Raw genomic sequence first — 71,114 nt, forward strand, 5'->3', positions numbered from 1 at the left:
AGAGGACGCACCATGCAGGATAACACCAGGTGAGGAAGAGCATCCAGGCGCTCCTAAGTCAGCCCCGTGGCTGAGAAAGGTGAGTACCGAGCGCTTCCATCACACTGGCACAGCGATTATAACACCAGCCAAATGGTTACAGAGGCTGGAGGGCTTCATTTAAATAAATAATAATAATTTAGCTTCCAAATTGCTCCCACATTGAGGTGCTCCAGGCTTTGCGCAGCACAGCAAAAGCCATCTCAAAAAGAAACAACAACAAAAAGCACAGTAAAATGTTATCAGAAAAACACTACTCATTAAAATTAACAATTAAAACAAATTAGAAAGGCTCTACTGACACAGAGGGGGAGGAAGAGCATCCAAACAAGGAGAAACGCCGGGTAATTTTTAGTTACTGATAAGTAAAATAATGGTCTCATTTAGTACTGATTACCTAGAATTATTTAATTTTATTTCAAATTATTCAATTTTTGGTTGAGGTTAACTAGTAATTTTTAATTACCGTTACATAATGCAATGACGAATGGCTCTTATTTCCCCCTGCCCGCGCAGAGGAGTGGAGGAAATCAATAGGCATTCCTGGCAAATTATCCGGCGACTGGATGAAATGATAGCAGCCTTCCCCATTAGCGGGAAGCGCCGAGCCGTGGCCGGGTGCGAGCTGTGGGGCACGGCGCTGGGAAGGAGGAGGATGCCGTCGGAGCTGCAGGGCAGGCTGGGCGCCCGCAGCACCAGCTCCACGAGGGGGATTTTGGGGTAGCTTTGAGGAGCGTCGGGTTGGGAGCAGGCGGAGCCGCGTTTAGGGAAGCGGTGCTCTGCCTGTTTTTAGTGAAGAGCCGCTCTGCCACAGCTCTGTGGCTGTGTCATTGATTTTTCTTACTAATGGAAACAACCGGCAGGACTGAAAATATTTGCAAACTGCTCAGGTCAAAAGAGGGAACGGCAACAACAATAGCACGGGGGGGAGGGCAGTGCAGAGCCACACCGTGCCGCTTCCCCCCGACTCTCAGGGATGCTTTCTTTCCCCTGGGTACGCTGGCGACCCTGTTTGCCTGCTTGTTATCTTCAAGCAGCTGCACTCCCTGGGCATTCACCTCAAGTGGAACTGCCTCAATTTGTTAAGGACTGAGGATGGGAAGCGTCAGAGGAAGGGGCAGTGGGACAAGCGTCCCCGGCTCCATCCCGAATCTGTGCACAGCTCTGAATGGCCACAATCCACCTCCCCACCTGCGGGAGAGCTGCCGTGGCTCCACCACTGCATGGGAAGGCAGGATCGGAGCTCAAAGCGGCCCTGATAAAGCAGAGATGGAGCCAGGAAAAACGGGAGGGCGTTCAACAGAGTGTGCACGAGGTTCAAGCCAGTGAACGCTGGGGGTGATGGGGAAATGCCTAAACAAACGCAGGGAGAGCTGGCAAGGCAGCTGTCTGCAGACCAGGGCTGGGGGCTGTAACGGAGGCAGGAGCACTGCACTGCAGCAGGAAAAAAAAAAAAACAGAATGATTAAAAAAGGAGCATTGTTCTGAGCTACAAAAACAGCATCTCGCCTCCAGCACCCCCCCCAGCGCCGGTCTCAGCGGGGAACAAGCCCTGATTTGGTCACCGCCACGTAGAGGAGGTGGGAAATAAACAGCGAGAGCATGGCCAAGGGTGGGGAGAGGTGCCAGGGTTCTGGCAAATCCCCATCCATCTGCAGAGGCCATCCAGCCCACGGAGGGGGGGCTGCTGCAGGAGGAACTGCACTGAGCAAAATCGCAGTTCTGCTGCGAAGAGCCCTGAAGCTCCCAACCCAGAGGGGGGAGGAGGTACAGCAGAGCCCCACCAGGAGCAGTTGGGGCCGGGCTGAAGCCATCACATCTTTTTGTGTGGAGCTGGAAGGGGATGGGGAGCACCTCCCCCCCCAAAATACACACACTATGCTCATGTCAGCTCCAGCCGTCACCTCCAGCCCGTCACATCCAGAACATGGCCATGGGGCAGAGCCACAGAGCTGGAGTGCTGTTAGCGGCTGCTCCTTTCTATTTAAATGAAAGGAATAACTGTGAAGCATGATAAAAATCTCTATCTCTCCCCTCTGGCTTGCAGATAGGAGCCCCACAACTGTTCCTATTGGAAATTCAATTCCAATCAGCGTGTTGGCAGGAAAGGATTAGGGCTGGTGCCAAAACACATTCATTCCAGCCAGCGCTTCCCGGAGCCTCCCCAGGGCCACCCCAGTGCCCACCAAGGGCCGGTTGCAGGACACTGGCTCCTCCCACGTCCCCAGTTTGTCCTGTGGGGGTATGGGTCACCCACTGAGGTGTCACCACACACCTCTCCATGCTCATCGTGGGCACAGGGTGCGCGTTGCTGGGAGCCCTGACGCAGCAAAGCACATCCCGTGGGGTTTGGTTGCCTTGCTCCATGTGGGATGCTGGAGATGGAGCCAGGAGCGGAGAACTTTGAGCCATCAGAATTTTTAGGAGATAAAGCTGGATAAAAAGGAGGAAGGTAGAGGCATTACCCACAGCATCTTATCTGATCTGGCACCCAGGCCTACTATTGCCTCCACTTCCCTGTCTCGAGGAGGTTTTTAAACGCGTGCAGCTACAAATCACCCCTTCCAGTTGAAGTGTCAGATTAAATCAAGACAAACGCTCCCCTGTTCCACACCCCCCCTCTGCTGGGCCCGTTCCCAAACCCCCACCTCTCCCTGCCTGGCACCACCCCAAGCTTTGCCCTGGGAGACCGCTTCAGCCCCAGTGCCGCCAGCAAGGAAGTTTTCGCAACAGGCAGATCGCCGTCAGGCTGCCCCGGTCCCCCCTTTAAGCTCATTACCGGAGAGCTGGAACTCATCCTGGCACCCAGAGGGCCCCACATCCTGCAGGGGCGGGCACCTCCTGTCCCCACTTCAGGGCTGAAGCTGAATCCAAAGACAGAAAACTGGTGAGAAATTCACTTTTACGCAACCATGAGAGGGATGCATGGGACCCGCTGCCCTAAGATACAGCAGGGCAGAGATTTCTGTGAGATTTATGAAGAAGAACCGACATTTCTGCAGCTAATAAAAGTTCCTGCAGCTCGGGTGAGTCAAGGCAGGTAAAGAGAAGGTGCCTGGAGGGGAGGTGAGGCCATGTGCTCTGGAGCATGAGCTAATGACTAATAGCAGAAGACAAAGAAGAAAGCACTCCTGGGAGGCTGGGTTTTTCCTGCGTACCAGGTGTTTGCTCGTACCTTCTCTGAAGGCCCTGGCACATGTTACTGCACGACAGGCTCTGCGATGAGCCACATCCCAGCCTCGCCTCGGGACATCAACTCCCCCCCCTCCTAAATTTCCACGTGTTGTTTTGGTTTTAAACGAGAGCCAGATCTCCTAAAGCCTTTATCATTAATCCTGCTGACACACAGCCTGACCACAGGCACTGGGAAGCACCGCGTGGGGCTGGCGGGGCCCCAGGAGCTGGGGGTCCTCACGGGTGAAGGCACTGAGGACACCAGGTTAACATGGACCCACATGCCAGGTGGGGGGAGGGCCAGGCCAGAGCAATGCTGTGGGCACAGCCCTTTCCAAGCATCCATCCCTACGCCCAAGCACACACAGAGCCCTGACCCCATCCTCCTGCTGCTTACCAGCACTTGTGGTGCGCCTGCCACTGACATCCATCACCTTCAGCCTCCCCAGGAGATCTGCAGGGAAGGAACACTCGTTCTCGAGTTGAATGTTTATTGACAGGGCTGCAGTGCACAGCTGGAAGCTAAGCATCCAAAACTGGAAGTCTCTGCTCAAGAATCTCCACGCAGTCAGCTGAGCAGCACTGAGACTGAAAGCTGCTAGCACAAAAAGCTCAGACCCCATATTGCTCCTCCATTTCACACTGCCACTGGGGAAAGCCAACCTGCCCAGCCCTGAGCCTTAAAAAGGCACAGCTGGGGCTGAGTGGGGAGACACAGATGTGGGCTGCAGGGCCCATCACATGGGGCTGCCTGTTAGAAAGTGAGTTTTGCACTGAGTGGGAGCAGTTTGCTCCATCCTGATACAGCAAAAAGCTCCACCTGTGGGAGCACTTTGGAGGTTCGTTATGAAGATGCTCTCCTCTCCTTGCTCATTTAAAAAAATAAACCAATCAGCAAAGGAATCCCATGGAGTTTTGCTTTCCAGACCCAATTTGGGACCCCTGGGCACCTCCCTGTGTCCTCTGTGGGCAGCCCCTGCTGCAACTCGCAGAGCACGGGTGAGGGAAGTGACCCAGGCAGCAACCTCAGGGAGCGAGGGAAGGGGTCCAGGGAGGACTTTCCGCAGCACAATCCAAGAATTAAAAAAGACTTTATATATTAAGGCTAGAACACTTGAGTGAAATATTAAAGCCCACTGACTGAAGAGGCAGCGGATGTTACACTGGGAAGTTTGCCCTTCCACGATGCTAGGCTCAGAAGGGCCGTGGGAGCACCCCGGTGTTCCCGGTGTGCTGGTGGAATGTTGGTGATGTTGACGTGACCCGTCCCCTCCCACTGCTTCCTTTCTGCAAGTGACCCTGAGGGAAGTCGGAGGAATTAGGGATTAACAGAGAAAAATACGTTGCCTAATTAAAAAGCGATATAATCAGGTGTGAGCCCAGGAACTGATGGGTTTTAAATCCTTGCATTGAGCTGCTGGCTGAGGGAAGCAGTTCCTGCTGGGAACCCAACCCCACGGTGCTCCTTGACTGCAGTTCTCTCACCTCCCAGCAGAGCTCCCAGCCCCCAGACTGGCCGTCTTCATTGGGATGAACTGGAAAACCCCAGCCCCCGTCCCCTGTGCTGCAGTGAGGTTTGTGCCACGGGGCCCTGCTCACGCTGCAGTGACATCTCCCGTGGTTTCCAAGTTACCACCATCTGAAATTGTGTTTAGATGAGAATAGCGGCTTTCATTAATGTGTAACATGTCCCCCGTGTGCCTAGAAAGCTCAGAAAGCGGCAGAAAAATTAAAAGTCATAATGTATTTTTTATTCTTATTGATTTTTAAGCCTATCTCATTTTAGGGACCTGGCTCGTAATTTCTGAGCGCTTGTGGGATGGCGTAAAGTTCCCGAGGCCTCATGATAGGATTTTACAAAGGCTTTTCCGCGTGTTTTATTTTTTAGTAACCTTGATAGCTAAACCCAGCCTCGTGGAGAAACGATTTTAATATTCAGGCCGACAAAAATAATTACTTCCCAGCGTCGTGGGGCAAACCATCCGCACCGGGCTGCGCAGAGCTCCCCATCGCAGGGGCAGTGGGGCAGCTCTCAGCTCAGCTCTCTGCCCAACCCCGGGGCTTTTCCTTTTCCCAGTGCCCCGTCCCCTGTGGAGCATCCCCAGGTGAGGAGGCCCCAGGATGCCGGGCACCTCCAGCAGCGGTGCTGTCTCGGCCATCTGCGTGGGCTCCACGTGCGGCCGTGCTTTAATCAGGGCTTCGGGATCCTTCCTGTGGCCGCCCGGGGCAGGGGATATTTTAACTCTAAACACATTAGCGTGCGAGATTGAAAGGTAACGCGTCCTCCCCGGGCTGCTGAACAATGGAAAGGAACCTGGCTTTCATTTGCACAAAGCACGCAGTGGGAATTTCCCTAATCAAATAAAAAGAAAATGAAAAACTCTCTCTCTCCCTCTCTCCGAAAGTTTAATTCTCTTAATTACATTAATTGGAGAAATGCAGGATCCTCCTTTGTGCGTGGTTCTCTGTGGAGGAGAGGAGGCTGCGGGAAGGGGCTTTTTTGGGGCCACCCCACAGCTACCAGTGGCAGTGCAGAGGCCGGATGGAGTCTGGCAGTGAGGTGCAGCAGTGATGCCCCGTGCTCATCTTTGGAGCCAAAGCACTGCACCTGGGGCTGAACCCATGCCTGGACAATGTGACTGGATGTTCCTACCCCACCGTCTGCATCAGGTTCCTATCAGGTGTCAGAAGGGAGAAGCAAGAGAAATTCGGGGGTACTTCATGACTGGGGGTGGCACAAAATTTGGTAAAAGGGATTTGGAAGTCGTACCTACACTGAACTGAATCTCAATAGCATCCAGCTCATCCTACTGCTCCACTTTGGCTAAGAAAACAACTAATAAAGGAGAAATGCTGATTGCTCTGCACTTGGGAAAGTTGCCTTGCTTGGGAGATTGCAGTCCGTGCTCTGGACAAGATCGCTGGGCAACCAAAGTGTCAGCGCTGGGGAAGCAGAGCAACTCCATCCCCATTCTCATTGTCACCCCCAACCCCATCCCCATCTCCATCCCCACCCGCTGCCCTGCCAGCTCTGTGGCGCTCAGCCAGGAGCCCTCTCCCCAGCCAGGAAAGGTGATGCTCTCTCTGTATTTAATATGTAATGGGAAAAATCTGTGTTCGATGTGTACTCTCTGAAAAAAAAAGGAAAAACATAGAAGAAAATGGACACAGCCAGACCATTTGGCTGAATGCTTTCATTTGGTTAAAAAAAAAAAAAAAGAAAAGAGTCACCTTTGCAGGGAGCTCACATCTGGAAAATTCCAGCCCTAATGACATAAGTTACGAAGAATTGAAAATTGGGATCAGAGAGGAACTGAGCACAGAACCCCAGTATCCTGCGCAGCATTTGGGTGGAGGTCACAGCTGGGGCTCCTACGGCTTGGGGGCTCTGAATGATGGGTCAAGGGGGCAGGAGAGGGCCAGGGCTTCTTCAAGGCGTCCCCTGCTTTGGGAACAGTTGCTAAAAGGAGTCGCGGATTGCATGCAGCATCCTTCACCCCAAGCACCTCCTTTTCTGCTGTCCTGGTTCAGGTAGGGCTGAAGACATGGCTCAGCCTGGGGCTGCATGCAGAGCCGAGCGCACGGATCTCTCTTTGTTTCACTCTGGTTGTGCTCAGCTGGGGCAGCTTTGTGCCAGAAGCCTCCTAAGTGAGTTTACTCCTGGCTTGCAGCAGGCCGGCTGGTGCCAAGAAACGCACAGGTGCAAATTAAATCAATATACCTGGCTCTTGGTGGCGGGGAGGGTCTCGGTGGAAGGGTTTGCACTGCACTCACTGGGTCCGCTTTCATCTAGCTGGGGCCATGCAGCTTCCGCTCCTCCACCAGCACAGCTGTGGCTGCCCCTAATTAGGGCTGGTGGGACTCAGGGCAACGTGGGGTGCTCAGCTCTTGGATGGGGTTTTGGGCTTAGGGTGCCCCAACCTGCCTAGGGGAGATGCCAAGCAGGAACCAGAGCACAGACAGGAAGAAAGGAGCCCAGCCTCATCTCTCTCTGATTTGTTTTGTTGCTCTGCACTGTTTACGGGTGCCCAGGCATAGACCTGGTGGCATCAGGATGTGCCCAAAGCATCCCAGTGTCATCTCGGAGCAGACAGAGAAGAGGGCAGCACCAGAAATCCACCCCCACCCCTCCCCACTGGGATGGAAAGCAGGGAGGGATCAGCGGTGTTATTTTACTTAATTTACGACTAAATGCCCCCAGAAGAGTTTAGCCCTTATTACAGAGCTGTAATGGCCTATTAAGGGAGCAGCGTTCCCTGGAAAGCAGCCCGGTGTCAGTGACTCCTTATGGAGATAAGAGCCCAATAGTCACACGCTGAGCAGTTGGGGCAAGGATGCAGGGATGCTGCCTGCCCACCCCCAAGTGCTCCCAGAGATGGAAGCTCTGTGATGGGGGAGGAATCCCCCACACTCATAAATCCCCAGATCCTCACTGCACACTTCGTAATGGCAGCAAATGGGAAGTGCTGTCAGAAAATCCTCATTTTCTTTTGTGGCAAGTCACATCCAGAACGTGAAGAGAGGAACGACAACAGTAATATTGCTCAATTGCTGCTTAAAAATCCCATTCTGGGTATGGTTGCAGGCTCTTGCACTGCTTGGTCCTTGGAGCAGGGCAGTGCCCTGGAGCCCGGCTGCCTCCCACCGCTGAGATCAATTAATTAATTTCGTATGGTGCTTTCAGAAGAGGGATCCCCCTCCCACCCTCAGCGCATCATTCCTGAGTGCGATCGGCCCTTGGCTCCTGAGTTTGTTATTGAACAGGGAACGTTTTCTCAGCAAAAAGTAAGGCTGAGCGATAAGGGCTGTGCAGGAACTGATAGAGACTTTGCAGATCGAATATGATGTTGTTTATTTGACTATGATGTATATTTAAAGGTCTCAGTTACAACTGGCCCCGGGCAATCTCTAATGAGCTGCAGCTGCCTGGACTCTCATTAGCTTTAATGACATCTTCTCAGTACATTTTTCTTGGGGTAAGACCTTGTCCTTTCTATGGTTGCACACACACTAAAACCAAGAGACATCTCACCCTAAAAGGGCAGCCAACTCAAAACAGTGGAGCAATGATAAATGATGCAAGTGCCCAGAAGAGACAAACCTTTCCTGGAAGAGTCATTGTTTATTTAAGGCAAACGAAATGTAATTTACTTTGGCACGCCTTCGAATTAGTCTGGGAGGTATTTGCGTGGAGGCTCAAGAAATAGGTAACAAAGTCGCCGTGTGTGTTAGGCAAAGATCAATTTGCAATTTCCCTGATTTTCTGCCATTCGTCTCATTCAATGGGCAATCACCCGTGCTCTGCTGGCCTCCGGGCACAGAGGGCACAGGGGGATCTCCGTGGGGAGAGCCAGGATCAGAATGGAGCCCGGAGGCAGGAGCGGCAGCGCGCCCTTGGGGCCGTGCCCCACCGTGCCCAGCGCCCGCCGGGGCCGTGAGGGGCGGATATCCTCTGGTGACGGCCCCTCCTGAAGCAGAGCCCTTATCCTGCCTCCATCTCTACTCTGAGCATCAGGGGAGCAGTCATTAATCATCCGCCCCGTCCCTCCATGGGTGCACAATGGACTTCTTTATCCCGCGCTTCAGCAGCGCTGACATGTACAATAACAATCAGCCCTGACGTATCTGTACTGCACCAAAGAGCCTCACTCAAAAGGTTCCTTTGCAACATCGCGGGTCAGAGTTAAAATGTATTGGTTTATTGTGAGGCAGAGCGGCGCAGATCATATCGGAGATGCGTGCTGGTTCCTAGGGAGCGGCGTGGCGTCGCCAAAGCATCTTTTGGGCTGCGGGGCAGGAAGGTGATGCCAGCTTAGAGGGGTGGGTTTCCATTGTGACCGCTTTCTCATGGACTCCTTCCAGTGGGGAACTTTGGCTCTTTCTCCCCTTCCAAAAGAAGAGCTGCTGGCAGTGCGCAATGGGCACCGAGGCACCATCTGAAGGGCACGACAGAAATTGGGTTGAACTCTATCTCCCAGCTGGCGGCTTCCCCTCCCCAGTCCTGCAGCCACACGCAGCCACGGCTTCACCTCTCCCAGCTGCACAGCCCTCCAGCATGAGGGGGCTTTGTGCAGGAGCAGTCACAGGTGTGCACCAAATGGGAGAGGGAGAGCCCAGGGCAGCATCCCCTGGTGGGAGTGGGGATGGGGGCACCGCATAGCGCATGGGTTTAAAGCTGGGTTAGGAATTTTTAGGCCCTCCTTAAATTCCTGGGCTCCCAAAGGCCACTGAGCCAGCAGAGGTATTTCTGGACAAGTTGCAGGAGCTACCAAATAACTGGGGAATGCTAAAAAAATAAAGCAAGGCAGGGGGTGGGGGAAATAAAAACAGGAAACAGGTGGGCTTTGCTTTTCCTTTTTTTTTTCCCCCTCATTTCACTGCTTTTTGCAGGGAAAGCTGGCTCCCCAAAGCTCAGATTGAACAGTTCTCAGGGAAATAAAACACAGCTCATTAATGACAGAGCGCTTTGTAGCACACCGCTGTGCCCATGTGCACAGTCCTGGCTCTCCGCAGGTTACGTGTCCCCAGGTGGAGGGCAGAAGGGAGCTGGGGCAGAGCCCACCAGCACCATCCTGGAGCTGTGAGCCCCTTCCCTTTGTCCTGTTCCCACCGGTGGGGCCATGTGTGCCCATGTGCCCCTTCTCCAGGTTGTGGGCCCCAGTTCTTTCCTTGGTTCCAAGGTCGTTCACTCTGAAACAGGGCAGAAAGCAGAATTTCATTCCCTAGTTATGTCTTCCAGAGCCACGCTGCTTGCTTTTGCATTTGGATCTGTTTTCCGTGCTGTCCTGAGAGAAGGGAGCAAAGCAATTTTCTATTTACTCCAAAATTCCAAGCGAGCAATTTTGAGGATCTGGAGACTGTCAGGGAGAGGTTACTGCTCTGTGTTCGCGGGGAGGAGGAGAGCAGAAGTGATGGGCGCTGTGCACGGCGCGGGAGCGCCGACGGCTGAGCTGTGCGCTGCCTCCAGAAAGCCTTCCCTGAGCACCCAGACTGGTAACTATTACGGGATGTGTGAGTAATTCCTAGATAATTTTTTAAGCATTTGGACAAAAAACAATGCATAATGAAAACATTACGCTATTGTCGTGATGCTGACACTGTTGGCCAGATCCTCAGCTGCTGTGAATCACGGTCTCTCCTTTGACTGGAGCAGAATTATGCCTCATTTATCCCAGCTGGGGATGAAGCGCAGCGGCCCCGCTTGTATCACCATCACCCAGCGGCTCGGAGCCCTGCCGTGAGCGGCTCCTGTGGGCATGGTGGTGCTAGGAGGCCAACGGTTGGACAAGACCATCATTAAGGTTGGTCTTTTTCAATCTCAATGATCCTGCCATGCTACGACCCACGAGGCCAGGCAGCACCTGGTTGACAGAGAGGGGTAAACAGCCGGGTGGCTCTTAGTGCTCATTGACTAATTCCTACATACATGCTCTTAAGAACATGGAATAATTCATTGTAATTACTGTTGGCTGGGTTCTGTTTGAAGAAGGCAGTGCCATTTGAAGGGGTTTTTGAAAAGCGTTGAATAGGGAGGCAATTATTATTATTTTTTTAAATATGTTTAAGGATTATAAAAGTAATTACTGCCCTCAAGCCAGGATGTCTAATTATGTTAAATTGTGGCTTAAGACGGAAAAACTTCCAGCCTCATCCTCGGGTGGTGCACACGTGGCAGGGACGGGGCAGCCCGGCATCCTTTCGATGGAGAAATGATGGCAAAAAGGGAGAAATGGGAAAATCAGGAGGGCAATGGACACAAGGGACCACTGGGTGCCCACTGGGTATCCCCATCCCCGCAGCCATGGGCACGAGCACGCCTGCAGGGAGCAGCTGCTTGGGGAAAAGGGCACACCGACCCCTCAGGGGCCTCTTCCTGCCCTGGTTCTCGCTGTTTTCCTATGGGAGCCCTTCACAAGCAGCGAGAGAGAAGTATGCGTTTATTTTTCGAGCTCGCCTTTTGACTCCGACTCCCCTCTGTTCTTCTGCCAACGTGCGAGAAACAAGTTCAGGTTTTAAAAGGCAACCTGAAATGTGCGTGCACGCACAGAGCTGCTTTATTTTTACAATGCTGTGATTTATGGGCCAGCTTGGGGCGGGGAGGGGGGGGGTGCTTGTGAGTTGGGATCCTTTGAAGGCTGTCCATCGCGGGACAGAGCCACAGCCTCCATGACGGGGTGGGGGCTGTGGGTGTGCGGGAATGGGACGAGGAGGAGGAGAGGAGGAGCATCTCCCTGTGCCGCGGGGGTGAGAGGCAGAGCTGTGTGTTGGAGGTGTGCGAGGAGATGTTTAGACACAATGTGGGGCGGAGATGGATGGCAGCCAGGCAGCTGTGCCATGCTCCTATAAGAGATCAGGCTCCATCCTCAGCCCCCTCCCAGCATCAGGGGCTGCAGTGCAGATGTTGGGTTGCTGCACCCCGCGTCCCCTTCTCCCCCAGGCAGGTGGGACTCCTCCTGCACATCTCCACCCAACCTAACCCCAACCAACCCAACCTTCCAACGTTGATACCACGCTCCAGCCAAGCTGGAGAGGGCAGGAGCGAGTACAGCAGACTGTTTTTCCAAGCATTTTTAAGCACTTCCAATTGTTTATCGTTATTGTTGCTAGCACAACTCTCATCACTTCTCAGCCCGGCTTCCCGCCGTCTTTGGGCGATTCTCCCATCAGCAGGAGGCCCAGGGGGCTGCTTGGCTTTGTCCCCCAAGGCACACATGGAAGCAGTTCTTGGTGGTTTGGGTCTTTTGTACACTGCGGATTACAACAGGTCTCTCCTGTAAGAAGTCTGGAAAAGGAAGAGCACTAATTGTTATTAACTCTGCCAAAGCCAATAATATCCTCGGGTAATTATCGGTTTACCTAATTTTCCCGCGAGCCTACTGTGTAAACACTCCATTGTGAAGAGGGCATTACTCCCTCCCCGTTCCACCTCGCCGCAGCGCCGGCAGCGCGCTCTGGCTGCTCGGTGCCCATTGCCGTCGGGGCACCTCCTGGCAGGGGCAATGCCAGCCGTCACCACGAGATCCGCCTGCAGCTCAGCCCTGCCCGCTGCCCCACGCTCCGTGCCCCGTGCTCCACGCTCCGCACGTTGGTCCCGTTGTCTCCAGGACCAACAACGAGTGCTGGCGGTGGGGCCGCGTGGCGCGCAGTCAGGGAGCCCGGCCGCGCTCCTTTCATCGCCGCTCGTTTGTTTGGATTAGAGTCGGCTCTCTCCTGGATCCTTTGTTCACTGTTTGTTATTCCACATGCGCCCGGTGCCGCGCGTTCATCTTTATTAGCTCTAATTGCTTCCCCATTCTAATGGGATCTCGCTATTCACGCACAATTGAAAGGAAACGTATTCATTAAAATAATTCTCTTCTAACTGTTGTTCAGTGTCAGTGCTGTCGGTGTGGCTGTCTCAGCCCCCCCGCTCCGTTAGGCCCTTGTTAGGACAGACCGAGCAGCGCTTCATTAAGGATTTGGGGTTAACGTGAACAGCAGGCTGTGGGCTGGGCTGGGTGCAGGTGAGGGCTGTGGCACGGGGGGACTCCTCAGCATCATCACTGAGGGCAGGGATGGGAAGCTGTCCGTTCTAGAGCTTGCAGAGCACTTTTACTGTTGATGGGTGGTACAGGAGCACCTCCTTCCTATGAGCAGTGCCGATGTGCGGGAGCTGCTCCTGCAGCCGGGGTCCTGCTGGGTCACTGCATGGTGCCAGCACCATGGGGCAGCTTTGTGGTGCAGCAGCTGCACCCCCGGGCTACCCCATGCACACCTCACACATCTCCCAGAGCTGACTCTGGTCTGGGAGCTTCGTTTAAAATGCAAATGACTCAGCTTTGCCTAACAGCGATGGCACTAATGGGATGTGAGTTTGTGCCCACTAATAGCATCCTGCCATACTTCTGAAGAAAGTGTCTGCTTTGTCTCTGCATTTGTCTGTGACAGAAGAACATTACCCAGGCCCGGACTTCTATTCTATTAATACATTTGCTTAATTACGCTGTACAGAGAGTGCCAGGCTGGCAGACAGACTGCAGAACCTCTGCTATCACTGGAAGTGCTCCAGTGAAGAAGACAGCGGTGACATCACAGGCAGTGACATCACCCCATGACATGCTCCCCGTGCTCTGCAGCCCCTCTGACCCTGCCCGGCACTGGCACAGTGCAGATGGGGGCCGCCCCCAGCAAAGGGCGCACGCTCAGACAGCGCGACCCTATGGCACGGCCCTGGCATTCCGCTGCCGAGCGCTCCTCCTGCCCCCACCACGAGTTCTCTGTCTTTCTGCATTTCAGCAGCGCCTATCAGGCCCTGCAGACAGCGCGTCGGGTGGACAGGAACCATCTGCCTCCAGGTCAAGTGGCCGTGACAGCCGTCCGCTGGCCGCCAAGGCTTTGCCACCATCTTCGCAGAGCCTCCGGCTGATTGCGGGTATCGCTCCCCGCTCCGTCGCTTTTTATTCATCCTTGGGATGTACTTGAGAGCTGTCAGCTCCTGGAGGCCTGCGTGAAACCTGCACTCGGGATCGATGTGCAGTGGGAGCCCTGAGCCGGGCTGCGGTGTTTCTCCCAGCAGAGGCACCTTGCTTGCACATGTGGGAATGGGGAGCCCAGGGGTACCCAGCAGCAGGGGATGGCTGCAGGCTCTGTGAATTCGTTGTGGGACGCCTTATTCTCTGCCCCAGGTGAGGGGGACGGAGGGCAGGAGAAGCAGGAGGGGATCATTCATGCTTTAGAGAGTGAAAAGAGATTATTCATTTTCGCCCTGTTCTGCACATAAAGCTAGCACTTCCTTTGAGGCAGCCCTCGAGGCCTTCCAACACCCTGACTTCATCAAATTGGAGAAGACTTGAAAACTGAAGCCATTCCACTAGGGCTGGGCTCCTGAAGCTTATAACTGCCAGAGAGGTGGGAGCAGGGTTGGGGGGAGGGGAACCGGGTTGCTCTGCACCCCACAGCCCTCCCTGCTCCTGCCGCCCATGGAGCATGGCCTCTGTCCTGAGCACAGCACAAAGGCAGCGCCGAGCCTCCTTCCTGCAGTGCCTCTGGGAATGGTGCTGGATCAGTCTTGGTGTGTATTTTTTATTTTAGCTGCTAACACATCTCCCTTCTAAGCCTCACTCCAGCTGAAAAGCTGCGTAGGTTTCTGCCTGTATTACTTTACTACACTTTACTAGTTGCCTTTTCTCTTCCCTCCCTTGTCTAGCACCTCTGTTCCCGCCCAGGTTTCCCCCACTGCCTTGCCTTGGTTGATCAACACCATCAGCAGTGCTGCCATACCTGCACGTGGGGCTGCAAACAGCTCTGGGGCTGCTGAGCAGGCTCAAGTTTGTTTGGTCTCCTGAAATCCATACAGCTATTGAGGGCTGGAGCAGGAAGAGCCTCCAGAAGCCCCGTTACCCAATTACCAATTCTGTTCTCTCCATTGAGCTTGACAATAACATTTGTGGGGAATTTAAGAGAGAGCAATGCTCTTCCCTGCTCACAGGAGGAATGAAAGCCTCACTGCCATTGGCTTCCAGATGTCATTTTATATTTTCTATAAAAGTTTGCAGAGACCTCGGCTGGCCCTGGAGACACTATCTGAGGAGCAAGCAGGGAATGCCACTTGCACTTGCATGAGCTGGTGTGGGGCTGCAGCCAAAGTGATGCCTCTGCCACGTGTTGGGCTGCATGGGGAGGGCAGCTTTCTGGGAGCAGCTTTTTGGGAGCAGATCAGGCTGTGGGTAGCAGTCTGAAGAGGAAGAACTCCCCGAGCCTTCAGTTCTGCTCATGGGTTTTATGCAGCTCTCTCCTTGCATCCCACACTCCCAGCATGGCACACCAGGTAGGAGCGGAGCAGGGAGCAGGATGGGCCCTTCTCGCCTTTTTGTTTTGTATCTTCAGGAACACAAGTTGCCATAGGAACCACAGCCCGGGCTCCTCATTAGCAGCCCTGGGTCTGGATGTCAGATGAAAGGAGCTGTTCCCTCTCCAACCCCGGTGTCCTCCTGCCCGGCTGGAGGCAGACAAAGCCGTGCCCGGGGTGGCGGCGTATCCCCGGCTGCCCCAGGGACACGGATGGGTGTTACAGTGGGAGCCGAGCTGTAGCAATGCGCCCGCCTTCACATTGCCTGCCTTCAGCAGCGCCTTTGAAAGCACAAAATGCATCCACTGTTGGCAGCACTGCAGAGCGCAGTGCCCACCCGCCTTCTGACCCTCTCTCCAAGGAGGAGCTATTTAAAGCATTGCATCGAACCACTCCGTCTGCCCGGAGAGGCACTTTGAGCACTTCCCATAGTTCCAGGGCTTGCTGCAGGCAGGGAAGGGCTCCTTGTAGGGCACTGGTGAGGGGATGACCCGCTCACAGCTGCACATCCAGAATGACATCAGCATATCCACCGTTACCTGGCGATGTAATGGCATCAGCTAATCCCCAGTGTCAAGTAATCTGCTGCCACTGGGATGACATGAAGAGAAGCAGAGCTGGACCCATCCCTGCTCATTTGCCCAGCCCTAATCCCAGAGAAGCAGGCTAATAAGGCACGGAGCTCAGTACCTGCTCGCCTTTATTAAATTCCCTGCATCACTCCTACGTTATATCCATCCTTGCCAACTGGATCTGTCCTGCTTCAGAGACAGCAAGAGAGGACACATTTCCAACAAACCCCAGGCTAAAACCTATTTATTTGCTTGCAATATCTGATGAATTTTTATGAATCGTGAAAACGTTTAAAGCAGAAGGAGAACCCAGGGCTGATGCAGCATCGCTCACACCGACCGTGCTGGGACCAGCTGGCCCCCAGCCCCTCACCCTGCCTGCTCCATCCTGCTTTGTCTCCCACACCCACAGATCCTCCAGGAGCGGGAGCCCTGTGGTACGGAGCTGCTCTGTTCACAACAGAACTCCTCCTTGCTGAGCTGGGGATCCACTGACACAGGAGCACAGCCCCACACAGACCACAAATAAACAGCGACAAGTGTGCGCGCTCCTTTCTTTTGCATGCCTGAAAGCTAGAAATAACGTCTGATGCTCAGAAGAAAGGAAATATTTAGTTAGGAGAAGGGGAGCGCTGTAAGAAGGCAAGGCAAACACTATATATTTATTTTTTATGGTGTAAATGGAAAGCCCAAGCGTTTGGCTTCGCTGCATTATTTCACAGCATATCTCTGGCAGAACTCGAGAGCTCCGCTCGCATCCAGCCCTGCAATTACTGCACCGTGCTGCCAAAATGACATCCTAAGAAGAGGCAGAAAGCTTCGCCCCGTGCATGGGAGGGCCACTTTGAGGTGTCAGCAGGGTTTGCAGCTCGGGTCGGAGCACACTAATAAAGCGGTTGAATCTCCATATGGTATTTTGGCACTGAAATGTCAGCTGCTTTTCAGACACTGTACTTTAATCATTTCAGACAGACCCCTTTTAAATGGTTTGTTTAGTTTGCTTGGAGAATAATATTTGTTATTTGGTTTTCAGAATGACTAATAAATGAACTGTCTTTGCTCGGGGAGAATAATGCCACTTAAGCAAAACCTAGTGCCGCCGTTCAGAGCTATTTAATAAGAAATACCTGTCAGTGTCAGAATATATTTACTCTGCATTAGCTTTGAAGAATTGCAGAATTAGTTTTCCCCTTGCTAAGTTTACTTTATGTAAAATGTAACACATGAACTGTGAATATGTGGACAGCAAACAGACTGTATGGATGCATTCATCCTCCTCCGGAAAATGCTGACAGCAGCGAGAGGAACACCTCCGAACAGCAGCGCTGACACCATCAAACACAGGACGTGACAGCTGCCAGGGATCCTCCGCCTGGTTCAGAGGCAAAATCAAACCCAAGGAAACACGCTGTACTCTATTTATCCTCTTGTTTAATCCAGGGGGGAAAGCATCAGCATAATTAGACGCTTTTAACCTTTCGGTTTGAACTCGTGATGGAAGAGAGCGGCGCTGCGCAGGAGCTGAGCCTCACCCTGTGCCTCCATCACAGCCTCACCCCGTGCCTCCATCACTTGCAGAGGGGCTGTGCTGTTGCCATTATCCGTGCAGCTCCGTGTGCATCCCCAACTGGCACAGGCACTGCAGCCATTGGAGAGGCCGGTGGTCGGCTGTGCTAAGAAGTTATTTACTTCCCAGCTGTCTCAGTGGCATCTTGACCATCTGGAAAGAATATGGAAATGAGACTTTTAGCGACTTGGAGTCTCTCTGCTGATAAATTAACCAGGCAGCTCCAGAAGTAGGCACAGCTGATAAAAGCTGGCATTTCTGAGCACGTAGCAGCGTGTACGCACAGATGCAGGTGTGAGCGGATGCAATTCCCCACCTCACCCATGTGTCTGGGTGCCCAGCTCACACTGCTGTGGATTTCCAGGCAAAGAGAGCCCAGCATCCAGCCACAAAATTGATGTGCAGCAGAATGAGGGCCACACGGGGCTGGGTTATGAAGGACTGGGGCCGAGTCCAGCCCTATGGGGAGAGCAGGGCTGGGAGCAGCGCCCACCTCATCCCATCCCAGGCAGGGATCAAGCTGCCCCCAGCACTGTGCATTCACTCCTAGGCAGTGGCAGCAAGCAGGAGAGCAACGCGGCAGGGAAACAGAGCATGCAGCCTGGCACAGGCACAGGGACCTCTCAGCTCCCCTGCCAGCCTCTTACCAGTCCAAAGATGCTGCTGGGCTGAAGTGGGGCTGGCTTCCTTCAGCATGATTCACAGAGATTGCTGCCTGCCTGCCTGCCTGCCTGCCACCAGAGTTCCCAAGAACCAGGGACAGCGGGACAGGAATTGCAGCTGTCTGCCCAGCACTGCAGTTTGAGCCAGGTCTTACCAAAGCCCATCAGGCTGGATGCAGTTTGCTGAGATTAGAGCATGGAGCCCCAAATTTAGCATGGAGAAGAGGAAGTCAGCAAAAGGAATACCCCAGGAGATCAGTGTGTAACAGTGCCAGCGCTCCCCCACTGCCTCCCTGTGACCCCATGGTTTGACTGACACCCAGCAATTCTGTTATAACCCAAACTTTGTGTACAGAAAGCACCAGAGATCTAGAAAAAGTAACAGCCTACCTTGCCAGTTTTCACTCTGGGAGCTAAGTTCCAAAATGATTTGAGCCCCACGCAGTCCTGCTTCATCCAATGGGTTCATTGCCAGCCAGCTCTCCTCCCCAGCACAGCACAGAACCTTCTTGCCATCACCCACAGCCTTTTAACTGGGAACTATGGACACCGTGGAACTGGAGGTTGGATCTGGTGGAGCCTGCCAACATGGGCAGGGGGCTCTTGTGGTGCATTCCTGCTGTGCCCCAGCAGACACGTGAGGTCAGTTAAGGCTCAGCAAAGGCTGAAGGTCCCTTCACACTGGTGTCAGTGATTTCTGGGTGCCAAGAGAAAGCAGAAGAGCAGCAGCCAAGCACCCATCTCCTGAGACCATGGTGCAGCCTGGTGAAATTTTAATGCTTTTCTTCCAATTTTGTTTTGCCTCTACCCATAGGAATGCGTTGAGCTCAGATGTGCCCAGATGGCTCAGGGAAACCCGTGGGACCAGAAAGTGGGATTTACTGGCCGCAATATCATGTAAACATTTGTATACCTTCAAACCCATCATTGTTTTCTTTTAATTGACTGAAAAAAGCAAAGCGTGAAAGCATAAAACCTGGGAAATCATCACAGGGTCTCGAGTGCCCATGGTGCCAGCAGTGCTCAATGCAGATGCAGACAGGAGCCAAAGCTCCCTGCTTGTGCTCATGCTAACGCACACAGCAGCCGAACAAGACGTTTGGCTCTCTCCACACTCTCAGCCCTGCAGCAGGAAGCCGCTCTGTGCTCCATGCTGTACCCCAGTGCTGACCCGGGGCTGCCTCTCTGCCTCCCAGCACTCGAGTGCTTCCAGCAGCAGGGATGGCTGAGGTGAGACCGTCTCCTTTCCTCCCAGGATCACAGGCAGCAGCACTCACTCGCTGAGGAACGTGGCCCTTTTTTTAGTTTTAACTCCCAAAGCACTTGGAGACTCTGCAAAGGCGGGAATTAACCTGGGTTTCTAGACAGAGAGCAAAGCAGTCGATGCTTTAAAGCGGCATTTTAGAGGCAGAGATGATCTTCAAAATGTTCTGACTTCCAGTTTTAAGAGAAACATTTCTCCTTTGAAATTAGCTTAATGAAAGGATCACAAAATTAATTAAAACTCAAAATGAAACGCAACGCTTCGCATCAGGTCGAATGAAACGTTTTAGCGCGCTTTAAAAGGAAATCAGAGATGGTTTTCATTTCCATTAAAGAAACCCTGCTCTCTTTCCCCCAGCTCTGGAAAGCATTTGGATTACACTGATCTGGGAAAAAAGAAGCCCAGCCCTCCTCCTCCTTCTCCTCCTCCTCCTCCATTTCTGCCCATCGCAGCTCATGGAGGGGAATGGCTCTGCCTCCCAGCCCCAAAATGTCTCCCTCTTCCCCCACAGAACAATAAAGGCATTCTGGCAGCGCATAGCGGTGTTTATTTTGGTTTGGGTTGTGTTGCTTCACTGACTCCCTTGGCTGCTGGGGCCGGACAGTGGCACTGTTTGTGATGGAACACACCACAGCTCTTTGCCGTGCCAGAGCCGCCCAGGAGCACTTTGCACCCATGGCTTCTGAGGGCTGCAAGTGGCGCCCAGTGCCCGGCCTGCCCTGTGCCCCACAGCCCGGCCTGCAGCTGGTTTGCATCACCGCGTTCTTCCCATTGCACTGCACAAAGCAGTGCCTGAAGATCTGCCTTTTTCTTTGGCTGAAATGTGACTCTAATTAGATGATAACAAGGCTCTGACTTTCCCTAATTGTAATCCTATCCGTGCGAGGGGACGTTATTAAAATGATTAAAATTACTGATAAAGGGGAGGAAGGACGTTGGGTCAGAAAACGCAGTATTTGGCCCACGGTGCAGAACAACACAGCTCCAGATCTGTCCCCGGAGGACACCTGAGGATGGGCCTGACCCACACCGGGCAGAGGACACCAGTGGTTTCCCACAGCTTGTGGTGATTGCAGGCTGTGCATCTCACAGGGAGACATCTCCCCACAGAGCCCCCAGGGCTGGGGTTGCTTCAAAACGGGGGACGAGCTAAAGCAGCACAGGGAATTCACCCCATGCTTGGGTGGCTGCAGGCAGGCCCATGGGGCACACAGGACACAATACCTCCACAGTTGGAGTCTTCACGACAAAGACCTAAAGGAAAGGTGGATTGGGTGGCAAGAAGTGGATCCAGCCTTCAGGTAGAACAAATGAAGCACAGCTTCATCAGACCTGAGGTTGCTAAGCTGATTGCTGGGCCCAGCTTTTTGCACATCTGCATGTGCTAATGTATGAGTCCCAGTGCAAACATTACCGCTTCACGTGACATGGCTTTTAGACACTCTTTCTGGAAGGTTTTAGTTCCATGAAAGATGGGAAGCAGCATCTGGGGACGAGCAATCAGGCTCTCATCTGCTCAGGTGAAACCAAAGGGAACTGTGTCCCTGTTCATAGAAGGAGCAAGTATTCTATAAGCCAGGCACCTTTCTGTGGGCACAAGCCAGAAACAGAGCAAGTCCTGAAGGCCTCAATTTTCCACAAAGTAATGCTGAAGAGGGCAAGCCTTCATCTTTAGTGCTTCAGAAATCTCGTGAGGCATTGCAGCAGCTATGCTGCATCTCTGGCACAGGAGTAAGCAATGCCCCACAGCCCTGCCGCCAACCCGGCCATCAGGCAGCAACAAGCGAGGACCTACCTGGCAGTTTCTGAGCCCATCACTGCTCCCAGTATTCCCCATGGCATCACTCCTGCTGGACCCCGTGCCTGTGGGACACTGTGCTCTGGAAACCTCAGGCATCTCCCCTGCTGTTTCTCAAAACAGCTCCATGGCTCCTCTAATTTCCTACAGCTGCTGCACACCAGCACAGCAGCACCTGCAGTGTCACCAACCCACCTTGAGAGACAGTAGGGATGTCCCTGGCACAGCCCCATGCCACAGCCCAAGGGATGGGGAAAAGGCTCATGTTGTGATGCTGAAAGATGGCTATACTGACAGAAAGGGGACAGAAAGACACAGGCGGTGAAGCCCTCAGTTTGGGGGCCAGCAGTGAGCATGTGCTGGGGACTTGGGGCAGCTCTCCCCAGCGTCTATTTGCACCCAGGAGCTGAGCACCAGCACACAGAGAAAAGATGGCAGTGCTTCTCAAAAAGTCCTCCTGAGCTCGCGAACCATTTGCAGAGAACAATTTACAGATCCCATTCACACCTTATTTCTGTTCACAAGCAGATCATAGCCACCACGAAATTTCTCCTCGCTAGAAATTATGCAGCGAATACTTCAGCACACGCATCCCCAGCAAATTGCCTGCTGCCAGCACTGCTCTCCCTTCACAGTTGGAAATCGGAGCTGCTCTGCTAGGACACTCCCTGACACGGAGGCACCACCAGGCACTGCTGCTCAGCTTATAAATAAAAGCTCACAGTAGAATCAGCCTTACCGTGCAAATATTCATGATCATGAATTTGAAAGTCGCTTCCTATGAATACGCCGGCACCGTTTGCATTAAAACATGCTGCTTCAGCATCGCTGCTGCCAGTGTACATGTTTGCTGGAGCAGCCACAGAAAAGAAACCCAAAGAGGTCATGGAGGGAAAGCGAGCAAACGTATGGAGAAATTCAACTGCGGGGGTGGTGGTGGCTCAAGGCAGCGGTGCTGCAGAAACACAGGCGATGCCTCCATCACCCCCAGGGGCCGCAGCATGCAGGCTCACTGCACAGCACTCACTGTGACACCAATTATTGCCATACCCCCAACTTGCACGTTTTGAAGGTTTTAATTTCTCCTTAAAAAAAAAAATGTCGAAGATTTCATTATTACTTTTTTTTTTTCCAAGCACAATTCACGGTGGGAACCCAAGGAGGAGTTTTTAAGTCTCCACCTTTGTGTTTTAATAAAAAATATTTTGGAGAGGGTTTTTTTTTTTTTTTTAATGCTGGAAATATCTTCATTACATCCAGGAGGAACTAAAGGGCACGTTAATATAATTCACAGACGACACTAAATTGGGATATATTGTACATGGCAGTGCGGACTGCAAAATAATACAAAGGGCCCCAGAGAGATTGGAAACCTGGGTAGAAAATAAATGAGATTCAATTTGGAAAAATGCCGCCGATGCCTCTGGGGAAAATAATTTGAAACACAAGGAAACCTGGGAAGCGGGAACGGCTAACGGGGAGTTTGAAACAATAACAGAGAGAAAATGGGTCTGCAAAGCATTACGGGCCCCTCGAACGCCCGCTGCAGCCCGCGGAGGTTCCTGCTGCGGCAGCCAGGCCCCGAGGTGCCTCCTGTCCTGCTGGTGGCACACGGATGGCCCCAGGATGGCTCTGCGACCCACACAGCGCCGGGCTGCACCTGCATGGTGGGGCAGAGGGTCGGGGAAGGGCATCACTCTGAGAGCACCAAGAGCACGGCTGCACACAGCACTGGCAGAAAGCTGCACCGCAGGCGGGATTCCTGACCCAAGAAGGAGCGGACAGAGCTGAAGGCCAAATGCAAACGCTGTGCAAGGCACATAATCACAGAATCACAGAACTGTAGGGGTTGGAAGGGACCTCCAGAGATCATCGAGTCCAATCCCCCTGCCAAAGCAGGTTCCCTACAGCAGGTCGCACAGGTGGGCATCCAGGCAGGTCTTGAACATCTCCAGAGAAGGAGACTCCACCACCTCCCTGAGGCAGCCCTGAAGCGCTCGGCATTCTGTGAGATGGACCCCCCCATCTCTCAGCATCACATTTTTGAGAAAACAACACGGGGAGGATGAAGCACGAGCTTTGCCAAGGGACTGGGAGGCTGCCCAGCCTCCAGTTTACAAAGCAGGAAGGCAAAAGCGCTGCTGTCAGGACGAGACAGCGTGTTAGGAGCCAGAGGGAGGCACGGGCAGCCCCTCTGAACTACACAGGGCTGTGGGCAGGACCCAGCCCCAGGCAGCATCCCACAGCCACAGCACACCTCGTGCTCCTCTGCTACAAGAAGCCATCAAAGCCCATATGTATATATATATATCAGATTATAAACTCTACCCAGCAATTTTCTCCTTTTCATTAGCATTATTTACACCACAAGATCCTAAACCAACAAAAATCAATTTTGGAAGAAAGGAGGAGGAGCAGCCCGAGGATTCCTGCTTCCCACTGCTGCTCCTCCACTTCCAAATGGCATGCTCTTTGTTCAGCAGCCTGAGCATCGCACACGTATTTCAAAAGGCAGCAGTGCAAACACTTGTTACAGCACCCGTCGTTGATTCATGACCTCAGCTCATCAGGCAGCAGCGTTTGTGACACTCTGAAGTCATTTTTTTTTCCACCTTTGAAACAGGAATAAAATTCTTTAAACATTGTGTTGAACGAGCTTTGAGAAGCACGGCTTCAGAGACATCTCACCAAAGGCAATGTTTTTGTTTAGCTAAGGTTGGAATTATATAAGAGTACCCAACGACCCAAAAAGCTCTAATGGAAGAGTTACCTTCCCTCAAAGCGCTCCCAATTACATGCAATTGTTCTCTTCCCCCAGATGAGAGCTGCGGCACCGGGGCGGCAGTGAGGGCGGTTGGATGGGGCTCCCCAGGGCCCTGCAAGACATTCATCTCAGATCAGAGGGAACTTGTTTACTCTTTTCCAGGACTATTGATTTTTAGACACATCTCTCCAGCAGCTTATATCTAGTGCTCACAAGAGGGGTCCTCAGGAATTAAAGATACGGACATGAGACTCGCTCTTGAAGTCCCTGGGAAACACCAGAGGTTTGAAAAGGCATTTTCCTGCACTCGAGGACTGCCACAACACGCTGACTTTCTAATCAGCATCGAGCTTCAGCCAGCAAATATTTAAGGCAGAAGCAAAGAGACCTCAGGAATTGTGCCATGCACAGCACAACAGCAACGGCTCGCAGCCTTCTCTCGGGTCACCAGCAACCAGATAGTTCTTCTACAGAACAAAAGGCTAATGAGCTGATTCCAACCCAACATCCGCATGTCATTGTTTTTAATATAACTTGCTTCTAACTATGAGTGCGACAGAACGCACTGAAGCAAGAACCTAGGTGTAATCTATTACCTACACAAACTGAGATATGCTGCCTTCACTCAGCCTTCACGGTGTCAGGGATGTGGGCTTTTTAATGGGCTGCATAATCAGAAAGCAAGCAAGCATCCTTAACTTTCACATACAGCTTGCAGTGAGCGCCTCTGGACTGGAACAAAGGAAGAACGTATATACTTTAACGGCAGCATTTGCACACTTTGTAATGCAGAAAGCTCATCTCCTTACACCACCACTCCCCATGTACCAAACCAGTAAATGCACACCTTTGGTCTCCCATGAGATCTTTTGGAAACCCTCTTCACAGCTCCGGAGTCCCCGGACAGCCGACAAAGCGTGCCCTGCTGAGAGCAGGACCCGTCACACTCATCACCTCCTCCTCCATCACTTGGAAATGCAGAACACGCTTTGACAAGCTTCATCTCCGCATTTAGACAGATTCAAAAGTATTCTCTGTTTTTTAATTGCATGCCAATCTTCATCCAACTGCCACTCAACAAAATTCAGGTTAAAGAACATCTCAATGCTGCATTCACTTTTTTGAAAGTGAAAGAGCGGAGGTTTTGAATTAAAAAATGGAGCTATGTAATTGTTTAAATGAGCATTCCTTTCCCGTATCATCCTCCCCAGTACGAAGCAGTGCCATATTTAATGCAAGCAGCTATATTTGGTTACAAATCATATTTTAGCAATTATACTACACAGCAAGAATGAACAACTCTGTAGTTTTTAATAAAATACACATGAGAAACAGGATCTTCAATTTACATTTATTTTTATCTTGCTCATTCATGAGAAGTCATGTTCCAAACCTACTTTGTCTCATCTTTCCATCAGAGCAGAGCAGAGCAATATCTGAGCATCAGTATCTCAGGCTGAGAAGCAGCCGGTAAGGCCGGGTGGAAGGAATGGAGCTGGCATCCCCGCCCTGCAGAGGCCATGCTGTCTTCCCTTGTGATGTGTTCTACGGGCAGACCAAGTATTCCTGGTACTAAAATGGGCCCCTGAAGCCAAAATTCCTCTCCTTGCTTTAAAGCCTACCAAAAGCTCCAATTAATTCCCGCTGGCAACAGATAGGCATCTTGAATCCACTGTGCTTCAGCCCTTAATTGACTGATGTATCATTAAGGCAAGGAGGAGGGAGAGAAAGGAGCAGGGAAGGGCTGAAGAATGCAGAACGCCAGGACTACCTGGGAAACAGGCAGCCAACCCAGCAGCCCTGAGCCCAGCTCTCCTGCTGCCCTCGGTTGGCCAAGTGTTGGAAAGGGTCCCCATGCCAACACCTGCCTGAGCACAGCAGGGCTTCCCCTCTCTGCAGCCACCCCACAGCGAGTTCTCTCAGGCTTTGTAGTGAAGAATAACTCAGGAGAACACTAACCTATGTGTTTGGGACCACAGAGCACAGCTGGCTATGGACAGCAAGGCCAGAGCATGCTGCATCGTCCCAGTGTGCTGCTGAAATCTCCCAAGCCAAAGCCTTCCCCAGACCCAGAACTCCCACAGCTGGGGGGAGGATGCTGCAGACCTCTGTCAACCTGAGAAATCCCACTGGTGAAGGAGATGGGATAAAAAGGATCCAAAGGCAAAGCCGTTGCAGTTCACTTTCTGTCCACTGCGTGGATTAGCATAATTAATGAAGTATTTGGAAACTTTTAGACTAGGAAGCAATGCCACCTAGTGAAGAGGAGCAGGACGGCACGTGCCAGGCAGGGGACATCCCGGAGGGCCACTGACGGTGGGGTGAGGAGTACAGCCAGGTCCCACTGCTGTCCTGGGCTCTGGTGCCAGCACAAACCCTGGCATCCCATCCCAACCCAACCCAAGCCATCCAATCCCAACACATCCATGCTCCTACTCTCGTCAGCTGCAGAAACACACATTCAAAGACATTTTTGCTGATAAATAATTTAAAGAAAAATGCGTTTTCTGTAGGCCTTGAATTTAAATTTTCCTTCAGCAGGATCTTTTAAAGCTAGAAACTCTACTGCTCAAAAATGACAGATGGCTTTAAAATTAGAGATCAGATTATACAGGAATTTATAAAGGTATTATAGAGAAAAAGCAGCCCTGAACATTACTAAATTTAGGCTAAAGCCCAAGCAGACACTGGCAATTAAATCAGAGCTCCAAAAAATTCATGGCCCGGGGGCTGTCACAGCGTTCAGCAGCGGCCGACAGCCACAGCGCAGCCTCAAGGAGGGCAACTGCTTCCCGTTCCTGCTCAGAACCATTTTCCATTAAAAGATCCAAACCGTGAGCAAGTCAGACTCTCCACGCAAGATATTTGATGCAGCAGTTTTTGGGGCATTTTTTCCCCCTTTTTCCCCCCTAAACGAATTCCTGGTTTTGTTTAGTTATTTGCAAAACCATGTCAAGTTGCGAGCGTGTGACCACAAATCAGACAGAAGTAGCTACTGATGTGGTTTCTCCCCCCTCTACCACCAGCATTTGCCATGGTAATACAGAGCTATAAAAATAACAGTCATGATCTATAGCAAGGCAGCAGTTTGATCAGACTAAAGACTTCTGGTATGCAAGACTTCTCTACCAAAAAATGTTTCGGTCAATTTGTAAAATTGATGGGACTCCGGAGTAATCGTGCCGGAGCCAAACACTTACATGTTTGATACAGAAGGATTTTCAGCGGATTTGATGGAGGGTGGATGGAAGGGCGGCGTTCGGTTTAACGCGCACATTCCTTCTGCGAGTGCGGTGCAGATTTTGCTGGGAAACGTGCGAGAGCACAACCGACGTGGCAGGGGACACGCGGCCGGGGACACGGCGCAGGGCCGCAGAGCTGGGACGGCGCGTGCGTGACATCTGGCGGCCGCACAGCAGCCGGGGCGAGCAGAGGGCTGAGCCCGCAGCCGGGCACCTCCGGGCTGCAGGAAAAGGCGGCAGCCCCGCCAGGAGCCTCAGCGGGATCCGCGCGCTCTGATGTCAAACGATCTGCTAAAGTAATCAAACGGCGGCTCGGGGAGCTGACGGGGTGCGCTCCCTGCTTTCTAAATAGCGGCGATCCTCTCCAAGTCCGTCCCTCTAGAAATGGAGGCATCCTGTCTAGGGACAACGGGGCGTCTCAAAGAATGCTAGGTGGCCATAAATCCAAGGCGTTGCGTTTCATTAGCCCAGAGCTTTTAAAAAACTTTTTAGCTACATTTAGGCTCTAAAGTGGGAAAAAAACATTCATCTGAAGTGAGATCTAGCAGAGGACAAAACCCCAAACTCTGCCAAAAACGAAGCCCTGAAGCCTGCTCCCTGCCCCTTCATAGCAGCATTTAAAGATTGCCTTCTTATACTAATTGCGTGAGAAGCAGCAGCACTTGAGCATGCAAAACTGAAAGCAGATCTACAAAGTCAGGGCTCCCGAACAAGACAGGAATATGCTCATTGGAGGTACGCTTTGAAACTTCCCTGCAGCCCAGACTTCTTTGTTTCACAACAAACAAAACAGAAAAGCCAAGGAAGCCAGCAGCTGAAAGGTGAGCTGGAATCAGCACCGTCTGTACGAGCCTGCAGGCAGTGCTGGCAGCGGAGCAGGAGCACGCCTGTCTGCTTCTCAATAGGCTGGAGCTGTCAGAGATGCTGAGGATAAATCGTCAAGCTGCAACCGTCCTGAACAAACGTGATGCTCAGCTGAACGCTGTGCTGGGAGCTTCCTCTTTAGCTGCAGTTGCTGCCTGCATTCTGTTGACCTAAAATGCATGGACTTGAAGCAAGACAACACCCCTGTGTGCGGAGCATGGCAGTGAGCCCTGCAGAAGGCATCTCTTCCCCAGGTTTCTCTCTTGCTAATCCCAAAGGTTTCCATTAACAAGGCAGCTCCTTGTCTGTATCAAGCTCATATACCATAAACATGACCTGACCTACATTATCCAGTTAAACACATCTTATTTAAAGCTCAGTTTCCCTCCTGCCCTTCGCTCCGTGACACGTTTAACACAATGCAGTGCAGGTCCCCGATCCCCTTTCCTCCCAGCCTCTCCCCAAAGCTGCCTGGAAGGAAGCATTAGGTAAGGTTTGGAGCCTCAGCAAAGCACTGTTAGGGAGATGAGTGACCAGCAAAGTGGAAGTCAAACACAACAACTAAGAACCCCTCAGAACGTCAGGCAGGAGCTGCTTCGCACACATTCCGCTTACTTGCGTGCAGAGAAAACAAATCAGTGTATTTGAAGATATTTTACTCAGCTTGCAACAGATTCAGTTCCATGGTTTGTCACATTACATGCTCTGAAAACTAAATTCAATCCCCAAATCCTTCTAGTTGGTTACTTGTAAAATCCATTAGGTTCAGGCTCAAGCAAACCAGACCCATCTCTTTCCCTCCAGATGCCTATTACACATAAATAGTAGTTATTGTTCCTGGCAAGGTTCTAGCACCTCGTATGATTTTGTACCTTAATGGCCTGATTTCTTAGCACTTTCCAATGAAATAATATATTTAACAAGCATCCATGTTTCCTCCTCCATGATAGGATTTTTAAATTATGAATGCAATAAAGACAATGATGTTGCCAGTCTCCTGATTAATAGCTTAAAGAGTCATTCACCAAGCTTTCATTCCTCCCATTATCACAAATTCACAAGCTGTACGGCTTTGCAAAGTTCAGCAGAGACAAGATTTAACTCTGGTTACACAGCTACATCAACAAGCACTATCAGAAGAACATTAGTTTGGTATGATCTAGTGAAGCAATTTAAGTCCTACCTGTTCTGCTGACAGATCTGTGTTTTTTTAAATGCCACCTTAGTACAAAGTGTCTAACGCAAGATTTCCGCCCTTATTTATGCAATGTGTGACACCTCCAATCTTGTATGCTGTCACGGCTCAAACCACAGTGAGCTCTATCCTGGCAATGCTACGGAACAGAGAGCATCATTAGTGTACAGTTCAGAGGTATTGAACTCATCAGCTGGGGAGGCTTCTCCTTATAACACGGGCTCCAGAACAAGCTGCTACAAACATTCCCTCTGCCATCACATCAGTTGCTTTTAAAATTAAAATGAAACCAAACTGCTGAAAGAAAATAGGGTTTATGGTAAAACTTCGTTTTATTACTTCACAGGAACATGAGCTTCGTTTGATGCAAGAACACACCCACAAAACACTGTTACTGCTCAGTGGAGTTAAATCTACGCCACTTCCCAGGGTTTCAATCTTCGTGTTCACTTGAACAAAGTCACAGCAGATAATGCCAATCAAAACTCTGAGAAAGTAAGGACAGGTGAAACACCACCACACCGCAGAAGCTACCAGCCATCAGCTCCTCACACCAGCCTGGCTCAGGAACCGAAACTCGCAGGTATCACCTGCACACCCAGCTCAGAGCAGCGCGATGGCACCACGGAACCAAGGTCCATCCTCACCTCCACTCGGGGCTCGGCAGTGGGTGCTCCTATGCCCTGCAGAACCACTTCTGTTGTGTTTCTTTTTACTTAGATCAGCTGCACAGTCATTCTGAACTACAGATTAAAGCAAACAAAATGGAAACTAATCATTTATTTCCAATTGTGCTGAAGGTTTATCACAACTCAGCTAGCTTGAATTTGTCACGCGTGAGACGGAGGCTTTACCAGTTCTGGGCCTATTTGTATAATTCAGCATGGCGAGACAATCTCTTCAGAACAAGTCATGAAATTTAAGCATCAGCCAAACCTGTTCAGAGTGATTTATGAAATTCTGAATATCACATTAATGGAATTGCTAACAGCCATAACTACAGCCACATAAATGTGCCTCTCATAATAAAAACACTCTACGTAGTCCCAAATGTTTAAGAAATGGTAAAACGACTACAGATTATGGAGTCCATCTCCTTTAAGGCATCAAAGACATTCCCAAGGAGGAGTTAATTAGTCCAGTTTCACAAGATACAACATTACAGAGTCTGAGATTCTGACGGCCTGTGATTAATTTCCACCCTGCACCAACAGACTTTGCTTACATTAGCTCTGTTTTCAATTTCCCCTTCTTTTTTTCAGAGGCCTCTCACTGCTGTACTCACAGTTGGAGACTTGAGTTCAGCTTCTCTGTACTGCCCCATAACCAACTGGAACACTTGTCAGCAAACCTCTAGATGACAAGGAAGCACACAAGAAGTACTTTCCAACATGCATCTTTCCCCACCCTGTTCCCCAGCTCACCAGGCAGCGACTCAGACGTGAGCCCCCTCCCCTCCCACGATCTGGTGTACATATGCACTTGCTTCAAAGCATCAATGTTGCTGTTATACACAAAGTTCACACAAATACTGTCCTTCTATTGACGCCACCGATAAACAGACCAGGATTCAAGACTCCTGCCAGCCTCTCATACAGAAAAGACAGATTCCTCCCCATCGCTTGTGGGCACCAAAGGGTTGGCACAGGAAGCTGCGCTTCAGTTCCTGCACACAGCATCTTCCTTCAAAAGTCAGCATCTCCTCTGCTGGTACACCACCACATCTCTGGTACACCACCATATCTTCCAAGCTTCCTTAGCAACATCTTAAGTTCTGGATATAAATTCAACTTGCTTCTACAGTTTCCTTTCTGTATTTCATTCCCTTCGCAGGGAGTCTTGCCTGAGGACATGGCTTCACTTGCATGCATCCAAAGCTGGCACTGCTTTCGTGAGAACTCCTCCGTCCTCTGAGTTAAGAGTGGCAGTCTGGCTGGGTTAATTCTAACCCACATCAGCTGAACTGGTCTCACCACACGGCAGGATCAGCATTCATGCCGTTGACACAATAGCAGCGTGCAGAGATGAGAATGGCGGCACTAGCTAAAATGCTCTGGCCTAGCCCCTGAGAAACTGCATCCCCAAGCTTCAGTTTCCATGGAAGTCACCCTCCACTGCTCACAGTCACTCACCCCAAGGTGCTGCTGTTCGTGTCAGCAATACTTTTGGGAAAGACAAAGGAAAGCCATGTGCTGTGGGGTCCTCTGTACCATATGACCAGGAAATCTATGCTCGGTCACTCTAGGTCTTAAGGTTCTTTTTGATTCACTAAGTTCCCTATTTAAATTATCTAGCCAAGCGCTTCAGGCCCTCCTTATCTTGCTTAATTAAGCCAGCCCTTGCCAGCTGCCAACAAGGCGAAGTGGGAACACACCAGGCTACTGCAGAACCTCCTCCTTTAGCACAGCTCAGCATGTGCACGCTTCCATCTCCTAGCCTGACTGCACTTGGCACTCCCTCTTTTCCCCCAGCTCCCTCTGATAATCCAGGAGGGATTTACACCTGGCTCGACTCAAGCCTGAGTTAATTTGCAAGACAGCAAAGTCAGAGTGGTTTTCTTCTGTCACAAGTCAGGGCCATGGACAGACACAGAGTCAAAGCAAAGCTGTGCAACAGATGATGTGTAGTACTGAGAACAGTTTTCCTCTGGGCTCACTCTCCTAACTGGCAGAAAAATACAGCAAAGACTTCTGCTGCTGCAGCAGTCCCATACAACAGTCTCTTCAAACAGAACTGGTTTCCTTGATCAAAAAACACATCACAGTTTAGAGATCAAGGCAGAAAAACTGAAGTCTCAAGATCTACCACTCTCATTTATCCCTGCTCAGTACAATACTGCAAAGTTTAGTGCTGGATTTACAGCCTGCTGCCCCTCTGGAGCAGAACCATGATTTTTTTGTGTGTTTGTACAGCACCCACCACAAGTGCTGTTATTCCCAACCAGTCCCATCAGTGCTGCTGAACGCAAACAAAACTAGGGATGCTTGGAGACAATCAAATAGCAGATGCAGCAGAAACAAGTTAATTTATATTTGAATGAAGGCAAAAGCCAATGGGAGGTTAAAGACAACAAGCTAGAAGGGAATTCATTTAAAGACAGAGCTGAAGGGAGAGATGCAGAAATGGTACATTTCATTTCATTTCATATTGTGGAAAAACGACTCAAAGCCATCTGAGATTTAAACAGTTACAGCCAAGGATTTTATCTTAGTATCTGAACCGTGACTCTTCAGAGCCAGGTTTACAATTCTCCTCCTTAATACGCACACCATGGAGACTTCTGCAGAGCAGAGGAACGCGCCATCAACCTGACTGACTGCACATCTTCCAGCTTTTTATTACACAGACAAATGGTGAAACCTCCTTTCTGTGCAAAGGCTGCTTTTTCTCTAAGGGACAGGCTGACCAACGACAGCCAGGTAAGTGTTAGCAGAACAAACTTGAGTAGCAACTTCAGCTATTTCAAAATGGGGGGCTCCACAAATGAACTCTGTGGGTGAATATAGCCACCCTAACAAGTGGCAATTCTGTACTATTCAGCCACACCAGGGACAACAGAATAATCAAACAGGTTCTAGCTGTTCTCTTTATGGCATTGAGTTGTGTGTGGGGGTTTTTGATACATTCAAAGCATTATTGCATTAGAAAACATATCATGCATCTTTTTGTTTCCAGACAAATTCACCTGTATTTGTCATTTCTAGCTACATCTCAAAGGTGCACCAAATCTACAGCTTTATGATTTTAGTTGCATGCTTTGCCTATATGCATGCTGAGATAATAAATATTAAATACAGGAAAGAACAAAAGAGAACCAAACTGACATTAGGAATATTTGACGGCAACTCTGTTATATTCTGCCAGTTACAGAGCTTGTCAGAAAATTGAGGTAACAACAGTGGCCACACCACTCAGCTGAGAATTGCTCAAAATTCACGGGAAGTTTTCAGAAATTCAAGTAAACAAACACCAGCTGCAACTTGTCAGAAATGCCAGAGAAATTAGGTTGGCTGCATTTTATTAGTCTATTAGCTGGCGTTCACACAGCTCCTTGTAAATCCTTTTTCTCACTCGGGGCATATCTTCCTGGGAGAACTGAAAAGGCTGGTCTAAGGCGAGGCACTTGCAGTACTGAAGAAAAGGAAAAGGCTCAATTGAAACAGGACATTTACAACACAGACAATATAAGCCACTGATTGCTTGTAAAAAGCTCTTACCTGGAGCACAAAAACCCCACAGTCACTGTCATTTTTCTGTTGTGGAATGCACTAGAAGGAAAACAAACAAGAAGAGACACATTAGAACTTTACCCATTCTTTCTTTCTGTAAGTCCTGCTTCAAATCTAAAGCAGATTCTGCACAACTATTAGGTATCCTGTTCCCAGACACAACTGTTCTGCAGCACCAGTAACTGCAGTTGCAATTACATATTCCCATCCCAACTTTCACAAGGTGACTCTCAACACCTAGCTAGAACAGCACCTTACATTCAGAAAAATATATACTATTGGCCTGAAAACAAATTACAAATCTTTCTTTCAAGTTTATTTTCTTTTAGTGACCTAAGCAGAACAGCTCCTCAATTAGTTAAAATAAATGTTTGTGCAGCACTATCAGCTTTACACAGCACCAAACTGTATAAGCAAAGTCACTCAGGTCTAGAGGAAGATTATTCTCAGCACCTATGCAACAAGCAGTGGCTTTTTTCTACCAGCCACACCACAGATTCTGAAGGAACACGAAAAGTGACAAGTGGTCAGGCAGCAGCACTGACCAAGCATCCTCAAATGGTGACTTTCAACCTTATTTACTTCTCCATACTTTGATATTCTGCATCTGTTGCATTTGAAAATTATTATTTCTCATCTCCCAAATCCCCTACCTAACACAGTATAGGGAGATGAACTCTGACTGCACAGTGTGCATAAGCATGGAAGGGAATCATTCTACCATTGTAGTGTCATCTAAAAATAATCCTGTGCAATGAGGGAGTTGTTGGGAGTGCCTGGAGTGCAATGACCTGGTTTTTGGTTTTGTTTTGTTTTTTTTTAATCTTTGGAGCCATTTTGGGTTGGCTACACAAGTCTCCTATTCCTTCATTTACACTACAGACAAGTTATTGCTTTTTATTGCTGCCAGACTTTGTTTACTTGTGATCAAATGTAATGTGCTACAAACAGCCCCGGAGACTCAAGCTGCCTATCCATCCCAAATACGAAAATACAGGCAGCAGCAGCAGCACTCATCTGTCTCCTCCCAGCACAGTTCTGAAGAGTCCTTTTGGAACAAGTTAGAAAGCAGAGTCCCCAGCTCACCCTGTCCATGAGCTTGTGCCAACTTGGGCATCAGATACAGCTTTTGCTGCTTGGATATTTAATTGACCAGAGATCAAGCTCAGGTCACCAAGTTACATGCAGAAAGTATTAAAGACCTGGAGGGGGGTGGGTGAATGACAGTGCTTTAATTCCCACGTGTAACCACCTGTAGCTCCTACTGCTTTCCTCATAGTCAGCATGAAACAGTTCACTGCTTCTAAACCTGTATATTTTTTATAAGCAATCTCCTAAAATCTGCCAGAAAGTCATCCTGCAGGACGCAGGAGGCTGCCATTTACCTTTGTCACAGCAGTTTGCCAACCCTGAAGGAACTCGGGGCGATTCTTCTCTTTTGCTTCAGTCAGCAAATACTTCCGAATGTTCTTTAAAAGGAAAGATGAGAAAACAAAAACAGTATTATTCACCAGCAAAGGAACAGGAGAGAGCCATTGCCATCTTCGCTGACATCTCTGACGAGGACAAGTTTCAGGTAAGCATTAAGTATTAGGAGCTGAGCTCAGATCTACAGGTAGAGACCAACTCCTTCCACACCACCCGGGCTCCTTTTGGTCTATCAAGAGAGCCTCTAAAGCTCCTCAGCCCCACTGCATACTGCGGCCCTTGTACACAATGTCACAGTGCTCTCAGCCATATGACACACCGCACAGCTCCAGCACCTGGGCTCTCGCTCAGCTGACACCGTGGCATTCAGGATGATAGCCTTTTCCTGCCTGAATTCCAATGAAAAACACTGAGTACTGCAGCTAATCAACAAAGCTCGAGGGAGCATTTTAGTGACATACAGGAAAAAATAACCCAACACAAGAGAAGGAAGCAAGATAAATGAGCCTCTGGTCTTGGGTTAAGTAAATCCTACTTCTCTGTAAACAGGCTGGTGGTTTATAGCACAATTTAAACACACTTCAGCACACTAACATACAACTTAATGGGTAGAATACAGGAGATTTTTGAGCATTGGCCTCCTACCCCCCCAAGAAAGGGCAAAAATAGAAATACCTTACGTTCATGAGACAATTAAGAGGCATTGGAAGCTGCAGGAGAGACTGTGGGGCTGCAGAGGGACCCCTAGTTTATGCAGCAGGTTCAGAAGCCAGAGAGCACAAGGTCTCTTGCTCCCAGAACAAACACTGGCTTCACCTTCAGCAAACGCCAGAAGGAAGCCACTATCTTCATTCAGAAGTGCTGGCTGGGAACCCTCCTGGGTACAGTAATTACTGCTCTGCTGTAAGCCAACAGCTACACACAGTTTAAAGTAGAGGACTGCTACATCAAACAAGCAATTAAGTTGACAAAATTAGCTTTTGTAAGAGGTCACTGCAATTTGCTAGTCCCAACAAAAACTTCCTGACTGTTCTTCACAAGAAGGACTGATATTTTCACTCCAGTGTTCAGGTAACAATTTCAGAAGGCAGCTGGTTTACAATCGGAGGGGCTCACTCCATACTTGCGCAGAGGAAAAAAGCAACGTGCTACTAATAGCAGAGTAACAAATAAACCCCACTGGGCAGCACTACAGCACCTTCAGCCCTGTTCTCTCACCTTGGCAACCTCCCCACAAAGCACTGCAATTTGTCAGCTCCTGAAGCCACGTCCTGTAGCAGTTTAAAGACCTGCTCTCACTCTCAGACTATCTTCTTACCTACAGCTGTGGCTCTGAGCCCCTGCTCTTTGTGAAAGTGACAAGGCAGAGCAAGAAGAGGTGTGCCGGGGCACACCCAGACTATTTAGGGAACGTGCAATCTGACCTCGGCTTCCTGGTGTGGGTTCACCCCGGGACCCTCCAGGTCAACAGCAGACATGCTGCTTTTTAAAGCTTAAGGACAAACAGGATGAGGGGTTATTTCTTTAAAGAACCAGTTCAAAGCTTGTCACTCTTACCTCTACACAAAACTTAAAATGAATGCCTTGGGAATCATAAAATGAAATGATTCGGTTGGGGATGTTCACAGTAATGAGGGACCAGTGGACTTCCAGGTGAATAGGGATCAACAAGAGAGTCTTTCTGAACAAGTCCACCTGGCAAGAACAATAATCATTAGAGGATTAGAGGAACAATACACAGAAAACCATAAGACTAAACCAGTGCCCCCTCCAAAAACCCCTCATTGAAGTGGCCTTTTACACCCCCACTCTTCCAACACATTCCTTACATGCCTCTCACACGCAGCTTACAAGCAGGCACAAAAGTACATCTACAGCACTGACAGCAGCTAAGGAGCATCACGCAGCACCACAGCTAGTCACACAGCCTCTGTGGCAAAAGCCTGCCCACACTGTGCTTCAGCACCCGCACCTAAGGGGTCTCCTGCATAACGATGGGAATACAACTGAGACTCAATGTGAGTTAACTATGATTCCTCAGGAGTGCTACTCCTGCAGTATGAGCACTGCTAACTTCCACCCGAGTCATGTCACAGGCAGGTGATGCACAGAGCAGCCATGGCAAAGCCTCCAGAGCCAGCAGGCAGTGGAGCCCAACTCCCCCTGCTGTAAGATGGAAGGCAGCCGGGCTGCACGGTGCTCCAGCCAGCAGGGAAGGGGGAATGCAATGCAGATGCACGCTTCCTTCCTTGAGCTTTGTGCTGCAGCAGATGCACTGTGGCCACAGAGGCAGGCAGACAAGGGAGAAAGTCTCCAAGTACAGAAGAAGTTGATGAGATGCAACAGGCCGGCAGCCTGTGTGGCAGATGAGCCTTACGCTTTGGGAAGAGTCAAGCCAGGCCTTTCGTGATCTTCACTCCTCTCCAAAGGATTGTCTAATTGCTGGGGTTTTGGTGGTACAGTCCAGAAAATGAGAAGAAATAGAATGCTGAACAAAATGAACTCATCCTGTGGGAAGATTTCTACACTGCTTTTTTCTTTTTAAAAAAAAAAAAAAAAAGTACTGTGCAATTTGAACAGTCCATAATTGCTGCACTGCTGGTACAAGGCAGGTCGTTTGTCGGAAGGAAAAGTGTTTTTTGAATATCAGCAGGAAGCTGAAGGCACAGAAAGGTCTGAGCACTCACAGCAGCTATCAGCCTCGCCTCGCTCACAACACCATTTTGACTGTCAAGAGCATCTCCAATCCCTCCCCCTCCTGCAAAAACTGCTACCCAAGTGGATTACAGCACACTCGGCACACAGCGATCCATCATTCTCACAGAGAAGCAAGGAGATGTCAGCCAGCAGCAAGGCCAGCCCGCAAAGGAGAGCAGGAGTAAGATAAATGAACTGCCCCTCCTGCGATGTACAGCAGCAGCAGCAGAGCCTGGCGAACCAAGGGCCCTCGTGTGGGATTGCTACAGGTGTGCAGACCTGGAGAAGAGTAGGAAAAGGCAGCCACAAGCTGGAAGAGTCTGTAATTAAGAGATGTTGTACAGCAAAGATGGTGGGGATCTGGATTCATGGCAGCAGGACAGCGCAGAGCCATGGAGCTGACAAGAGCAGGACAGGGCTGAGCAGCAAACCCTCTGGGCTTCAGCCATGTGGACTCTGAACAGCACATTTGTAACACTGAGCACAATGCTACGGTGTGCTTAAAAAATAGAAATGAGCTGCCCTTAATTGCCTATTGCAGAATGAAGCAGTCTACACGAATCCTCCAAATGGAAACTCTTTAGCTCTTGTCCTCGCTTGAGAATTCTTGAGAAATCAAAGTGAAAATCTGTTTCCTCCTCAGCTGCAACATGAACACAGGTTGCACTTTCAGAACCTATTTTCTCTTTCTGAGTTTTTGCAAAACTTGGACTGCCAGAGAAAACTTTTTTAAAATCCTGTAATATCAAGCACCGATATTCTGGGTCTCTTTAAAGAGATTTTAATAAATTATATGAATAGATTTTATATTCGGATAATGAGCTCATCTTTGCATTTCACAGATGTGTGCTATTTAAGAGCTCCTGCAGAACGATCATACATCCAAGCATGGCCCTTGATTAGTCTTGCCTCATCTACCACATTAGAAAGGACAAATGTTCACTGAAAACAGAACGCTGTTCTTTGCACTTGCTACCCCAGGAAATATCACAGCCCACGATGCAACGCGGGTTCTGGAAAGCAAGGTGAATTCTGTCCTTGTCATGAAAACAACAGTGTAGCTTATTAACTGCTGGACTCTTAATTTCTGCTCTAGCACTGGCCCGTGTTCCTCAGGAGCAGCAGTTTGATTTCATCAAACAATCCCAGTTTGAGATAAAGGGAAGCAGCAGCATTAAGTCTGCTCTCCCACAGATTAGTGTACCTGGCACAGCCATGAGCAGTAAGAGAAGTTTCTTGCAGCTAAAGGAAGAGCTTGCACGAACATACCCAGAGATAACCTACCGCCACTGGCAAAGCCACTCAAAGCACAGTTTTGCAACATAAGCGAGGTAACCTGAATAACATCACCCTACTGCTCTTGCTAACCACAGCTCACTTTGTACAGCTCCTTTGCAAACCTGCCCTCTGCAGATAAACCGCTGCAGCCAGTTTCAAGTTAGTGACTCGACTCAGCCCCAAAGAACCACAGCATGGAAACACAGATTAAAAGTACCTTTTTAGTCCACCGCTTTACCCCGTTATATCCTTTGGTTACAAGCTGTCTATGAAAAAAGCTGTTGAAGAAATGAACCTAAAAGAGAGAGAGAGAAGTGAGCACCAAAATCCTCATGCACAGTCATTCCTCTGCCTCCAGGATAATTTATACAGAACAACTCATAACAAGGCATTATTTAATGCAGGTTTTTGTAACAGAACCCCAGAAGGGACAGAGCCTTTGCCAAGCCTAAACTATTGCTGTTCTTCAGCAAACAACAAAAAGCAAGCCCTTTTTCCACATAATACATGGTGCGAGTCCATGCTGCATTTGTATTGACTCTGGTATCTCCAGGCATATCATGTTTAGATTTTTGGAGGGGATGGGTCCGGGAGAAAAACACCAGGATATGGTTTTTGCTATTCTTTAAAGGGATTAAGGGAGAGATCATAGGATTAGCAAAGCAGGGATGGGGCAAGAGGGAGTAACTTTGGCTTCTGGATGATGGAAGCTCAGAGACACAAAAAATGAATCAAAATAAATTTCATCAAAACAGTTACAAGATGCAATCCAACAAGAGTCATTTGTATTCAACTACTATGACCAGCTCCGGACTTCAGACACAAACAATATTCTGTTATTTAAAAGCATTTCTAAGTTATACCACATCTGTTTTCTGAGTAACTGAAAACCTGCATTTATGGGGGAAAAAATGCAGACTTATGTTAAAAACAATTATTTAGCTCCAGGTTAACACTATTATCCCTTGTGCTTAGCTTCTTGCAATTACAGGAACAGAATAATACCAGTGCAAACTTGCAACATCTGTTTTTAATAATTCTGCTAGTGTAGAGGTGGTAGATGGCTCGAGTTATTACTTAGAGTTAGAAAATTCAGCATCTGAAAACACAGGCTAACAGCCATTAGCTATGCCAGCAGACTTCAAAACCACATTCTGAGGTACCAGCACAAAGTCTCCCATGAGGATTTCAATTATGCACTATGAAGAAAAAGCAGACACAAGCAAACAGATACAATCTCCAACACCACAACCCTAGCACATGCTCAGGAAGTACAGAGAATACTAATGAAGAATCACCATCATCACCAATCAAAGCAACAGCGCTCTTTCTTCTGAGCGTGAAGATTTTAAGAGTGAGGTTCTGCAGAGCTCATCTAAAAATGGCTTTGTTTGGTTCTTCCTTTGTGGTCTCACCTGAAATTGTTCAGCTCTACAGTAAACAGATGGCTTTTCATAATTGCCACTGCTATAAATTTTGTCACGGGTTGTTTTCTTGATTTTTTTTCAGTTTTATAAGTGCCACGCCGCAATTGGAAAGAGGCAAACACTGTGCTGAGGATGCACAAAGCAGAGTGCTGCAGTCACTGCTGCGTCCATTCCCACTCAGCAGGCACACAGCTGAAGCTCTCTGAGCAGCTGCAGGGTGAATGAGCACAAGCAGCACGTGAGCATGGTTCAGATGCTGCCATTCATGGTCTGCCATCTCAGCAGGAATCCACCTCCAGTGGAAACTTCAGCTAAAATACTGGACTGGTGAGCAAGTCATGGCTGAAGCACTTTAGAAGCAGACAGGATGGGGACAGAAAGCTCTGGGAGAGAAGGGACTGTGGGATGGGAGAAAATAGGGCAGCCAACTTCCACAGGTAGGTCAGTAAATCAGGCTAGTACGGAAACCACCTGCAGAGCTAATGCAACAGATTCTTGAAACAAATAACAGTACCAAGGACCATATTTCAGTGCAGGAAAGGAGGAAAATTTGAGCAACAGACAGCAATAAATTGTAATCGAACCACGCAGAACATCACTGAGCAAAACCTTACAGCTGAATCTGAAATATTCAGTGCTACACCCCTCTGTCTCAATCCCTCATTATGTACACTCATATGAAAACAGAGACTCCCACCTTTTCAGGGACTGCATCCATGATGAGTTCACCATACATGTTAATTATCTGCAAGAGTTAGCAAATATTTTAATAAGTACAGAATAATTTTATAAGGCTCAAATCCACAAGTTCCCCCAAAACCAAGACCTTTCACACTTACAGCAGCAACAAGGAGGTGAGCAATTACAGAAACATTTTGCTGTAGTCTGAAGGACAAGCACTCTGGAACTAATAGCAGCCTGCCCTGAGAGAGGCTGTGTAACTGGCTGCTTGAAGCCTGCTCCAATCTGAAATGCAGTTTAATTCAATTTAAGTGTACCAGTGCATGCCCTCGGCTCTGCAGCCTTCCTGGTTCCTGGCTGGGGGCCAAGGCCTGCTGCTTCACTCTGCTGCTCTTGTATTCTGCTTTTCTGGCACTGAGCTCGTGAGGAGACACTCAAACATTTATGGGTAGCTGCTATTTTCTCATAACAGTAAAACACCACTTCCTCAAAAGGAAGCAGCTCAGTCGGGACTCCTCCTTTCTTCCACTACTGTTCCACCTGCCTTTGTAAAAGCCACTCAACGTACGTACATCTCAACTACGGGCAGGCTATCTATAATGCAGCAGAAGTGAGCAGCTGTTAGATACTCTGACATAAAGAGAGCTAAAAATGGGAAGGAACCACACACACACCAAGCATCTCTGACCTGGTCATTCAGCCAGTTCTGGCCCTCCAGTGTAGCTAAATCGTCCATATCTAGCATGTGCTTATTATAGAAGACTCGGAAATTGCAAGTGGAGGTTTTTGGATGTTTTTCCCGATACTTCATGATTTCCCTGGTGATAAAAGGTTTTCTAAAACAAGATCGAAGAAGCAGAAAAAAGTCAGTCGATGTCAAGGTCACACCACAAGAAGTTCTAATGCTTTAGGTGTTAAGACATGGAGCACACGGTAGCAATGCGAGCAATGTGTCCTTTAGAAAGTCCACAACGTGATACTGCTACACACCTATGGGAGAAATCTTCATTAAAGACTTCTTTTAATCTTCCCATGACATCTTTTTCACAGAGTGGAACTAAACTGCCATATTTCTTCATAACTTCATCTAGGAATCCTTTAAACATACCAGAAAAACGTAAGTGCAAACATGTAAGAAACCCTCTGAGTTCACCAGCCCAACAAAACAGTCATTTCTTCCAAGCGTGAGCAGCAGTCATTCTGCACCCAACACGCAGCACCACACATGGCATTCATATACTAAAAAAACCCTAATCCTAAATTGGCAACATTAAATAAAAGAGGGGGTGTGGGGAGGAGGACAAAAATGAAGAGGCAGAAATCTGATCGTTCAGCCTTACAGGAAGAGATCAGACCCCATTCTCACCACATACATGCATATCTACATCAAACTAATTATATCAGCACCATGAGGAAAATCCAGCCCACTGTCTGTTTCGATCAGCATCCTAAGTAATTTTACCACAACATGAAAGGCTATCATTTACATGCAACAGTTTTCACTGAAAAGCCAATATCTTCTCCTTATGGTATGCAGAACATGCCCTGATCAGCAGTGTCTGCAGTCTGTTCAGCTCCTCCACTGCCACCACTGCCACTGGAAAGAATGCCAGTCTCTCAGCAAGGTTAACTCATTTACCCAATATCCCAGGGATGGCATTTAAGGCCACGGACAGCCATGTCAGCTTGCCCTTGTCTTGGAAAGCACCAGACAACTACAGCAGTAGAAGTAAAAGATATTAACAGGAAATTAATGGAGGGGTGAACAGTGGAGGAATTAAAAAAAATCAACTAAAAAAAAAAATCCCCAAACTAGGAAGTAAACATATTTTCTTCCTCAGAGCCCAGACTACAATAGTGGAGGCACAAATCTCACCCAAGCATCCAAAACTACTCTGAGAGTGAAAGAAAATAGAAAACACAATTTCAACACTTAGCAGGAAAAAAAAAAGACCAAATTCTCCAGCTTTCTGCAGATGAATTTTCAAATGCAGCAGAAAACATGTGCTATGTACAGAAGGAAAGCTGGATCTGAGAACACAGCCCAGGGCCACTGCACTAACCCTAACTGCAGTGCTCCTCTCAGGCCTGGGTGTGATGGGAGAGGGCGTCACTGGACTGCAATACGCACCCAGTTCTCTGCTTAATGAGGCATCTAACAGCTAGCAACATCGTTTGGAACCTTTCAAAGATCAGGAGGGAAAAAGCAAGATGAGAAAAATCCAACAGGATGAAGTGCCTGGAGAAGAGCACTAAGCAAAGAACAAGAAGGAAAGGAGGGAGAACAAGAACAAAACCCAGAGACAAGAGAAGTGAGGATGCAGCAAGAAATACACCTGGCTGTGCAATAGAAGGAGGGGAGGCTTGTGGAGGGAGACCCTGCAGTAAGGATGCATCCTTCCTGAGGAGATGTCCTTCCTGGCAATTCTGCCACGTGCTCACCTACAACTTCTATCCCTTGTATCTTAGATCTGATTTAAGATCACACAACCACAACAGACAGGAGTTAGAGCCCTGCTCCTATCAGAAAGCAGTGAATAAAGTTGCTCATTAGCATCCACAGCCAGCTGTTACACAGTCATTCAAAACTCAAGAGCATCCTGACACATCTCCTTCATGCATCTATCCTAAAACTCTTGCCAGGTCAGCAGTATCTTTCAAGGGTGCAGGAAATTGTTAACAAAGCTCCTAAGGAGGCAAGAACTCAGTGTGAATGTACATGTAAAGCACACCTGGCATCAGCCCTCAGACAAGAGCCCTGAGCCACATGGAAAACACAAAGCAGTCCCACCTACTTTTATTGAGAAGCTAGGCAAGAGCTCCCTTAAAATTGTCAAGTGTGAAAAACTTGAGTCCATTTACTGGCTTTTCTTTTTCTGAAGCTGTTCAGGACAGGTACATGATGGCCTACCAGATTCCAAAGCTTTAACTATTGCCCCAGTATTGGTCCTTGGCTGTTAGAAAAGGACTACATCCCTTTTCTTCTGCTGGACAAGCTTTAAAACTCCATTGCAGAAGTGCTCTGCTCATTGTGGTACAGTAGTTTCTCTCAATTTCAGTGCCTGGTTCCTGCTGGATTACATCAAGTCAGTCATAGAGAAACACATCCCACATTAACTTGCAGATATGAAAAGCTAAGTCATCTTTTGAGGTCCAACTTGTCCTACACATTTTGCTTTAGGGATTCAATTGCAAGTTTCCAGGAGGCAAGAGAGAACCTAGATGAGGCTAAAAAGCAGGACAGAAAAGACAGCACATCAAACTATCCCTCTAACACTATCTGACACCAGCTTCAGCTTTATGGGAACTTATGAGGGCAATTCCTCCAAAGGAAGACTTCTGTTACCAGAACTGGACATCTTATCATTGGCACCAGGTAGCATAACATACCAACTCAGTACTCTTATTATGGGTGTAGTATGCTGGTATATATAAATGAGACACTGATCACTATTTTTAGTATGGTCCACATTAGATGCTATCAGATACTGCATGCTCAGCACTGACTAAAAAAAAAAAACCCCTGAACCTTTTTGCTAAACCTGCACTCCTGAAAGACTAGTTCTACCTTTTTAAAATAACATTGTAGAAGAAGATTGAAGAAGATTCATTAAACTACTTCACAAATGAGCATGGAGAAAACCTCCATGAGTCTAAAACCTGTGATAACGAAATTACGTGATTTAGTTCCAGTACACGACAGAGCAAAAGATGAGTGAATAAGACTGGAAAGAAGTATCAGAACCCTGAGTTAGTCCAAGTTGGGAGGAATAATTTACAACCATTAAAAAATTGGAAATTTTAACCTCATATCATTGGGTTTAAGAACCGTGTGAAAAAAAGACTTTTAAAACGTCTACCAACATTTTTTCACAAAGATTCCAATCAAATAACATTGCATTCTCTACAACCAGAGGCACTATTCAACCACCCCTTGAAACAGCTTGCCAGCTGAGCATTAGTTTGGCCTTCATTCACACAGCTCTCCTCTCTAAAGCCTCATTCCATTAAGCCTTACGCTCAGCACCTCTTACAGCTCAAAATAAGAATCCATTTTAACAAAGGAATTAAAACAACATTAAACTCCATGATACATCCAGCAGTTTTCAGGAACTCTCGGAAGCAAGCCCTAAGATGTGTAAAAGATATACCACAAAGCCACGCTGCCAACTGCTCGTCAGCCACCCGGGAAGCTTTCTGACCATTCTTTTTGCCTCCCTTCCGAGTTCCTGATTTCACTTCTGTGCTTTCTGATGAAGGCTCCTCAAGAGGACTCTTACAGTAAGGGTGATCGAGTAGCTTTGCACTAAAAATGTCCAGGTTCAAGGAGCCCTCCACCTCCATTTGGTTAGAGCTGTCCTCACTTTGTGCCAGCTCCATGGATAAAGGTCCATTTGCAAAGTCATCATTGACATCAGAACCCTGCAAGGAGGATTGTAACAGTACCATTCCATCCACACCCATAACCTCATACGGTTCTGCATCATCTTGACCCGAAACCCCAGTATCTTTTGCTATCATACAGATCAGGACATCAGAGCTGCAATCCTCTGCCGGAGCCTCGTCGATCTCCACCTCATGCCCAGCCTCTGCCTGCAGAGAAGCTCCAGCTCTCAGTTCTGGTGGGACGGTGCCAGCGCTGCCTTCCTGCCCCCCAGCTCCCGGCTCCTCGGAAAGCAGCTCAGCACGCAGCACCGCATCCTGCACACGGTCACCCTCAGATGCGGGCACTTCGTTCTCCTCACCCGAAGGCTTGGGTGTGTTATTGTTCATATCTGATAAGCTGTACTGATTCCAAAGACAGTTACTTTCAGATTTCCAGCAGGAAAACCAACTACACAATCCACTTTCCAAATCCCGCCGGAGCGTCTCTCGATGGTCCCTCGTCACTTTCTGCACCCACCTTGGCTTGATTTTTCTGAATTTGCAGGTTTTGCCTCTTGCTCGAAGTTCTGAGGATTTTATAATTCTATACCGAAACTTAACCATAGAAAGTTTCTTATGCATCATAAATAAAGATCTCTTTTTTACATTATTATGGCTAAATTTGGACCTCTTTACAGTCGTCAAGGGGCCACAAGTTCCATTCCACTCCTTTTGCAACAGCATTTCCTTTTATAGTTGTTTAAAACTACCAGGACTGCGTTGCCCACACCATTATTGCTCTCCTTCCCACCATATACAAAACCACCTTTCTTTACAGGTAACGCAGCACCACGCTGTGTACCACATGAGACACGGTGACCGTTGCCAGAGATGCTATTAAGAGGAGCGCCAGTTTCTAATTCTTTGTCCACGGGATCTTCACTCTGAAAGGATTCATTGTTGAGTTTTCTTACTGCTTCTCCAGATGGGCTTTCAGCTTTGAGACTGGGACAGGAACTTTTTGCCCTCCGTATTTTTGTAAGGAAAGCTCTACGATTCAACAGTAGGTTTTTGATAAGTTTCTGCATTTAGCTGCACATCAGGAGCCCACCTGCTCTGGAGCTCAAGTGCCCTCCTTCTGCACTGCAGACTTCTGAACAGTTTGTTGGGATTTAAGCTCGCAGAGCTGAGCGCTGTCTTTTCCTCTTAGCTAGGAAGAACTGCTTTTGGAAGCAGCATTTCCCAAGCTCCCCAAATCCAGTGGTCCACCTTCCAGACGGGGCCAGCAACTGACTTCTTTTCAAACGCAAATCCCTTCTATGTTTTTTCATATTTCTGCTTCATCGTGCTCTCGCAGATCAGCTGAAAGAATAAAGGAAATGATTTCAGAGTTATCTGTACTGTGATGTAACAGCAGAACACCCAGGCACACATTCCCCAGGCAATATATGCAAAATTCCACCTACCCTCCAAACACAATCCCCCAGGACATGCTCTCAAACACCAAAAGAAAAAAAGAAAGGGGGAGGGAGGAGGGAAGGCAAGGGCTGCAATGGCTTGGTGTGTAAACAGGCTCATCTCATATACCTCCCCCTGAGGCACAGCCACAAACGGGCAATCCCCATGCAGCCCACACTCCATATACCTAACTTCTGACTCTCTGGCCTTAGGTTAAAACTTGTTCAATACCCATGCTGCAGAGCAAGGGTGGTTAACTAACTTGCTTCTAAAGGCTTCTTCAGAACAGGACTCTGAAGCCCAAGTTAGCCAACAAGTGAGGTTGATTCCTGATTCCACCACGGCTGTACAAAGAGAACACTTATTCCTGGGCAATAAATAAATGTTAGCAGCACTCCAAAGGAGCTTCACATGCTCACACAAATCTTTTCCTTAAGGGACCAGCAATGTACTGCCACAGAAGAAATTCTGATGTTCTGACTCTATAAAGCATGACACAACTTACTTACTCTGTGAAGTGGTTCCTCTGTATTTACATTAACAGCTCACTCCATGAAGCGAAGCCATCAGCTGCTATAATCAGTGTTTATCTTTGCATTAACAAAGCAAAGACAAAGCAGAACGCCAGTTAATCACCTTAAACTACCTTTTCCCTCTAAAACCTGCACCTCAAAGCGAGCACTAGGATATAACTCAGACTGCACAAGAGTGTAAAGCCTGCATGGCAATATCCATCCATCCTCGTGGCACAGCTCACAGTTATGGAGTCATTAGCTCAAAGGCAGAAGTACCCAGAGCACAAGGGGAAGGCATCAGGATGGTTCGTGCAAATTGTTCTAGCCTAACCAAGCACACACTGTATTTCTGAATGCTTTGTATTTGTCTCAAGTTCAGAATGGACTCTGTCCCCCTCTCTCCTAACCAGCTGATACTGACTTACAGACTAACATCACAAGTTTTTCACGGCCACATCCAACTCAAGAACAACAGCCTGCATCATCTAGCTGAAAAAGTATTATCAACTGACTTTAAAGGCAAATGAAAATGCTAGGCACCTACAGAACCAGGTATTTAAAGTCAAACTTGAGAAGCTCTTCTATATTTTTGACTGCTAATCTCACGTGCAAACAAGAGGAGGCAATTTTTGACTTTGTCTTTTGGAGGTGACAGGGAACAGAAACACTGAGAGGATAAAGAACATCACTGAGCACTCGGGTAAGGTATTCCCACCACACAAACCAGCCAACACAGAATGGAAATGGGCTACTTCCACCAATAGAGATGCACAAAACCATACAGCTTTACAGTATAAATGCTGAGCAGGGCCTGGATCTTTTGTAACCCTCTGCTGATCATGGCACAACTTAGTTACCATAAGAAGTGTGGTCACAGCACCTCTTCAAGCCAATTTGCTCATACTTGCTCCTCTAACATTTACGTACTACACAGCATTATCTCCAGCTTATGCTTGCTCTTACACTGCAGCCTCTACTTGTCTGTCTGTTGATGTATGCTACCTCCAAAACATTCCTCGAGCGGCCCCAGTGAGCAGCAGCCAAACCACACTGCTGCTAGGACAGCGTCTTCCAGCCACGCTTCCATCCAGCAAAACAAACAACCCAGCAAACTGCTGTGTTCTCAGCAAGCCACGTGCACACGGGGCTGCTGCTGGTCTCCAGCACTACAGGAAGAGCACAGCACACCAAGTGCCAGTGACACCACTTCTCAGTAACAGGGTCTCATACCCACATGCCCCTGACCAGCTTGGAGTCCTCGTTTCTATCCTCTCTCATAGCAGAGCCCAACATGATGCATCTCCTGCCTCAGACACCGAGCAGGCAGAGCAGCTGCCGCTGTTCTGAACAGCTGGAAGTTGCACAGGAGCTGGAATGTCCACAGCTATACCCACTAATGGTCACAGTGGGAAAAACACCGACATAGAGGCTAGCAAAGGAAGGTGCTGACAACAAAAAGAACCTGAGGCAAACTGGAATTGAGAGCAAGAGAAGAGCCACAGTTTCAGAGCAATAGATTGCAAAAGCAATTGACAAGAGCTCATTTGTACACAGGTGTCATAAAATCCAGCTGCCTAAGCTGCAGCAAGGGGAGACATTAGTAAAGCTGCTCTGCCCACTTGTTCTTCTGCTTTACATTATAAATTAGATCATTAACACATTACCACTTGGATGACTAAAACTACTTCACGATTATCCATGGCACGCACACCAACTGTTCCACACTAAAAGTTTTTCTGTGTGAAAGTTTCTGCTTAAAAAGAAGAAAAAAGGTCTCACAAAACCATTTAATCCAAGCAAACCTTTGCTGCCCTCCTTTCTCCCTTTCCAAATACAATCAGTTTTAAGTCTGGATCTGTTTTGAGCAAAGGCCTCCAAGAAAGCAGTTAATGCCAGGCTGAGGAGCTGAAACAGTTTCCCTTCCTAATAGCTGCATTACTTGAAGTGACAAAAGATAATCCATATGCAAATATTTCGTTAGAAGATGCTGCTTGAAGAACTTACTTTCCCTCAGTTCTACTGGAGTACTACAGGTTTTACTTGGCAACATAAATCAGCAAGGCAAAGGTGTGGCTTAAGCATGGGCTGCTAGGAAAGGAACTGAAATGAACAATGCAGAAACAAAGCAAGCCAAAGTGTAAGAACCTGAAGAAAAACTCACTTCTCAGCCTAATACATCAGCACAGATGGAAAACTGTAGAAGTCAGGATGCTTTCACTGCTAGGAATCACTGGGCTTGTGCGAGCCATACACTTTCTACACATGAATGCTGCCAGGAGTCGTGCCAGCAAGATCTTAGGAAAAGCCTCAGTTGAATACCTTCCACAGATCACACCTGAAAGAAATTTACCATCATTAGTCCTCACCATTCCAGCTGTGTTTGACATGCCACCTGCCAACAATCCAATATTAAAAGGCACAATCTCTTTTGCACTGGACAAAGACAGCCCTGAACATTTCAACTTTGTACCAATAGTGGACTCTGGTTACCAATTTGCTTTGGACAAAAGTATTCTCTGGGAGCTGCTCACCACTTCCATTTCCAAAACAGAGAATTATCTCAAGAGCTTTTGTAACTCACCAACAGGTCAACATGACATAAAACCAGCCTAAAACTGAGCGCCTGCGCAGATCAGAATGGAAAGCCCCTGACCCTGCAGTCAGCAATGAACACAGTGCAGGTACACATGCGACTTCAGAAGAGCAACTGACAGCACTCTGCTTGCAATTCCTGTAGTTGTAGCTTACCTGAAAGCATACATGGTTGCAGTTTCAAGTGAAATCATATATTGGAAAAAATATAATGTATTCACTTCTTTCATCAGTTTTAAACCTGCTATGGTTCTACTCCTACTTCACCTTTGGCAGTCCCACGTATTTTTACCAGCTTTAGAGATCTAAAACACACAAACAGAAAAGGCAACACTGCTGACAATACACTGCCAAAGGCTTCTGATACCCAAAGCACCTGAGCATGGGCACCTTCTATCCACTCCCTGAGCACACCCAGTGCTGCCAGGACTCCACAGCAGCACGGCTACCTCACACCCCACCACTACTGTGCTGGGCCCAGCTGGGCAGTCAGCACCTCCAGACAGACACAGTTACAGCTGCTTGCTAACTCCTAGCATCCCAGACTGCACAGGTTTTGGTGTTGCTATTAAAAACGTAGACGACACTTGTATTGAAGAGCATCGGTAAGGTAACCAACACAAACAGCCTCAGGTGTGTTGCTTTCCATGGACACCAGCAATACACACATCACCTACCCCCGTGGGAGGCAGCAGCTCCTGTGCACAGGCAATGAGCCCAGCCGTTCCCATCAGGCCTCAGCCAGCAGGCAGGGCACAGGGCTGGGATGGGCCCTGCACACTGACACCAGAGTCCAAAATCAGAAAGGGAAAGAGGAAGTCGGGCTGGTGTCTGTCTCGAAACCACGGCACGGCCATAACTAACCTGATAAGGTCAGGAGGTCTGAAACAACCCAGCTGCCATACGCAGAAGTAACGCAGAAGGCCCAAGCACTGGGAACTGCCTCCACTCTCTTTTCTGACCCACTCAGCACATTTCTGGGAGCCGTTCACCAAACAAACACCCAGCTCTGTCCCGAGGTGAAACAAACTGCGGGGAAATACATTCTGACAACACATTAACACCAGGCCGTGCAGAAACTGCCAAAGTCCACACTGACATGGGTTATCACAGCACACACCAGCAACTTCAGGCTCTCGGCTGGGCCTCTTCCCTGCTCCTGCAGTCAGGAACCAGCCCTGATCTCACCCAGCAGGCTGCACGTCTGTTCAATTCATCGCTGGCACTTTTTTAATGACTTGCCTATGGCAACAGCCTCCTTTAGGCAAAACTAGATCAGTGCATCAGATTAAACAGCGCGAATGAGAAATGCTACCAAAAGTCAGAGTGATGGAAGTGATGAAAAAGCCGAGATTAAGAAGACCGAGCTGCTTGAGTGCCGTGGGCACGAGGCCATAAGCGCCCTTCAGCTTCCAGTGCTCAGACTGACTTTACGAAGCGCCCCTCGCGCTGCGCCCGGCCTCCAAACACCCTGCAAGCAGAAGCGGCTCGAGGCCCGCCGCTCAGGGCACAAACGCGGCTCTCCCCGCACGGCAGCACAGGCAGGGAGAGCCGGCCGGGACGGGACGGGGCCGAGCGGAGATCGCAGCCCCGGGGGCGGCAGGAGGGCCGAGAGCCGCGGGGCGGAACAAACGAACGCGCGGCGATCGAGAAACCCCGCCGCCCCGCCGCCCCCAGCCCGCAGCGGGCGGAACGCGAGGGGCAGCGCCCGGACGGCCGCCCTCCGCCTCACCTCGGCCGCTCCCGGCCTCCTCCGCCGCCGCCGCCGCCACACGCTGGGCCCAGGCGCGCCGCGCCGGCGCTGCCGCGTCAGAACTGCGACGGGGCGGGGGGCGCGAGCGGAACCGGCAGCGCGCCTGCGCCGGGCCGAGCGGGGCCGCACGGGGCTCGGGCTGCGTGCCGCCGGCCGGCCTGCCGCCACGTCCTGCACGCCCTCTGCTGAGGGACGGAACGGGCTGTGCCTGCGGCCGAGCCTTGGGAGCGGGGGAGGGGTTGGGGGATCGCGCTTCCCTTCGTTGCGGGGAATTTCTCCAAATAAAAAAAAAGGGCGGCGAAGCAGAAAGGTTGGGAAGCGGCCGCGATGTGTCGGTTTTGCTCTAGCTTGGCACCAGGGGAAGCGCTCGGTGATCGCGCCGTTGTGAAACGCCGTGACAAGGAAATAACAAAAGACGATGCAGTAACGCAGAGCTATCAGTGCCACACAGAGCCGCTGGCTTTCATTTGTTTGTTGGAGAAACGTCCAGGCCAGCGCTCTCGTTAAACACGTGCTTTGCTAAGCAGCCATGGGCTCTTGTGCACGCCGAGAGGGGCCGAGCGCTCCCAGGGCAGCAGGACGAGTCCTGCACGCAGTGGATGGGGCGCGTGGCGCAGGGCCCGGGCTGCGACAGCAGAGCGCGGTAACTGGAAGGCGGGCTCCTCCCTGTGCCATCGCAGCGCTCTCTGCTCTAAGCACAGCCTGGCCCAGGCGGTCGTCGCTGCTGTCTGCTCCGGGCACTTGGGACGCATAAATGGGAGCCCGAGTTCATGAGATCCTCTTAAAAAATCACGATTTGACTTTTGAAATGTGGGTTTTTACGAGCCTTTGGCTTTGCCTGTGAGGATCGGCCTTATTGCACATTTATGCTTCCTCTGTCCAGAGGGCTGGTAGCAGGGCCTTAACAACTGCAAGCTGAAATTTGCGGGTGAATAAGATGCCTGTAAGCACGGAGGCTTTATGGAATGCACGAAAGACATGAGACGTGTAAAATTTAATAAATAAGTAAAAGCCAGACTTGGCAATGCAGGCAGAAAGGACTGAATACCAACTGCATGGCTGTAACATTTTTGTGGCCAAACTTGCAGCCTCAGTGTTTTAATGATGGGAGACTTTACTGCATTTAACGGAAGCCTGGATTTGATTCTTGCAGAATAAAAGGGCTTTTGAACACTCTGTAAATGCAGCTTCCTGACTTCATTGATCATCGACACAAACACCAGAACTAAATCGTGAGCTGAAGCAACAGCCCTGCTAATTCGGGCAGCGGTGCGCTCGATGGGAAGCAGTTGCTGGAAGAGGACATGCAGCTTGAGCTGAACCAGTTGGCTGCTCCATGTCTCGTGCAGCCAAGCACCAGTACAGCCAAGGTAAATCTTCGTATGACTATGTTTTATTTGGAGGCTGCTCACAGTCGGTCTGAATTCACCAAAGAACGCAAACAGCCACATCAGGAAACTCAGCAAAAGATTATTAAACTGGTGGGGCTTAAGAAGGAATTGGTTTTTTTTCTTTGTTGACACTGCCTACTTTTCTCTGTCTGAATAGAAATAAAATTAAGGACTACTCCAAAGCACATTCCATAGCTTCGAGTTGTGATGGAAAGCCTGCACTGGCAGAAACATCCATACATCTCAGCACATACTTGCCACTAAAGACATTGGAAGGATTGTTTTAAATTGCAATGAAGCAAAAAAGCTTTTAAAAAGATACACCAAGCGAACTCTAAGCTGAATGCAGCTGTGGACAACGGAGTGTTGGCTACTCTTTGGGCCATACTCAGCAAGGCTGAAGTTTCATGAGGTTGATCTGAGAACAGGGCAACATAAGGGGTGTGAAGGAAGTAATACTGCACCAGAAATACCCCCGAGTGCTCTGTGAGGAAGCATTCTCCCAGCACAACACAGTCCAGCCCTGCCCAGCTGAGGCAGAGAACCTGGAGTGGTCAGAGCAGTTCTGCCCTGTGCTGCCCTGCTCAGCTGTCCTGTGTGCCAAGGATGAGTGCACAGCAGCTCTTGATAAAAAAAAGATCGTATCTCAGAGGTGAATCCTAAAATTTAAGTGCTGACTTGTATCTTCAGTTAACAAAAGCACTGCTTACACTTTCAATTCAACAGACTTGATACAGATTAAGCCTTATATCACTACAGTCATGTACTGCACTGGCTTACTGTATTACAAAGCAGTTCTGAAACAGCAAGAGGGCTTCAGCTGTGATCCTATGTTGTTGTTCAATAGCTGCAAACCTCACTGAAGAGGTTGTGAAATTTCCAGCTGCTCATCTCACTGCATCCTGGTTAGCTCAAGGGCTCGCCATGTAACAAACACATGCAGCAAACTGTGCATTGGTTCTCCAGTGACCTTGTTTAAAAACAAAAAGTGAAAACAAAACAAACACTTTTCAGAGCAGGCTCGTCATAGCTGGCATAAATCTCAGTGTGCTCTGTGTCCTGCACAATTCATTCTAGGGAACTTCAGGCAGAGGTGTGGGTTTGGATGGGGATCTCTATTTCCATCACTGCAGAGTGAGTTTTCCAGCTCTATGATCATAACCCAATTATACAAATATGGTCAACTTTTAATGTACAAAACCACTCCTGCTTGCACATTTACTCAATTAAATTGTAAATATCCATACTTTCAGAGTTATAACACTGATAAGGGTTTCACCAACTGTCCTTCCCTCCAAAATCCTTTTCCAGATTGCAGAGCAGAAAAGATTTCTGTTCCCAGTCCACTTAGCATGCAAGTCAGAATAGCCTGGGCCTCTTCTGCCAGTGGCTGAAGTGAAGATGCTCAGCATTGTGCTGAGGGATGTCAAGCCACAGCCTGGGAGCTCAGCTGTGCCACTGATGGCTGCCCTCAAACAGGTGGGAGCAGCTGAGATGCAAACATTTCTTGCTGCTCACAGAGGGAATGAGTTCCCACACCTGGTGCTTCTCAGATCTCACTCTGCAGGACACAGACAGGGCTGCTTCCCTGCCCTGCAGGTATGTTTTGAAAGCGAGCCGATTGAAGTCAAAAGGCCCCATACTGAACTGTAAAAGGGACTGCAGTGAAAGGAAGGTGCCCTTAACAGTGTTTAGCTTTGGATGTGAATACTTCTGAATATGTATCTTGCTGTATGTCTGCACTGCACAGACCAGAGCTCACTGTGTCCGTGTACAAACTCTATTTAAACTTGCTATTCCAGGTACCATGGGCAGTGTTGTCATGGCACCAGGCAAAACCCACTTGTGAAACAGAAAACAGGCAGGTGTCTACACTGCTCTGCAGCTCACCAGGGCTGCTGCTCAGCCAGCTAATTAAAAGCTGGTTCCATGTACACTTCCACATGTTTAGTTAGGCAAGGGAACCAGCTGGGGAAATTTCTTGCCTCCAGTCACTCTTTTTCACTCCTGTTTCTCTGCTCTCCTCCGCCTTCCCTCAGGGTATGCCAATACTACTGACTGTGAAGCTCACTAGCAAATGAATGCTTGATCTACATGGAAAGAAAAAGAAAGAAGAAAAGAAGGAAAGAAGGAAAGAAAGGGGGGAAAAAAGCAGCAATACTCAAAAAGTTTTCCTCTGGAGCTGCACAGGGGCCACTGGGGCAGGAGGAGGTAGAAACGGTCAAGGCTGGAGGGGTAAGGCAGAAATCCAACCACCCTTTAAAATGCAGAAATTACACCAGTGCAAATTGTTTTACAGAAAGAATAAATGTGGTCTCTTCCAGCCACCTGTCAATATTCTTCACTGAAACATGTTGGTTGTGTTCTCTCTAACAGTGACACACGGAGGGCAGGATGTGGAAGCTGATGCACAGCATCCTACCAGTACATTCTGTCTTTTGCTTAGCAGCCAAACGTGGGACTTCCTTTTGATGCCGTGTTGCCTTTCACTTACATCGGACTGTGAGCAGTTGTCTCATAGGGAACAAAAGAGTGAAATGGAATAAGGAATAAACAAGGAGCAAGACAAAGCTGTCACTGCATTTGTTAAGAGCTGAAAGAAGAAGAGGCAAAAACCTCCTGCAGCAGAGACTCGATAATCACCTTCCCAAATGGGACTGTTATTGTAATTGCCAAGCTCTTTGTATAGCAGCATATAGCGACAGTCATTGCAGCGCTGGAATTGCCCGTGAAGAACATGCAGTGTAGAAAAGAAATAAGGATCTTTCCATCAGTGAAAATCTTCATTATCGGGAGAGGCTGGAGAAACTGAGATCATCTTCAAAGAGAAAGGAGAATGCTATAGAGGCATTTCTACATATTTTCAGGTCAGCGGAAGGGAATGGTGTTTATACATTTTTCTTAGCCTGAAAGAATTTTAAACAACTAGGAGAGAATAAGATGAAATAGGGAGTTCAAATGGAAATCTGCAAGGATATCAGTCTTTCCCAGTGTACCAGCAAGACATTGACGCAATGTCATCTGGAGCCAGTCTGTTCTAACTGAGGCTTTTGAAACATAATGAACTTTGCCATTTCAAATTAGTACTGACAAACAAAATAGCTGACTTATCTCTACTCAGAAATTACTCTAAGGAAAGAAAATGCAGGCAATTTAGTAGGAGACTTGGTGCTTACAGAAAGTATTTGAGATGACGAATTTGTTATTGAGACATTATTCTGTTTTCTGAGTTGGAGTCACAAGTGAAAGGGGAAATACTTCAGCCCAAAGTAAGGGCTGCTCCAGTTTGGGAACCTTTGTGTCACAGAGACGGGCATGGTTTGATCTGGGAATTTCAAAAGATACAGCAGAAGAGCAGTACTTGGTATCCTCCCTGCTTCAGAGACATCAGTTCATATGTATCCTTCAACTGTTTTCAAACCCAGGCAGACAGCATTCTGACCACATGGAGGGATGGAAAAGTGTTCAGGAACAACCTCTTATCCCTTCCAGTCCCTGGAGAAGTTACAGAAAAAGCCACATCTCACTGCAAAGGAGCTAAATCTCTTAACGGAAAAGCCTTCTGTATAATGAGTACCTTCAAAACAAATGTAAATTCTCACACACTGCTAATGTCAAATGAGAAATTCCTGTGCAGGGCTGAGCCCCAGGTGAGTAACCAACCTTATTAGCTTGAAGCATCAGCTGCTGGCATTTGAAAGGTATCCATTGTGGCTGGCCCATTATTAATGACTGTAAACACTTGAACTTCAAACTGATAAATGTTAAAAGTTTAAGTGCATAGATTGTTGCTAATGCATTGAAACGGAAAACTGTGTTCTTTAAAGGACTCCATTGTATCTTTGAACATACATAGAAACACGAAAACTTGACCAAAACAAAACCTGTGCAGTATTTCTGGAGTTACATCAAGAAACATCAGAGATCCTACTGAAATTTGTTGTGGGACTGACCAAAACTGGCAATGTAGGAAGGACACATCCAGTACAAGCTTGCTGCCCGGACTTCTGAAGTGAACTGTAAAGTACATACCCCGCCAGTGGCAAGGTATCCTATCTAGTTTAAAGAGGAGTCTGTAGCTGGAGAAGTAGTTATTTCTCCATTCACTAGATGGACCCAGGCAGCTCCAAGAAGTTGAGAGAAATTAATAAGTGAAGAACAGTTTTTTCCTTGACTAACATATCGTAAAAGACAATGGAGAGACCCCTAATGCAACAGCTCCCAGAGGGGGATGTGATGAGAGACTGCAGGTGGAGACCTCTGGATCCAGAAGGATGATGTCTAACCCTCACACTGAGCACAGCTGCTGGCCGAGCCCAGCTGAGCCTTGTAGCCAGACAAGCCCCTTCCAAGGGCACAGGTTCATTTCTCTCCTGCACAGTAAATATCTTCTTGCCTTAAGAAAACACTATGTGTATTGTTCCAGACAGAATCTTGACTCATTCTTATTTGACCTAGTTGGGATTTTGAGTTGTTTCTGACATTTCTGCACTGCAGTACTGCCAGTCCATACCTGGAATAATGTTACAAAGATCAGGGCTCAAAAAGGGTAACCATAAACATTCCTGGGGACTTCCACTGATAGTGATCTAACTTTAGCACTCACTGCTCATCTCTGGACAGGTCAGAAAGATGTTCATTTAGCTAAGCAGTTACCTAAAACTAGTAATTTATTTAAAAGTGACTCACATTTCTCGGACACTTTGTTGTGATCCGTCACATAATGCAATCCAGAATCTTTTAAAATGTTTTAATTTGGTCAAGATTGTCTTAAGAAGAGGCAAACACCGATCACAGCTAGTTGATGTTAAATTGGAATGAAGTTGGATTAACAAATAAGAAGACAAAATCCAAATACCCCAGTGACCTGGGGACTGAATATCTGCTTGGTAAACATTTTTGAAGTTACTGTAATTCTGGCAGGTGAATAATTATCCATCTGCTGTTCCAGAAAACTTAATTAGTATAAGTAAACCAAATAAATAAGAAAATGAAAGACTTGAGTATCTTAACAAAAGACGAGATGGCTGCTCATCGTGTAGTTCAGATATGTGCACAGCCACAATGTTCTCAATAATATGCTGGAGAAAGTTCTCACTGCAGTCTAACAGAATCTGCTGTATGGGATTTACAGGTAGATTGCAATTAATATCACTTACAGGAGGTTTTATTTCCCTCTGAAACGCCGAGGAGAAAAGCTGTAGGAGCAGCCTTTGGGTTGACTGCAGGGCTCTTTGTCCAGCTCGTAGTTTGTGAACAGATTCTGGCGACTGTCTGAGCCACACCAGTGAAAGTCTTCACTGGAGGCCATGATCACTGGGAAGCTGCAATCAGATCCTCAGGCTTCTATACCAGTTTCTTGGCATCCTGATTGAGGAGATGCAGGAAACAGCAGGAATTATGGCATACCTTTGCACAGGGGAAGCACAGAGAAAAATAATGTTCTCTATGTGCCACTGCTAGAAATTGTAACTCCAACTTTTGTAATTCAGCTGGTCTTTGAGCATGGGTTGAACTGTTCTGCAGCATTCATGAAATGAACAAAAAGCAGTTGAATGCATTTTTAACAACACACTGCCAAACTTCCTCCTAGGAAGAGGAAGGAATCTCAATGCCAAAGTTCCTATTAGGAAGAGGAAGGAACCTCAGAGTCTGGAACTGGGACATCCTCGTTTGGCAACATCCTGTGACGTAGTTCCCATTTTGTAAAATTGGAATAATAATTCCCTACCCAAGGTCAGGATCCTGTAAAAATAAAAATGTTCTGGGCCCTCAACTAGAAAAGACATGACAATATACAGCTATCAGCAGAGCTTGCAGTGTTCTTTGGTTCATCTCCTTGTCTCAGAGTGGGATCAGTAACACCTACAAGATTCCTGACCACCTAACAGTGGAGATTCCCCAGACTGCATTGGCAGACTACTTCAGGAGCTACTTAGCCTTTCTATTGGAAAGATTTTACCAATGTATAAATCTCCCCTGCTTTAACTTTAGCGTAGTTCAATCAGATTGGAGAACAACTTATTCCCACCCTCCCTGAAGCCACCTTTTACCTAGTGGAAGACCTCTACCATTCTTTGGCCTTTTCTATTCAGTCTAAACAACCTAAGCTTATTTTGGAACTTCTGTTTTCTAAAGCTTTTTATTGTTTTCCTCTGACTGCTACCAACCAGCCCCTTTTGAATTACAAAGATCAGTTTGTCATGATGATTTTGACTTCTAACCCCATCCAAACACAAATTTACATGTTCCTCCTCACTCTGTTGCTATCTCTAGATTTAATGTGGATATCCTCTTCCTGCAGCTCACCTGCTCAAACAAACCTTGTAGTCACACATTCTTTGTAGTTGCTTGGGATTCTTCAAGAGTAACCCTTTTATCCTGACTCAGAAGTTCAACAATTTACTCCCATCAATTTGACAAGGCAAGCATTTCAGATGAGAGATGCACGCTATACCTTCTTCCTTTTCCTCCTGCCTATCCTTCCTGGACAGCCGATACATCTAAACTAGCATTAACCAGATGATGCCTTTAAAACACATGTTCAAGACTCTAGTAAAACTTATCCTCTTTCCTCTGAAGCTGAGTGAGTTGCAGAGCCTCTGAAAGGACAAGGCCTTGACTGATGGAGTTTTTCAAACTATGCATCACTTTGATTCCTTTCCCAATATGCAAATCAGTCTAAAATTCTCTATCCTGGATTTCGTTACTCATAAAAAGACATGAAAGTGCAATTATCCCTTACTCATCAACAACTACCCACCAACCCTCGCTCTTAGCTCACCTATTCTAGCTGCTTAAAAAAATGGTTTTGAAATTTCCATTTCCAGATTGCCCTGGCAGGTATGACTGTGACTTTGCAAACAGCTACAGCTGTGTGTGCTAATTGCTTTCCTCTAAATTATTTATGAGACACTTTTGACTGATGGGAATTCTCACAACAGCATGCGATAACCATTGGCAGTGGGCTCCTGAACTGGTGGGAACTCCATCACCTGCCGAGGTGCACAAAAGCCAGCTGTTAGCAGGCACCGAGTCCCTGACAGCATGTGTGCTGAACTGCAGGGTCAAGCTCTACCTGCTTTCATCTCCTTTCCCAGGAACTGCTCAATGGGAAATTCATGTGAAAGCATTACATCTGCAGATAACACACCCTTTACTTTTGGGATTAGATCAGAGAATACCGGAGGTTGGCTCATTTAGATGAAGCAGAATATAGCGTGTCAGTGACCTGTGGAAGACAATCCATTGCACTAAAAAGGACTTTTCAAGCGCTGGTCCCAGATGTGGTAGGGGTCTGTAAAATGCAATTAGGAAAGCTAGAAATCAATAGACATATTAATATGTCTATCAATAGTGTCTCATAAATTCACCACATATGGAGCAGGAGCTTTACAAGACATTTTTCACAAGATACATAAAATAAAAAGGAATAGCAAACACTACTATAAAGAAGAGTACAAAATGTATATCATGAGCCAACACTTACCACTGTTTTTTCCCGGAGGGTTTATCACTGCTGTCCAGCAAAAATGCTTCAAAAAGCTATGGCTGAAGGTAACTGCAAGCCTTGTCATTTAGATAAAAAGCCTGGTGTTCCAAGGAGCAGCAAATTATATCTGTATTTTTCTTTTCCTCTACACATAAGAATAACTGACAGGGAGATACAGTCTGGAATCAGGTTGGCTAGAAGAACTTCATGTCTTAGGTTGCGGGAGCATGACAAGGAGCAGCCAGAAGAATGAGGCAAAGCAGCCTGTTACTGCTCACTATTGCTGTTTTTATTGCCTTCCCAGGGGGACATAAAGGTTGCTGTGCGAGCAACCAATGTGACATCTTCATGAGTTTCACAGCTGTGTTTAAAAACTACATTTAAACAGGATTCCCAGCCAAACTGACGGTGAAACTGTGGAGGACCTTTTCCTAAGCAGCATTTTACCGCACCCTTCCCACAAACTCAGCAAAGATAGAAAGAGCAGCAAGTATAAAACCCAAATTACTGTGGGAGGATGATAGGTTATAATCCAGCTGCACATAGGGTCAGGAGAAGGGAGACAGAGCAGAAGGGGAGGTTGTTGTAAGAGCGCTCAGGAGCTCCATTTCTTGACTCCCTTTCTCCTGTGCAGTAGAAATGGCTCTTTGGCCCTGTCCCACCCAGAGGTTGGCACTTGGGAGTTGAAGAAATGTCCCAGCTTCCAAGCCTGCTCCCCAGAAGATGTGGGCCACGTGGACTCCTTGCACGTACAATGAAGCAGCAGATTGCAAGTAAGGAAACGAGTTCTCTGCAGAAGAGGAGGAAGGGGGGAGGAAGCTGATGTTCCCAGCCACTTATCACAGATGCAAAAGGAGACAGGACAGAAGGTATTTGTCTGGATCTGACACAGACTAACAGCATGGCACAGGTAAGGCTGGAAGTCATTCATGCCTCATTTCTCCCACCTGTAAATTATTCCTCCCCCTTCATCCCCACAGGCACATCATTATGATTGCTCAATTAATTAACAGTTTAAAAGAGCTCTGAGACATTCAGATGGAAAAGAAGGATTTTTTTTTTTAAATTTCTGCTTCTCTAAAACTGCATGCATAAACACTGAGATTTATAAGTCCTTTGCTGCAGATGAAGAATTGCTTTCACTTTACTGATGGGAGAGTTAAACCATGGAAACCTTAATGCACACATTTCTGTGAAACAGCCTCAAGTTCCTTGACCCATTGTTGTGTCCCCAGCTCCACACTAACACAGTTCAGCATCCAGAGGGCTGAGCGCTCCCGACCCTCAGTGGTGCCAGCCACCCACCAGGTCAGACTGTACAGGGCTCCATCCAACCTGGCCTTGAAGACTTCCAGGGATGGGATCCCCAAGCCCTTCTCCACAGGGCTGCTGTCACACGGCTCTTCTAGCACAGCAAGTTGCAAAGTAATGTATCACAGGAGTGAGAGTTTCTCTGACCAGAAGACCGTATAAAAAATAGAAGGCTGAAAGGAAATCTGCCCATTCTGCTCTATTATTATTTTTCATAGAAGACCCAAGTTCCTGTCAAAAACAAGAGAATAGACAATTTCCAGCCAGCTTTTATGGCACAATCTTTTGAAATACCCAGCCATCTGTCTCAGCAGGAGTGCCTGGTGTTCAGCCCTTTGGAAAAACGAGGCCCTTCTTTAGAACACTGTGCTTTTGAAACCATGGAACCACATCTTCCATGAAAAGCACTGCTTTTTGTGTCTGCTGTGTCTGTCCTCAGTGCAGCGAAACCTGTTGGCAAAACAGGTAGAGATGGGTTTGAAGTGCAAAACTGGAAAATTACTCTGAGTGAGCCTTAAATCCAACGATAAGTGGGGCGGATTAAGTAAACCATTAACTGTACTTTCATTTAATGTTGCTTACAAAAAGCACTGCAAACACATTTTAGCAAATCTCCAAATGAGAATTGCTTACAAAAATAAACTCCTTTTTGCTTAGAAACATTTGTTTCCTCCGTTTCTCTGACTCTTCCAGTACTTTCTCTTCCTTCTCTCACTACTGCTGAGACTTTGTCTCAGGTTAAGAAGTAACAAAGCAATGGCACAAACTGTTCCTGACTCACAAACATTATTAATCGTGGGATCCCAGTCTGGCATGAAAAATCAGCTTCCAAATAGGCCTCTCCGTGGGTTAATAAAATCAGCTGTACAGACAGAGAAACTCTGCAGCAGGTGAATCATCTCGCACACAGGGACCAAGCAAACAGAGACAGCGTGATGCACAGCACTACATTAAAACAGAAATATGGTCCCACTGAAAACACCTACATCTGGAACCTGCAGTGATTCCCCTTCAGAGAACGAGCATTTCACAGCTATGTTCTGAACACAGCCCAGCAAAGCGCTAGCCTGGACATCTGCCCTCTCTTGTGCTGCTGCTGTGTTAGAAGAACACGTTACTGGCCTCCTTTTTAGCAAATACAGACAGAGCTCCTTGTGGCTCTCTGTAATAGAAACAAAACCTTGTTACGTTCAATGGAGCAAGAACTGACAAATCAATGAGATACATAAGAACTCTCTTTATTTCTTAAGTGAGCCAAGAGGCTTTGAAGCTCGATTAATACCTCCAAATGAAGGGCCACACAACCCCTTCTGCTACAGCAGAAACCTCAGTGAAATCCTGGCTCTGTGAAAGTTAACAGCAAAATTCCCACCAGTTTCATTGTGAATGAGACTTCAGGCCGTAATTCTGTTCTGTAGAGGGTTTTCTACCAAATGTTGGAAAATGACTTTTTCCAACAGAAAGTAAAAAGTCAATTGTTTCACTGTATTATTTTTTTTTGTAAGCTGCAACCAAACATTTCATTTTCAATTGGGGTCAACCCTAGTTTAAAATTTTCAGTTCCCACATGTTCTCATGAAGTAATTGAGCTGTATCCCTGACGTGCTCTGATGCTAAACTCAACTGACACATACTAGCTCGATAATGCTGGGCAGTATGTACTGAACTTTCCATACCCACACAAGAAAAAAAAATCAGCATATCAATGTTCTTCTCCTCATCCTCTCCCAAGTTTCGGGCACTGGAATAGCTCCCCTGAGAAGTTCCAGAGCACCGAGCTTGCCAGAGTTCAAGAAGTGTTTGGATGATGCTTTCAGACATATGGTCTGCTTTTTGGGTAGTCCTGTATGGAGCCAGGAGTTGGGCTCAATGGCCCTTGTGAGTCCCTTCCAACTCAGGATATTTTATGATTCTTTGAAAATATTGGAATTTTTCAAACAAAAATTTAACAGTACTGCAATTTGTGTCGACAATGGCTACCACCTGGCTTGGCCCTACCAAAGTTAAGTTACTCTGAAATAATAAAACATAATTCAGAACAGAATTTGGCCTGAAGATCTCCATGTCCCAAAGAGCCCCAAAAACCTTCTCCTTGGCTCTGCTCATTCCTTTTGAGGAAGAACCCAGCGGAAGGAAGGCAGCCAGTGTGACTGCCAGTTTTGCACAATCCATGAAACTCTTGGGAGTCATGACCCCAGTTCTCTCGCTCTTGGATTTCTAACAGAGGACTCTATTGAAAATGATCCTCCCCAGGGCCCCAGGATGTTCACCGTTAACCTTACTGAGTCATGAAAGAATATCCAGCCCGTAATACAACAAATGCAGCAAGCTTCCATATGCTACAGCACAGCGATCTCAGAAGTTACTGAAACATTTTAAGGTATCGGCCAAGACCTTGTTCAGCAAAACTTAAACCCCAGAAACTGAACAAAACTTCAGCGCTTGCTTAAGTTTAAGCACAAGTTGAAATGCATGTCGGAATGGCCTTAGGAATTATGCAAATGCTTAGATGAATCCAGCACCAAATATGAATTACTTCAGAAGACAGAGAAGCAAGCAGTGCAATTTAATCATTTTTATCTCCTTACCAAGAATGCACAAGTTCTTAGAGCTAATATTACAGCATCTTCTACTGTTGCCAGAAGCCAAATGACCTATTCTTTAACAGTCAAGCTCTCCTCATTTCCAAGCTGCAGATTAGTCCATTTACGCTGACGAGTGGCAGGGAATGACAATTTCATAATACACAGATTGAGTGCAGTTCCACTCACATGTTACATTACCTTGCCCTTATTTCCACTGTACTTTCACTCGCAATTGACTGTCACGGTAATAAGGTGGTGCTGCTTCTAATCTCAAATTGTATACTTCCTGAGATGCTGGCAATTCATTAGGTACTGCCATAAAGTGGCTAGCTGGATCTGACCTTGAATCTCAATGCACAAAAAAATCAACCCACGGTGATATTCATATTAACAGCCTCCATTAAAGCCACACTGTGAACTGGGCACTTCCATAAAATGCTGAATAAAACGAACCCTCAGCAATATCACCGAAAAGGGCAGCCAGCACCTCCCAGCAGACTGTCAGCACTGTCCACAAGTGATCCCACAGGCATGAAGGCTGATTGTGAAAATGCTCTGCACATGACTGGTCCTTACTTCTGCGAATACTCTCACAGGCTTCAGCACTTTCAGGGTCAGGTCCCACAGCTGTACTGCTGACAGACAGTGCAGCAAGTGCCAAACACGCTGATTCCAGTGCGCCCTCCTTGCAAAATATCACTGAAGCTGTAATATAATCTCTGAAAATGTCATTTTGGGAAATGAATGCTTTACAGCAGGAGATTGTGATTCCTCAAAAACTGAAGGAGGTCCTTAATTCGCTGTGATTCAAGGAGAAGTGCATAGGAGAAAGTGGAAAGGAATTAATAAATTGTGCCACCAAAGAGGCTTGTTGCTAATTACAGTACAATCACCACAGCGAGATATACAAAAGAGCTAGCTGGGAGAACATGCCAACTTAGCCTGCCCAACTCCGGGGACTGCCTGCTAACAAAATGCAGGGTTTCTACTTCTAGGTCACTGATTTCAATCTGGCATCCAAGGAGAAAATGACTGAAAGTCAAATGCCGGCTGACAGTGGTGTGAAAGCAGTAGGGTGGATCTCGGCCCACTTCCTAGCAGACTGGAGAACACAACCCAACTATTTGTGATTAGTGAAGACATAAAGCTAAAGCTTCAGGCTGCGATTCAATGACACAGCAAATCCAGCTGTGGGGCTCTTAGGACAAGCTGATGCGATGCACACAGTTCTGCTGATTCCAGCTTCTCTGAAACCTTTTGACAAGTGAACTGTGCACAAACAGGTGCTACTGCAGATCAGATACTGTCAGGCCTCTGACAGCTGGAAGAAAACTCCAGGTTGCATACCAGGTTGCAGCCAACCAATTCAACATAGCTATGTGCCCACAGTTCACCCATATCCCAACTGCCTACTATCAGGGGTCACCAAGCCTCGGCCTCCAAGCTCTATCCTTCAGTGACAGCAGATGCAGGCTGCGCTGGAACCGGCACATCAGAACTGCACTTTTATTGCAGTTTATTGTTGCTGGTCATTCTCTGGACTGGAGACAAAGAGATGCTGTGTACACCTCCGTCTGTCCTGGGAAAGGGTGGAGGGTACCAGATGTTTAGCAAGTCACTCAGGACACATAAAGCCACACAGGCATTAAATGGCATAAATAGTGAGGCATTAAATGGCAGCATCCCTGCTGGCTGGCACCACATCCCTGCTCATCAGCACTGCATTCATTTAAATACTTTAAAGAGAGCAGGGAAACAGGAGATTAGAGAGATGTGCTGCTGCCTTTGATAAGCCTGAAAATAAGGAGCAATGGTTGTGTTAATCCTGTAGCAGTAATAGAGAAATGAGGCGATTAACTGCGGTTGCAGGAGTAGCTCCTCATGCAATCTGTTTTCCCACTGAATTCCTCCATGGAAAGATGGGTCACAGGGCACACCTGCAGAATGCAGCCAGGCGTTGGGATCTGCACTGTACCCAGGGCCTGTGCTCCAACAGATGGTTGGCGAAAGGATTTTGTGTCCTTTTGTTTTATTTAGTTTTGTGTTGTGTGTTTTTTGTTTTGGTTTGGTTTGCTTTTTTTGCTGATCACACAGGAGCAGAGCAAGCCCTCCTGCCAACAGTGTAGTGAATGCAGAGCATTCAGCAACAAAGGGGTGACCTTGATTACTGTCTAATGAGTAGAAACCAGTTGCTTTTCAGCACATAATGAGGCAGAAAAGTTCTGCCATGGTCTGCCAGATTTCTTGATGCTGCCCTGAGGAAGGCTGTCAAAGATGCTGTATGCACAGCCTCTGCTTCAGGCATCAGTTGATCCTTGGTCCTTCCACACACAATGGTAATGCTACAGTGCAAGATGATCTTAGAGAAGTCTATGTAGTCCTCTTTACATAACACGCTGCCCTTTAATTGGCAGCACAAGTGTTAGGGCAGCACCACTGATTTGTACTTTGAGATTTGCTTCAGATTCTTCATTTTCTTTCTTAGTTGTGTTAAAAATGATGGTTATATTCTTTAAGCAGAATTTGGCCCTCTCTGCTGAAAGCATTGGAGAAGGAGTGGGCAGCCCTGTAAATAAGGAAGGAAAAAATTCTGAATCTACTGATAGCAATAGAAAATATCAACTCAGTAAGTATTCCCCTTTTAGAATGCTACCTTTGGGAAAGAAGCCAAAAGAGGCTGAACTCACTGGTGTGAAGTCTCCTAAGATCAGCTGTGGCTTGGAAAGACAATATTATCATAGATGTTCTACAGAGAATGGAGCAATGTGGGCACTGAATGTATCCATCAAGCCCAGGGACAAGGTAACATTGGTAGTACTGGCATTACTCACTGGTAACAGCAAATTAATCAGGTTAAATTAAATCAGGTTGATGATGGAGAGGGAAGAATTGGTACCTCTTCACTACATAACAACAAACAGTATTGCAAGAAGGCTGAAGTCCCTCCAACATCCTTATCTGTGTCAGTAGCACACAGCTGTGTTCCATTGAAACTGCAGAGAAAACAGCCCCATTCAAGGCACAGCATGTGTTAGCAGGGAGAGCAAGGGAACAGAAATCATGAACTGAGGGTACCAGTGCAGAAATAGAATGAAAGAAGGAGCTTCCACGTTAATAAAAAAATCCTGGGCACTTGCAGTGCCAAAATGTTTTTGGAGGTTAGGAGAGATGGAATCTGTGTTTGAAAGGGAGAAAATTCACAGTGTTAAAAAGGAGAATGGGTGTCACAGATATGGAAGCCAAACATACAGAGCCTGCCTGTGCTGGAGAGGAGTTTTGCAAATAGGAAGAAAGATTTTGTGCTCTCTGGAGCCCAGAAAGCTGCAGCCTGCACTTCCATAAGGGGCTCTGTGTTCAGTCTCAGCTCCCTTTCTCCCATTTCAGATTTTACCTGGAGAGGAAAACGTTCAGTTTTTACCATTAAAAACAAAACAAACAAACAAAAAACACTTAATTTTAAAAAGAAGAAACTTTTTGATAGCTACATAATCAGTTAGATCTTGCCTATGGTGTTTTGTCTACGTACTAGGTTTCTTTAGGGATCCATTCACATCTGCATAATCATCTATTTTAACTATATGATGCCATAGGGTATGCAATACTGTACGGACGAGTGCAAAGGCAGGGAGGTGAAGGTGAGACAGAAAACAAAGCTGCCATGTTTCCCTCAGCAGAACTGAGACTGTCACATGCAGTCTCATGTCTCACGCACAGGATGAGAGAGGGACACCCGCATGAATATCCCCCTCATAAGTTCCTTCAGTCCTTGTGAGACAGATTCTCTCTCTCTTCTGTTCCAGATCTCAAACCCGGTATCTTTACCAGTCTCTTCCCAATCCTGTCCCTGCTTCAAAGCTGGTCTGCAATCAGGCAGATCCCAGTTGTGTGGAGGTGACGCACAGAGCCATGTTCACTCATTCATATCAATCACAGAGGAATCCAAAAGGAAGCTGGGGAGAGATCAGGGGAATTTGGCCTGTCTGCAGTCAGATCTCTGAGCGGCACATGCTGTTTATCATGCTAAGCCAGAGCCATGACTACATCTCTTCCTGACAGATGCATCCTTTCTTTTCTCTTGCTTCTCACTGTCAGCAACAGTTACTCTCCCAGCACCTCTCCAGAGACCAACACAGAGAGCAGCATGGGCAGCAACAGCATACATACATTAACAATTTTCCAGTCATCCTACTTAAATGTTCTGGCTCCCATGCGGTTATGCACATTTTTTAATGATGGACTTTTAGGTCTCTTTCTGGAGGTGAATTCCAGCAAATGGTGACATGAATGGAGCTGTGGGATACAGTGGCAAAGTTGTCCCACTTGAGGGAAGAGAAGGATCTACCTAAAAGCAGAGCAAGGAACAGGGAGAAGTTTGCAAAAATGAAAAGAACTCCAACAGAAAGACAGCGAGATGACAAAGCTAAAACAGCTGCCAAAAAGCTAATCTTTCCAGGGTTTGGTTGTGTCAGCATAGCACATCCTAGTATTATAAGTCAGGTCCATGATATCTGGATTTGTAACTTTAGATGTTATGTTACAGCCTGAGACAGGCTTGGGTGAAAACGAGTTCCCAAGCCTGGAGCTGCATGGGCTCACACTCAGGAGCAGGCTGAGACCATCCAGGTTTTGATTCCTCAGTGCATATGAACTTTGTTGTAAATCTAAGCCAAAAGAGGCACAGGGCAGAACTAAGTAGCTTGAAAAAACACATAGTGGGTAACTTAAATCTTTGTAAAGAATGATTTAATGCTACCAATGTGAAAAGATGATCCCACAAAAGGGTAAAATATATTAAATTGTGCAAACAGCCCTAACTAGCTTCATAAATAAAATAGTCTCTGTAATTACCAACAGACAGGATATAGATAAGCGGTTTTCAAGAGGAAAGCCTCTCTATCTCATTAAGCAGTTGCTTCACTCCTGCTTTTTTTCCATGTTCAACTCTTCACCTTTAATCTGCAATACACAGCTATGCAGCACACACCAAGAATGCAAAGCTGACAAGCGCAGGAGGGCCTCCCTTATCAGCTTGGGATAAAAGCAAGAGATCGAAAGGATGGATTGTCTGCGATTTTTCACTGCAGACTGGTAGATACCTTATGCCCATCACAGGCATATCTGAAGGCCTGAAGGTTCATTTTTGTTTTAAGATTTGGAGGAAGACTGGTAGGAAAACAATGGGGGAACTTCCACATGGGAAGGAAAGAAGTGCCACAGTGTTCATACCACCACGCTGTTGCTGCCATGGGCAGGGGCTGAGGATGCAGCTGCTCCTCGCTATGGGCTGAGCACATGCAGTGCGAGCAGAAACAAACCAGCCAGCCCCCACGCCCCACAGGGATGCCAGGAAAGGATATCTGTAGGAAGGTGTGAAGTCGGCGGTAATAAACCAGCAGGGGAAGTTTCCTCTTAATCTCAGTGACTGCAAAGAGCCTGTAGAAAGAGGATTTTAGTTTTTCCTGAGGACAGCAGGTAATACCCAAAGACTGCTAAGCCACTGCAGCAGGTTTATGCCTGCAAGAGAAGCACGGGGACTCCTAGGCCCACTCTGTTCCCTGCTGTCTGAATAAAGCTCCTGACTACAGCAAAGACAGCGTGGTCAGAGCCTTTCTTATCCTCTCCTCCCTGCTGTGATCACTGGGAGCTCCCGCTCCACCCCTCTGATGTGTTGGCAGCCTCTGTAATTTGGAGAAGCTGTGATTTATAGCTTGGACAGAGCCTGTACTTAGGGACTACAAAGGTAGGGCTCGCCCGACCAGTAGGGCTGTGTCATTGCTAGCCCTTTGTATTGATCAAATGAGTGATGGAAGCAAAGAATTCAATTGCATTTACTGCCTGTAAGGATGGGCTAAGGGGCAGGGGTGGGAGGAGGCAGGGATTTAATTACCCCTCACACCCAGCACACGAAGACAGAAATGTGGTGATGACACTCAGTACCCTGGTGGGGAGAATCCCTGTCAGCCACCTCCCTCTGCACCTCCTCTCCAGTGAAAAAGGAAACAGAAACAAGAAAGAGGAAATCTTCGGCATGCTTTGTCTTGCTTTACTCACATACCACATCCTTCTCCTCGCCTGGTCTCTAGGGGAGCGTTACAGCCATGGGAACTGAGGAATGAAGGGAAGTTTACAGCTGCCTAAATCTAAGAGAGAAAAGTGTTTGTGGCACGCAGCATGTTGCAGCTTCTGCTATAAATTCACGGGCAGATTTCCAACAGTAACAGAGAGCTGAATCCAAACATACTACTCAGTGAAAGGCTGGAACACCCTTTAATCAGACTCCTAATTGGTCTTTCCCTCTTTTTCAGCATTTGTCATATAAGAAAACCTGCAGCAGTTCCCAAATGAGCTTTCCAAAGCAACGTTTAGGACATAATCAGGTCTCTTTGAAAAGGGACAGTTTTAAATTCAGTCATAAACATTTGATACTATTGTCTGCCAAATTTAGCAAATGGCTTTAGTGGGGATCCGTATTTATCAAATTGCCACCTTCAAGACAAATACTTATAGGGATGCCTAGACTTTATTCTGCTAATGAGGGCATGCCCCTCCTTTCCAAAACACTATTTCTTAAAACAGTGGTCCAATTTTTGCACTACAGCCTTGAGTGCCTTGTACTGACTGAGCAGCTGTCACTTAGATTCCTTCTATCAACTCTGAATTCCCTTTCATGTAGGGTCTGTGTTATGTGATGGCAGCTGAGAGCAGTGACCTATGACTATGCTTGACTTCTTATCTCATGACATGTGGACTAACTTACAAATGCAGGTAATTAGTTAAAGATGTTTCATGACAAATTAGACTAATGGAATTGTAATGGTTAAATTAACGTCTTGGGGTCAGTTTTAAGGTCCCTTGTTAGGGGTGATAGTTCAAAATGCAAGCTGTCAGACTCTGGGAAGTATCCTGTTTATTTTAATAAAGTGCTTCTTTTGTATGTGAAAAGC

General features: G+C 47.8%; 1 protein-coding gene and 2 long non-coding RNA genes across 8 annotated transcripts; 1 reads left to right on the top strand and 2 right to left on the bottom strand.

Moving 5' to 3' along the window:
- Positions 1-398: 398 nt before the first annotated feature.
- On the bottom strand, positions 399-3,846 carry LOC128081861 (uncharacterized). Of its 2 annotated transcripts, none has more exons than XR_008207430.1 (3): positions 3,611-3,846; positions 2,315-2,472; positions 399-1,473 (listed from the first exon to the last, which is right to left on the bottom strand). It is a non-coding gene; the product is annotated as an uncharacterized LOC128081861 (long non-coding RNA). The 2 variants fall into 2 exon arrangements; XR_008207431.1 differs by lacking the exon at positions 399-1,473 and adding an exon at positions 1,936-2,019.
- A 7,934-nt stretch (positions 3,847-11,780) lies between these two features.
- On the bottom strand, positions 11,781-51,459 carry SENP5 (SUMO specific peptidase 5). Of its 5 annotated transcripts, XM_052685537.1 has the most exons (11): positions 51,371-51,459; positions 49,208-49,381; positions 44,860-46,435; positions 41,699-41,804; positions 41,397-41,544; positions 40,725-40,772; positions 38,818-38,895; positions 36,183-36,320; positions 34,583-34,666; positions 33,186-33,236; positions 31,975-33,099 (listed from the first exon to the last, which is right to left on the bottom strand). In XM_052685537.1, exons 3-11 carry the CDS (start codon positions 45,815-45,817, stop codon positions 32,989-32,991), a joined length of 1,722 nt encoding a protein of 573 aa, XP_052541497.1. In that variant the 5' UTR covers positions 45,818-46,435; positions 49,208-49,381; positions 51,371-51,459; the 3' UTR covers positions 31,975-32,988. The 5 variants fall into 5 exon arrangements, 4 of the variants coding, with proteins under 4 accessions (XP_052541500.1, XP_052541499.1, XP_052541497.1 ...); XM_052685540.1 differs by lacking the exons at positions 31,975-33,099; positions 51,371-51,459 and adding an exon at positions 11,781-11,995; XM_052685539.1 differs by lacking the exons at positions 31,975-33,099; positions 51,371-51,459 and adding an exon at positions 17,029-17,332.
- Positions 51,460-54,329: 2,870 nt separating this feature from the next.
- LOC128081862 (uncharacterized) lies at positions 54,330-56,609 on the top strand. Its single transcript, XR_008207432.1, has 2 exons — positions 54,330-54,381; positions 55,159-56,609. It is a non-coding gene; the product is annotated as an uncharacterized LOC128081862 (long non-coding RNA).
- The last annotated feature ends 14,505 nt before the right edge of the window (positions 56,610-71,114 follow it).

Source organism: Tympanuchus pallidicinctus, unplaced genomic scaffold (genome assembly GCF_026119805.1).
Source record: "Tympanuchus pallidicinctus isolate F22 unplaced genomic scaffold, pur_lepc_1.0 scaffold22, whole genome shotgun sequence".
Taxonomy (NCBI): Eukaryota; Metazoa; Chordata; class Aves; order Galliformes; family Phasianidae; genus Tympanuchus; species Tympanuchus pallidicinctus.

Excerpts from the sequence above, each read along its gene's own strand:
- SENP5 (XM_052685537.1), bottom strand. The coding sequence starts at position 45,817 with ATGCTGTTGCAAAAGGAGTGGAATGGAACTTGTGGCCCCTTGACGACT. Across the intron at positions 41,805-44,859 it reads GTTGGCAGCGTGGCTTTGTG|GATTCCTAGATGAAGTTATG; the intron begins GTATATCTTTTA and ends GTATGTTTAAAG. Across the intron at positions 33,237-34,582 it reads GGCAAACTGCTGTGACAAAG|TGCATTCCACAACAGAAAAA; the intron begins GTAAATGGCAGC and ends TTTTCCTTCTAG.